Source organism: Callorhinus ursinus, unplaced genomic scaffold (genome assembly GCF_003265705.2).
Source record: "Callorhinus ursinus isolate GAN/ISIS: 27379988/994484 unplaced genomic scaffold, GSC_fseal_2.0 scaffold2, whole genome shotgun sequence".
Lineage (NCBI taxonomy): Eukaryota > Metazoa > Chordata > Mammalia > Carnivora > Otariidae > Callorhinus > Callorhinus ursinus.
In genome coordinates, this window is record NW_027397064.1 from 107,914,572 (window position 1) to 107,986,660 (window position 72,089).

The window sequence follows — 72,089 nt, forward strand, 5'->3', positions numbered from 1 at the left end:
AATATAAAATAAATACTCTGCGAGCCTATATTGACATAAATAAATGATTAGATAAATTAAAAATGGGGGATACAAATCTATGCAGAAAAATTCCAAATAATTTCTGTAGACACTTTACCCTCAGGAAGTGGAGCATAATTCCCCACTCCTTAAGTGTGGGCTGGAGATAATGATTTCCTGCCCAAAAGTACACTATAGAAAAGGAAGAAAGGCAGAGCTCTATAGTGGAAAACATGACATACACTATGTCAGCCAGGTGATCAAGATGATAATATGTTGCCTTGATATGATGTGATGAAAATGGCGCTTTACCTCCCTGGCCTTCCTCCCCAAAACCAGTAACAGCAGCCTAACCAAGAGGAAAACACCAGACAAATTCCAGTACTGAACAGTCTACAAACACCTGACCAGCACTCCTCAAAACTGTCAAGGTCATCAAAAACAAAGGAAGTTTGAGAAACTATCATAGTCAAGAGGAGCCTAAGAAGACATGATGACTATCCAGGATGGGATTCTGAAGCAGAAAAGGAGATTAGATAAAAAACTAAGGAAATCTGGATAAAGTATGGACTTCAGTTAACAATAATGCATCAAAATTTGTTCATTAAATGTAACAAATGTACCACACTAATGTAAGATGTCAATAAACTGGGTGTGGAGTAGGCAAGAACTGTCTGTACTATCTTCTCAGTTTTTCTGTAAATCTAAAATGGTTTTTGAAAATAAAGTCTGTTTGTAAAAAATGAAACAGAGGACAGCAAAGAGAACTTAGAAATAAAAAAATAATTACCATGAGTAAAGAGTTGGAAAATAAAGTTGAGGAAATCTCAATGTCCATAAGAAGAAAAAAATGCATAAACACAGATGTCCAGCATCTGACTAACAGGCATACCAGAAAGAGAGAACATAAAAAAAAAAAAAAAAATGAAAGACTGGAAGTCACTTTAGAAATAATAGAAGAAAATGTCCCAGAACTGAGGAGATGTCTTCAAATTGAAAGAGCCCCTCAAGCGCCAAGCAAATGAATAGAAAAGAACCTAGGGCACCTGGGTGGCTCAGTTGGTTAAGCATCTGCCTTTGGCTCAGGTCATGATCCCAGAGTCTGGGATTGAGCTCCCTGCTGAGCAGGAAGCCTGCTTCTCCCTCTTTCAAAAAAAAAAAAAAAAAAGACCCACACCTATACACACTCTTGGGAAATTTGATTAGAGACAAATAATCCAGAAAATTTCTAGAGAGATTTTTTTAAAAGGTCACCTTTAAAGGAATAAGCAAATTTTTTTAGCAACATTGGATACTAGAAAAGATTGACAAGATCTTCAAAAATTGGGGGGAAAATTATCTTCTATCTTGAACTCTAAAACCTGCCAAATAATGAATCAAATTTGAAGGCAAACTAAAGTCATTTTCAGATGTGCAGGTCTCAGTTTTCTTCCCAAGACCTTTTCTCAAAGAAGTTACTATACTCTGGCAAAATAACCCTTTAAGGACAAGAAATAATCCTATAAGAACAAGAAAAATGTGGGATCCAAGATACACTGGAACTTTCAAGGGAGGAGACAAGGGTATTATATAAAGCTTTCATATAAAGGAAGCAAATAGAATAACACAAACTTTTATTAGTATCAAAAGAATTACAATAAAAAAACAAAAATATCTGTCAAATCAATAAATGTAAGTGAATTTAATTCATCAATTAAGAGAAAAAAATTCAGATTAGACCACAAAGTAAAACCCAATATTGTGCTGCACATAAAGTAAAATGACACCAAAAGCACAAGAAACAAAAGAAAAAATAAGCTGAATTCCATTAAAATTAAAAACTTTTATGCTTCAAAGTGAAATGAAAACACATAGAATGGGAGAACATTTTGGCAAATCATATATCTGATAAGCAACTGATATCTAGAGCATATAAAGAACGTTTATAATTCCACAGAAAGACAAATAACCCAATTAAAAATGTGCAAATTATCTGAATAGACATTTCTCCAAAGAAGATATACAAATGGTCAATAAGTCTCAAATATTATTAGCTATCAGGAAAATGCAAATCAAAAGCATTAAAAAGATAGTAACAACTGTTGGCAAGGAAAAAATGAAGCCCTCATACATTGTTGGTGGGAATGTGAAATTGCATAGCCACTGTAGAAAACAGTATGGCAGTTCCTCAGTAGTTAAATTATATGAGCCAGAAATTCTACTCTTCTTATATATCTACCAAAGAGACATAAAAATACATGTCCACATAAGAACTTGTACACAAATGTTCATAATAACACTATTCAAAATAGCTCAAAAGTGGAAACAACCCAAATATCCATATAGTCTTGAATAAATAAAATGTGATACAGCCATTTAATAGAGTATTTATTTGGCAATTAAAAAGGTGAAGTGCTGATACTTGCAAGTATAAAAGATTTTATTTCTTATTTTGAAGTTTCTTTAAAAAATAATGAGTTGTTTAAAGCAGTATAATAATTATATATTGTGTGCTGTTATGGGTTGAGAATTATGTTCTTCAAAATTCATATGTTGGGGCGCCTGGGTGGCTCAGTCGTTAAGCGTCTGACTTCAGCTCAGGTCATGATCCCAGGGTCCTGGGATCGAGCCCTGCATTGGGCTCCCCGCTCAGTGGGAAGCCTGCTTCTCCCTCTCCCACTCCCCCTGCTTGTGTTCCCTCTTTGGCTGTGTCTCTCTGTCAAATAAATAAATAAAATCTTTAAAAAAAATTTATATGTTGAAGTACTAATCCCCAGTACCTCCAGATGTAACCTTATCTGGAAACAGGATCATTGCTGATGTAATTAGTTAAGTTAGGATGAGGTCTTAACTGGATGGAGTAGGATGGGTCTCTAATCCAATATAACTGGCATCCTTATAAAAAGGGGAAACTTATTTATTCTTTTTAAAGATTTTATTTGAGAGAGTGAGCAAGAGAGAGAGCACGAGCAGGGGGGAGCAGAGACAGAGGGAGAAGCAGGCTCCCAGTTGAGCAGGGAGCCCAACCTGGGGCTCAATCCCTGGACTCGGGGATCATGACCTGAGCCAAAGGCAGACACTTAACCAACTGAGCCACCCAAAAAAGGGGAAATTTAGACAAAGAAATGCACACAGGAAGAATGACATGTGAAGACTGAGTTATGCTGCCACAGCAAAGGAACTACCATAAACTGGGAAAGACTCTTGGACCAGATCCTTCCCTAGCACCTTCAGAGGGTATATGGCCCTGTCCACACTTCGATCTTGGACTTCCAGCTTCCAGAACTGTGAGATGATAAATTTCTATGGTTTAAGTAACTCAGCTTGAAGTACTTTGTTATGGCAGTCTTACCAAACTAATACATGGAATTAAGAACATGTAAAAATAAAATGTATAACAATAGCACAAAGGCTGGGGGAAGAGAAAAAGACGTATACTGTTAGAGTGCCATGTGTCAGCAGACTGACATAAATTAGGACTCTATACTCTAAATCCTAAAGAAGTACCTTAAAAAGGTTATAGCTAATAAATCAACAAAGAAGATAATGTGGAATTATAAAACTATATTCAATTAAACTAAAACAAGTGTCCCCCCCAAAAAAGAGGAAAAAGAATAGATGAGATAAATAGCTAGAAAATAAATAGCACTATGGTAGATTTAAATCTCATCACATCAACTATCACATTAAATGTGAAGGTCTAAATATTCAAATGAAAAGGGCAGAGATTGTCAGATTGGATGAAAAGTCAGGCTCAAATTGCCTACAAGAGGCCTACTTTAAACACAAAAAAACTGGGGCATCTGGGTGGCTCAGTTGGTTAAGCATCTGCCTTCAGCTCAGGTCATGATCCCAGGATCCTGGGATCAAGCCCCTCATTGGGCTCTCCACTCAGCGACAAGTCTGCTTCTCCCTCTCCTTCTGTGATCTCTCTCTCAAATAAATAAATTTAAAAAATAAACACAAAGAAACAAATAGGGTAAAAGTAAAAGAATGGAAAAATACACACAATATTATCAAAAGAAAATTGGGTGACTATATTAATAACAGACAAAGTAGATTTCAAAGCAAAGAATATAACCAGGGATAAGAAGGACCACTTCATAATGACAAAGAGAAAAGCCAATTTGTTAAGATGACATAATAATCCTAAACATTAATGCACCTAATAACAGAACTTCAAAATACATGAAGCAAAAATTTATGGAATAGAAAGAAATAAACACATCCACAATTATAGTCAGAGATTTCAATACCCCTCTCAATATTTGACAGAACAAGTAGAATAAAAATCAGTAGATATACAAAACTAGAACAACACTACCAACCTACTTGACCTAGTTGACATTTGTGGAACACTCCTCCAACCACAGCAAAATACACATTGTATTCAAGTACACAAAAAATGCTTACCATAGTAGATCCTATTCTATGCCCATAAAACAACTCAAAACTGTAAAGTTATTCATACCATACTAAGTATGTTCTCTGACTACAATGCCGTTAAATAAGTCAATGACAAAAATGTGGAAAATTCCCAAATATTGGAAACCAAATAACACACTTCTAAATAACATGTGAGTCAAATAAATTCAAAAGGAAATGAGAAAGTATTTTGACTTGAATGAAAATGAAAACACAGTATACCAAAATTTGTGGGATGCAGCTGAAACAGTGTTTAGAGGGAAATTTTTATAAAACTAAACACCTCTATTGGAAAAGAAGAAAGATCTCAAATCTATGATTGCTGTTCTACCTTAGGAAACTAAAGAAGGATAAATGAAATACAAATTAAGAAGAATAAGGAAATAATAAAGATTACAACAGAAGCCAATTAAATAGAAAACAGGAAAACAACAGAGAAAAATAATAAAACCCCAAACTGGTATTTGAAAAGATCCATAAAACTGATAACTGTTTAGACCGCAAGCTGGAGGAATTTGGGGGTTGAGCACAGAAAAAGACATGACCACCAGATGGCAGTAGCACATAGTGAACTTTATTTGGCTAAAACCTGGACAGGTTGGATGAGGGAAGTCCTTCACAGGATGAAACTGTCCATCCAGAAGGAGAAGAGGAAGAGCAGAGAGCATGCTTGTGTGTTTAGATGATGTCACTCAGTAGCAACACTGAGAGTCTCTAGAACATGGTGCTCTGAAGGGCAGTCTTTTATAGCTACTGGGTTTATTTTATCTATGGCTAGCAGATGTTAGGTGTAGTTTCCTGGGGTATACAAAGCAGATAGCCTGCAAATGGCTAAAAATCTGCTTATTTGAGCTATGTTCAACACTCTTGCAAGAGTAAAATCTGAGTTTGGCATCCGCAGGCTTTTGAGCTAACGGGTCACAGGCTGCTATTAATAAGATAGACAATACAGGGCCTATCTACAAGAGGTTATCTTTGGCTCATAATGTAATAATCCATCCCTCGGGCCCATGTTGATTTAAAATTTTAGTTATATGTAAATGCATTATGCTTCAGTTTTTGCCCATGATAAAGCATTTTAAAGCCCCAGAATCCTATGAGAGTAAAAACAAGGATTTCAAAGCCCATTTGCAGCCAATCTGATGGAAGGCCAATCTGTCAAGAGAGTAAGTTAGAAAATTCTGATTTGTTCAATTTCTTTAATCTGTAAACTGGCATTAAAGGGACATGCCCCTTTAATGCATGTCCCTGGCTATCTTTAAAACACGCAGCAAGTTGTGTTAAGTGTATAGATCCCACTGCCTTCAGCAGCCAATAAGTAATCTAGGACTATGTGTTGATACACCAGTGGCCGTGGAGTCAACACCGGCAAGGACAGGAACTTAGGTAAGGAAAGGACATAGCAACAGAGTAGGGGTTGAAGTCAGGAGTCATCTGCACCCAGCAGTAGAGGAGTCTGTCTTCTGGGTATTGTCCAAATCGTGTTCCCCAGTCTGGGATGATGAGTTCAATCCCACAGGTGTCCGTTGCAGATCGAGACTTGTTCCTCGGTACCTTTAGTGGAGCAAAGTACTTGGGTGGCGGACGGTTGTGCCTTTCTCCCCAGATGGTGGTAGGTGGTCTGCTTAGCTAAATGCTGGATGATGAGCGGACACGGGCCAAGGACAGTCACAGGGTTGGTTCATGTCAGGTCCTCATCCCACATTTTGCTGAAGTTCTGATTAAATAATTAGCCCATTAACCCCCAACCAGGAGTGGTAAAAATATAAATCTTAGGAAAATGTTTGTCAAGGGCATATGCTATTTCTAGAAGTATTATACTCAGCTCAGTCCATTGGACGCTTTGGTCTCTGCCCCATACAGAAATTGGAGTATCTGAATATGGGCCATAGGCTGAGGCTGCCCACTGTTTGGCTCCTTTAAGCCCTGTGCTCACATCATTGGTAAAGAGACCTTTGATTTTCTCATTTTGTGAGTGCTGGCCACCCTACCTCTAATCCCCACTGAGCAAGGGATGAGACGCTGCTAGGGACTTTGGCAAGTTAAACTAGTGGCAGGGTATGTGGCCATTCCCTCATGGAGTTGTGACACTCCACAGGGCTAGGTTAGGCTTGCTCCTGTGGATAGCATTTCCATCTTCATAACGCTGCAGCTTCAGTTTTGCAGAAAGCTTTTCTCCATTTTCCAGAGCATAAGAATCTCGCTCCATCAGTAACCGGCTCTGCTCCAGTGTGGGCTTCCGTTCTGGTAAGCCCCCAGAATGCCACCCATGTTGCCTCTCCAGGGCAAGCACTTTACGCTGAGTCTGGGAGCTGACGGCACGAAAAGCCCCTGGGTAAGCGCTTACCGGTCCGTTTGGTTCAGAGATTCCAGGAAGTAAATTCTGGGGAATTTCAGAGTAAGGAGCAGGGGCAGTTACATGCCGTGGTGCTATTTTAGTATCTGGGGAGCCCCAAAGGCCTTCCCTGGGCATTTCTTCAACAGCTGGTGCCTCTGTATAGAGGGCAGTCCTTGAAAGTCACGCCCTCAGGAGAGCTTCGTGAGTGGGAAGGAAAAGGCACAGAGCAGTGTGCCTGCTGGGCCCCCATTTGCTGTTCTGAAAGGGACCATATACAGCCACATACACTCACTGAAGACAGTGGAAACTGTAGATTGCCTCTGTGTGGTAGGGAGATTTTTCACTCCTACCCTTCGAAATGTTTCTTTTTTAACCATGGGCAGGTTTCGCTTTCCGATTAAAAAAATAGTAATAATGCGAAAACCACACAGGAGCAAGTGGGTAAGGAACCAAGTCGTGCCTCTGGAGGCTGTGTGAGCTGCTCTCCACACTGCTGGAAGGCCTCTCCTGGATGCACTGGCACAGGTTACAAGAAACACAATGTTTTTGACTGTAAGGATAATTATCTTAATCCATCAGCCATGTCAACCAGCAGATTTGCCTTTGAATATTTCATCAATCTTCCCCCAAACCTGCTCTTTCTTTAAAGTTTCTTATCAGTATAGGCATTCAAAGGACTCTGAAGATAATGTCAAGATTTGCTAAATATTTTGAACAGTGGCAAGTGCTCAATTTTGGAATAAGTATATGCCTTCTCAGAGTGGCTATATTCACAAGATGGATACCAATACTTGAGTGTCTACTGTGTACCAAGCAGTTCCCATGCATGATCTTATTACCTTCTAACAACTGCTCTCTAAGGGGAGCAGGGGTGCCATCCCCACAGGGACTAATCAGTAAAGTTACTTACGCAAAGTCAAAAAGTGTGCTGGAGGAGCCAGGATTTGAGGCTAGGCCTGGGCAAACTCTGCCGCCTGAGTATATAATCCTTATACTGTTCCTAGCTGAGGTAAAGGAAATATAAAGCCACATATCACCAAATCCAATGCTAAATTAAGCAGTGAGATTGAAAACACATAGGAAACCAAAAAATAATCACAATGAGGTAGCCTCACCTACTAAGCTACCTACTATGTGCTGGGCATCCTTCTGAGCACTTCTGTCCCCACGACCTCTCTGTGCAGTGGGCATCAATGCCTTCAAGGAGGAGGAAACCAAGGTTTAGTGAGTTGAAGTGACTTTTGCCCTGGACCACATAGCCCATGGGTGGCAGAAGGGGAACAGGACTTGGGATCACGTGACCCCAAAGCACCCTCTTTTGCCACTTCCATTCTCATTCCCATTCTGCCACTGTAAGTGATCTCAATATGTCCCTGAGTGAGCAGATGAAAAGAATACCACCATGAAAAGTCCTGCCCTCTTCCCCACGTAACACTGTGGCCCCGTGCTACCTGAGCTGGGATGTGGTCTGAGGTAAAAGTCATTCTTCCCCTCTGCCTTCCCAACCAGAACCTGGGACAGTGCTGACCAAGGAGGGGAGAATAAAGGTAGTGAGTAGCTGGAGCTCTCCATCTTACCTCAGCCCTGTTCCCTGGGTCCTCCCATATGTAGATTTGCCCTTTGTGCACTTGGGCACTTGGCAAAGGTCTGCAACCAAGACCCTCACCACCAGTGTGCTCTGTCCTAGCTACCATTCTGGAGTGAAGGGCTCCTGCAGGGGTAACGGTCAGGAGGCCTGGCTGTGTTTCACCTGGACACTTTAGTGAGTACTGTGAGCTAGGGGAAAGGCTGGGCTGAAATGGGTCTCCATCAAGCTTCTGATCCCATTTCATGGATGAGGGCGATCACTGTGGCTGTGACTCCAGATGGGGTTGTGGAAGCCACTGGGAAAAAACAGCTGGGTTGAGTGAACGTGCTTCTAACCGGCCATTTTGCTCAGACATCTACAGAAGAAAATGGTGCAAAGAGACCTCATGTTCTCGAATACTTTTTTTTAAGCTAAGAAAATGTCAAAAACTTCCCTGTATGGTTTAGACATGTGTGTCTGATGATGTCACAACAAATGATCTGAAAACAGCATAATACCCATCCAAAGATGTCAGTACCGAGAAGATTCCTAGCATTCACATTTGGCATTCCCAAAGGTTCCACCCCAAGTCTAGTGCTTATCTTTCTTAGCAGCAATTTAAAGAAATACTTAGTAGCTGATGTCTGTCAGCTCTGTGACTCCATTCAGAACTCCAGCCTTATGCATCCAGACCAGCACGGGGCATCTCCCTTGCTCAGGGAGCCACAGGTACTTCAGATCACCTTCACTCTTCATCTTCACCACGCCCATGGGGCTTTCCCCTAGATGCTCTGTCCTCATTAATGGTACCCTATCCTCCCATTCACCCAGGCTTAGCCTCTTCCTTCTCTGACTCTGGCAGCAAATGAGGAACAAGCTCTAGCAGTTCTCTCCGAAGATCTTCCTATCTGTTGTCTCCCCTTCATTCTCAAAGTTACTGTCCTACTCAAGAACTCCATCTCCCATCAGGGATACTACAACCACATAGTAGACCCCCCCACACCCCGCTTCAATCATGAAATTTTTCCTTCAGATCAAAGCATATTCAGAAGCCCAATATAGTAGCAAAAGCAAGCTACTCTGGAAGGAGGAAAGAGAAAGGAATCAGTATGGACACCTGTGTCCTCTAAGGCCACCTTCTAAGTGTCATATACTCTTACCTCATCTCTTTTCACACTTCCTGGAACCTGAGTACACATGGTAGAGTTTCAATCCTTGGGATATAGTGTTTCTTCTGTTCACAATGTCTTCCCCACTTGTCTGCCCAGCACATAGTTAAAGCTTGAGATCTGGAACCAGAAAAAGCCAAGTTTGAACCTCAGGTCCAAGTACTAGCTCTGTGACCTTGGTCCTTTCTGAGCCTCTTTCTGCATCCCTAAGATAAAGGTAATATCAGCATTTATGTCATAAAACTGTTAACAGCCTTAAATGATACTATATTCATTGCTTAGGGGAGAGATGGCACACAGTAAGCACTCAATAAATGTTCACCATCATCCTCGCCCTCAGCAGTCAACTCAACATGCCTCCTTCATGAAGTTTTTCTTGATCCTCTCCAGTTGCACCCCTAATAAACCCACTACAATGCATTTCTAGTTAAGTTTGCTTTTCTGTGTCCCTCCTCACATTGTGACCTAATTAAGGACAGAAGCTAGCTTGTTCATCTTTGGTCCTCTGTTATCCAGCATATCCAGCTCCTATAGGGCTCCGTGTTTGTTGAATAAATTGATTAATGAATGAAGAAAGGAGGTAGTAGGGGCCATTCACAAACCAAGTTTACAGAGTATGTACTATGTGACATTGTTCTGGTTGCTGGGGATACATCAATAAATAAAACAGATGGAGTTCCTGCCCTCATGGAGCTCCCACTCTAATGAGGAAGGTATGCTCAATAACAGTAAATATATAGTAAGTTAGATGGTGCAAAGTGCTTCAGGGAAAAATAAAGTGAGGGGCAGGTGTTGCTTTCTCACATAAGAAAGAGGCAATGTGTCACCAAAGGTGACATTTGAACAGAGACCAAACGAAGTGAGAGCAAGGTTGGTGGATATTTGAGGAGACAGAGCAGGAAAATGTGATTCAGACTGAGAACAGCTGGGTGCACACGGCCAGTGGGAGCCTGAGTGGAGTGAGCGAAGGGAAGAGTGGCATGACATGAGACCAGAGTGGCTATGGGAGTTGTGGAGTACAGACCATGGGCCGCGTGGGGTTCAACCAGTCCTTAATGATGATACAAGCTATAGTAGTTGGTTACTTTCTTGGGTGTCTCAAAAATCCTGCAGCAGAAAGGAAAACTTTCCAAGCCTTAATCAGCCATGAGTGCAAATGAAGTTGTTTCATATTAATATCTGAATCTCAATGGCTTTGAGTGCTCATCTGTGCAAATGTAGGGAGTCCTACCTCAAGGAAAATCCTTCCTCCTCAAATGTTCTAGGAATCCTAAGGGTGCACCTGATCCTAAATGGGTTGCTATGGCCGCTCAGGTCAAGCTTTTGCAGCTTCGGGCTTGATTATTCCACAGATACACCCCAAGAGGGGGGGACCACTCTTGTCACCATGCCCTAAATTGGTTGGCCAGAGGAGCTGCCATTCCAGGACTCCACAGGGCTATGAGGTTAGAGTGTTCCTTCTGCATACGGATGACCAGGGCTGTTCCACAGCAGAACGTTTTGAACTCGTGTTATAGCATCTATCAACACAGCTTTCAGTTCACACCTACAGGCTCAGGACATACTGGGACTGTCAATTTGACTCCAACATTCTATCCTCTTGAGAAGAAGGGCTTGCCCTGTCAGACTGGTCCTTCTCTTACAGGGAATTTTCTCTTGGGGTTCCCACAATCTCTGCAGGTGGGTCTCTGCCTGGGCCATGTCAGCCTATGCATCCTATCAATAATCAAACCCAATAGTGGAGAGAATTCAAGACTTTTCCCCAGGATCCTCAGCCCTAACAAACATCAATGACTGTAACATCTGAAGAAGGTTATCATCAAACTATTTAGCAGTATGGCTGAATCCCAGCCCTTCCCCAGCCATGACCCTCTGAGGCCCTTCATTAGGATATTAGCCTTATCAGTGTCCTGAGGTCTTCCATGTATTATTCAAGGTATGGTATCTTGAGTGATAACAGCAAAACCTGGAAAAGAATGGACACAGGTGTTAACTTCAGATGGTACAAGTTTAAACAAGGTCCAAGAACAACTATGGATCAATAAAAAAAACTCTAAAGCATCTATTTAAATCCTGGTATTTCACCCAGAAAACACCGCAGCATAACTGAAAGCTTTGGAGGCAGAAAGAATGGACTCCGGATCCATGGGTGGTTTGCTACTTACCGTGTGACTTTGGGCAGTCATTTCACTTTGAACACATTTTTCTCACTTATGGAAAGATAAATGGTGGCTTCTTGTGAAACCTAAATAGGGTGATTAACTGGACACCATGAAAGTATGAGGCCCAGCTGTGGTTCCTCTCCCTTTCAGCAGAGACATGCACAGGATGGTCCTTATAATACCATCTAGGCTATGGGATCAACTTACAAGGTTTTGCTGTTTTGCTTTAAAATTTTTTAAAAAGAAAGTTGGTTGATAAGAGATCAATTTCATTCTGAATTCTGCTCTAAGGATAACATGATTATGCTGAAAGTCTACCAAATTTGATTCCTTTTTAAGTATCATACTGAACAACACTATTTCTTAGGAAACCCCTGAATGGTTTTTTCCACCTCATTTTTTCTCTGACTTCCTCAATAAAAACAGAATAGCAACACTTAGGAATGGCCAGAAAATATAAGCCAAGAACTAAAAGTCTGAACAATAAGAACTATCACATACTTCATGTGGAAAAAATCCAGCTGAAAAGGTGGCCAGGGATCAGAAATCAGGAGACCTGATTCTGGCTCTGCCACTCACCAGCTGGGTGGCATCTTGATCTCTGTGCATCATTACCTTCATCTGTAAGACAGAGACAATAACATCTCATAGAATTAAGTATAATCAATGTCAAAATGTGAAGTGCCATATATATGTTAGGTCAGCTCAACAAACTGAATGGTGACTATCCTGGGAGCCCACAGCCTCTTTGATTTGGTCCTACTTCCTCCCGACATGGGTTTCAGAAGAGACCAGCTTGGAACAGCTGTCCATAACTACACTGGTCAACCTACCAGATAAGTTCCTCAAAAGACCAGTGTTTACTGACCTCTGTCGGTCTCACATATAACTGGTCTGGGGAACTCTATTTCTGTACTATCTCTAGCCAAAAGAGTAACTTCTTTCTCAAAACACATAAAAAAAAAAAAAAAAAAAAAAGAATTACAAAGAAATCACTCATTCGCCAAACTCAAAAGGCAGGAAAGCATAAACTCTCTCCTCTTCTCTCCCGACTCTCAAACCATGAGCACTGATTTCCCTCACCCACAGAGATCCTCACATGTTGGGAGACCAAACTCTGTCTCTTTACTTTCAATCCACTGTGTTTTTAACATGTCATCATCATAAAACATTTACAAAGTATTTTATTTAAAGCCTCACCCATTGCTCTCTAGTCAAATAAACCCAAGGAATAACTAGTTGTCTTAGGGCCTGATGCCTTTGAACCTCCCTTGGTGCATCCATAACTGCAGCTCCACCATGGAAAGAACCTACAGGTCCAGGGCCCCAGGTTTTGTAAGAACTGAGCTAGTCCTGGGAAGCACAGACCCAAACCCTCATCTCAGAGTGAGTGGTGTTTTCACTGGGTGCTCCTTCAAATCCTGCTTTAAAGCAGCAAGAATGTTTTTATTTAAGATTTTAGAGAAAGAGAAAAGTGGCAGAGGGAGAGTGAGTCTCAGGCACACTCTGCACTGAGCACAGAGCCTGACATGGGCTTGATCTCACAACCCTGAGATCATGACCTGAGCCAAAACCAAGGGCCGACTTAACCAACTGTGCCACCCAGGTGCCCCAAAGCAGCAAGAATGTTTTTTTTTTAATCTTGTAAGTAGGGGCGCCTGGGTGGCTCAGTCGTTAAGCATCTGCCTTCGGCTCGGGTCATGATCCCTAGGTCCTGGGATCGAGCCCCGCATTGGGCTCCCTGCTCCACGGGAAGCCTGCTTCTCCCTCTCCCACCCCTTCTGCTTGTGTTTCCTCTCTCGCTGTGTCTCTGTCAAATAAAATCTTTAAAAAAAAAAAAAAAGTAAATGCAGGGGCACCTGGGTGGCTCAGGTCATGATCCCGGAGTCCCAGGATCATGTAGCTCGCCACCCCCACCCCCACCCCAGCCCCGGCTCAGCAGTGAGTCTGCTTCTCCCTCTCCCCTCTGCTCCCCCCACCTCATGCTCTCTCTCAAATAATAAATAAAATCTTTTTTAAAAAGAAAGTAAATGTTCAAAGGCTTTTATGGCAAGTATGATTTTCACGTTTTTTTGAAAATCAAGGTTGTCAAAAACCCTATTCCAATTTGTATTGGAGTAGAATTTCTATAATTAAAATGAATTACTGGTTCTTGGATTTAGTCATTTTGACTAACTGGAGATTTTTCATAATTAAATCTGCAGAGACTATTAAGGTAAGTTTAAAGTATCACAAAAATAGAACAGTATAGCCATAAATATAATTATCTCTAACCCAACTGCCCAACTGCTATCAGTAACTGGTACAGTGATTTTCAGTTACATCCACATTTCCTCTAAGGCAGTATTTCACAACCTTTTTTTTTTTCCATTATAGCACACTTCCCATGAGAAAACATCAATGTAATTTAATTAAAATCAAGTAATTAAACTTTCCCTAACAAGAGAAATAGTTAAGAATTAAGATTTTGTCATTATTTCATTTCAACCCCAACTAGAATACTGCAATTCAATTCTGACACTAACCACCTGGAGTTAGCACTGGACTCAACAGGTTTAAGGGCTCAGTCCTCCAAAAGACTGTTCCCATTTTGGATGCCAGCTGCAAGTGGGTCCATGACCACTTCTGACTGACTGGTTACAAAATCTGGGGGCTCCCATGATCCCCTTAGGTTCAAGAATTTGCTAAAATGACTGACAGAACTCAGGAAAGCACTATGTTTATGATTAGTTTTATTACAAAGGACTCAAAGTAGGAGGACCAGGAAGAGACACGGGGTGAGTTCTGGGAGGAAAGAGAGCTTCCATACCCTCTCTTTGTGGAATGAAGGCACATCATCATCTCAGCTTATCACTGTGCTCACCAATCTGGAAGCCCCAGTGAGCTTGAGTGTCCAGAGTTTTTAACTGGGGTTTCACTATTCAGGTACGACCAATTACATCATTGGGCACATGACTGAACTCAATCCCCTCACTCCAACTCGTCAGGCCTGCCCAAAATCCCAACCCTTGAATTACCTGGTAGATCTTTCTGGTGACAGCCCCCATTCCAAAGTTGTCTAGGGGCCTACCAAGAGTCACCTCATTAGCATCACAAAAACCTTATCACCCAGGAAATGCCAAGGGTTTTAGAAGCTCCTTGTCAGGAACCCAAAACAGAGACCAAATCCCTTATTATACCAGTCAGGAAGGCTGAACATGGAAGATGGAAGGGTCACAAACCACTGTAATATCTAAGATTTTTTTCCCCTTCACCAAGAACCAATTTTCACCCCCACTGAGAAGACATCCTCTAAGACAATGAAGAGACAGCCCCCCAAAACCAGAATGAAACTTTATTGTGTAAAGTTTATAGAAGTATGACTAGTATTCTTCTGTACAAAGTACACAACAAACAGTTTTAAATACAAGTGAGAGAAATGCGAATCCTATGACAACATCTGATATAAGCAGAACCATTTACAGATACACTAAAAAATTTTTTAAAATATCATCTTCTTTCTCCAAAGAGTCCATTGCGCATTTCTTAGAGATGGGGACACATCCCAGGCAAGGTCACAATGGCATTTTATTGCCCTCGATGCTGATTTTCACTGCGTGTGCAGATCTGCTTTTTTTCCTGATATCTGTGAACTTTCTCATTTGTTTATCCAGTCGACTGATACCCTTCTTGGAGGTCCCCTGAAACTAAGAGTGGGGTAAAAATTAAAGAGCAAATTACTGAAATACACAAATCTAGTTTTGTCTTTCATGTTCTTTTACCTGAAAGTTAACAGTCAGAAGAGCTTCAATCTCTGTAATAATCACAATATGCTTTGGTGACCTCAGGAACAACAGATCAAGTGTACACAACCAGTGTTAGCCATGTACACATATTAAACTCTCTCAATGAAGATTAACAGTTGTCTGTGTCTTATTTTAAAATTCTGCCTCAGTCCATAGAAACCTCCTAGATGAAAGGGGGAAAATTTAAACTATGATCACCCCAATTCCATTAAATTACATTTTGACTATATGCTTTTCCCTTTCAAAGGTCAAACATGGACCAGACCACTTAAGATATTCATCTCCCAACAGTGCTGGCATGAAGAATAGTGATCTTCGAAAGTCATCTGAGAAAAAGCCTTAAGCATAATGAATGAGGTGAGAGGTGAGTAAAGCGAACCCATTAAGTGCTGAAGCTCTAGTTTCAGACTTGGGGTGAATCCCCACTTTGACTTAGCAAGTTCTAGAACCTTGGGCAATCAGGCCCCTGGTCTGTACTTCTTTCAAGACTGCTGGGAGAAGTAAATGAGATAATAGTGTCAAATACCAGCACACAGTCAGTGCTCAAATTAAATATCAGCTATTACTATTATTACTACTTTGGAACCAATTAGATTTATGTTAAGTAACTACACTCGATACAAAAAGAAAAGTAAATGAAATCTTTTGATCCAAGGGGCTTACTACTTCTTGCATCTCTCCTTGCTTGCCTTATATGTTTAAAGGTTTGTTGTTAGGTTATTTCTTTTATAATTTGAAATGACTATGGTCTTGAAAAGATGCAGTCTCCAAGAAACTGACCTTTAGAAATGATGAAAAGGCCTGCCACTTACGTCAAAGACCAGGGGGAACTCTTCTTATTGAATATAGTGTTACTGACAATTCCTATCTTTAAGAATGTTGAGTGGTTTAAAAAGAGACTGAGTTTTTCTACTTCTCCCCAGATGTTTACTACTGAACCACCTGTGAAGTTCAATTCCAAGACTGCTCAAAGAAGGTAGGGCTCAGGAGGAGACACTGGGGTTGGTTACCAGTGTGGTGACGGTCCTTTTGAGTTGAGAACCCTCCCAAGTCTTATCCCACCTCTAGACTCAGCATGCACCTCAGACAAGGGCAAAGAACCCTAAGTCAGTCTTGAACAAGAGTGATATCTACCCTAGATTTTCTTAAACAATCCCAAGTCCAAATATTCATGTCAATTTAACACTTGGCACTAGTACTCTGAGTTAGCATAAACATTCATTATCAGATGAGAAGCAGCTATGCTACTATCACCCTATCAAATCCCCAGATTTCCTGGACAGTCCTAAACATGTGACCTCCTTTCAGACAATGTGCCCTGATTCTCAGTACTTATAGTCAGTCCACATCAGAAGCCTTACCCGCTCAGATCTCCAATTACCCAACTCCCAGCAGCTTTACACACCAGCAGGAAAGTCTCCCAGCCCCCTCTCTAACCATGTGAGCCCTCAAGCCTCTGCAAAAGGGACACACCCAGGTCACGATGATCCATTCTTATTTACATAACTTTTAAGACTTGTAGCTGGCAGACGCCTAGTTTCCGCAAATCGGAGAACACATAGGATATAGTACCTAACATGCCAAATTCAATAACCTCTTTCCTCATTCAACTCTGTACCAACTCCTTAGGACATTAAAAGTGTATGCTGCACTGTTTTATCAGTGAAAAAACAAAGCAGCTTAAAAGATTAGCAAGATGGGTGTGCTTAAAAAAATTATGGTACAATATTTTGACAGAATATTAAGTCACTAAAGAATGTTTACTTAAATGAGTTTTTATCATGTTAAGTAAAACACAAATCCAACAAAGTATAAAACAGCAATTTTGCATAAAAGTTGAAAACAAAAACACCAAACCACAAAACTAGTAATATTTATGTACAATATAAAAAGGACAAAAAGGAAATAACCCAAAATGTTAATATTAAGGTGTGGTGGAATTACAAGCGATATTAATTTTATTTGTGCTTTCTGCATTTAAACGTTTGTATAAAAACATACATTGCATTTGTCATTTTACTGTTATCTTAAAAGCACTCCATGGAATAAATTAACATATAAACATACAATGTAGGGTAGGTTACTGCATTATTTAGGAGTGAAAAATCAGAAACCATCCATAGAGGAATAAATAAACAAATTATATATTCACATGATAGACTATTATGCAGCTATTATAAATGATAAATGATAAGGTGGTTTAATGAGGGAAAGTGACCAAAATTATATACAGTATAATTTTATGAAAGTATCAATAGAAAAAAAGGGCAAAAACTGTAACAAACTGCTTTTGAATGGTGGGTGATTTCTCTTTCTAATCTCAAAATTTTCTGTAATTATAACCAGAAAAAAACAAGTTTGAAGCATTACTGGAAATACATTTAACACATCAAATTGTTAACAGTGGGAACTTCGAGGAAGGGCTTTGGGAATGGGGTTATTCTACAGTGTTTTATATTTACTTATGTACTTTCAAAAATAAAAATGACATTTAAAACAAAGAGAGTTTCATTTGAAAGCCATCTACTCACTCCAATCTTCTTCTGGAAAATACATTTTCTAATAATACTCATTAGTGTCTGCAATGTGGAAGCCCTGAGTGAATTCGTAAGGACTCTTCCTGAACAGGGAAACAGCGTCAGGTGGTTTAAGGACAACACCCTAAACTGTAACATGAAACCACCAGCCCCCAAAACATGCCTAGACTCGGGCCTAGATAAATACTGGCACATTATGATCTTGGGAGTGCTAAGATGAAGGAAAGGAAAGCAGCTTGAATTTCCCTCTTGTCCTGCTTAGTCATCTCTCTGCTCTAGCTGGGCCACTTCTTCCCACCTGCCCATCACCTACTGGGAGAATGGGATCAGAACTAGCAACACTGGCAGATGGACACATGCCCTTCAGGACACAGTTAGGCTTCCAAAGAAGACTGGCCACTGAGAGTTTTTATTACAAGCTCTCTGCCTTACTGTAGTTCTCAATTCTCAAACATAAGTGTGCTGGGGAAGAAAAAATACTACTAAGAGAGGAATAGCAAGAGGCGAAAAGACAGTGAAAAAAGTAAAGATAAAAAGAAAAGAGGGGTGGTTGAGGAAGAGCAGGGGTATCAAGGGATGTGGATATGGGTAAAAAGTACAAAAAAGGGGAAGGAAGTATGAAAAAGTTCTTGACACTGAAGTAGTGCTCTTCTATCTCTCATTTATTCTCAATAAGTAAGAAAGTGTGCTTTGTTCTGATTGCAGCTTAACAGCAAAAATGAACTGGCACAAAGGTGAGTGTAGTCCGTGAAAATAGCTGCCCAAGCAGGGGTCATGGAGAAGTGACAAAGGGAAGGAAACACACTCAGACTCTCATCAAGAGCACACTGCTACAAAGGTAGCGCTATTCATCTCAGAGCACAGCAGGGAGTGTGGCTTTAAGGAATGGTCCCAACGTTTTCATTTCCGACCCTGTATTAAATATGTAATAATCAAATTTATCTCTTAACTATTCAGTGTAAGGCTTTATGCAATGGGCCCTCTCAAATGCACACTGATGAGCCACTAACAATGGAGGGAAAAGTCACCTCCCTTCCACCAAGAAGCTACTCATTACTTGTGTACCTGCCTGTAATGCAGACCACTATGATTCTGGACCCTAAAAAAGGTTTATTTTTAATAAAAATGGGTAACAGCAAGATCAAAATGCTTATCAGGGAATTAATTATGAGTTTCCGGGGTACTAATAAAGGAAGGGACTTCCATTTCCATTTCTAAATATTCAATAGGACTCGAAAGTCACGAAATGTTTGTTAAGGTCATTATTTCAGTAACTGTAAGTGGGCCAGGCCTTTTCTGGTTAAGAAAGCACACGCACACTTGTTTCCACTCTAGCTGCTGACAATTCAAGCTCATGCACAGAGCATGCTTCCTTGGGGATACCTCCTGGATACACTCTGGTAGGGCCAGGACTACAGGGGCATCCTGTTGCCTTCAATGCTGAACTTGACAGCACGGTGCACTTTGCTGAGTCGTTTCTGTTCTGCAAATCGCCTCTTATGCTTTTCCAATCGGCTTAGGCCCTTTTTAAGAATACCAGGCTAGAAAGAGTAGTTTGAATGGAGAATAAAAAAAGATTACTGAAGAGCAATGAAGATCACGGAGTATTTACAATGATGACTGAGGAAGTGTTTACCCTAAATATTTCACAACAGAATTACTTAAAACAGTTGAAGAGAAAGGGAGGGGTAGATCGAAGAAGCAGGGAGTTCTGTTTCTCATGGTTCTAAAAAATGACTGCATGAGAACACTCTAGGCTTCAAGATTCAGTTGAAATAAAGGGATTGATAATGTTGCTTTAAGTCTGAAGTAAAGCTCACAAGCAATGAATGATCTGGCTAGCTAAGAGACCAGAAAACAGCTCTCTTTAAATCAGATAAACCTCAAGAGCTGTTAAGAGTTATTACACATGAAGTAAAAGACAAAATAGTAACTTGCACTTGAGATCCACCTCGCTATTTCCCTGCTTGCTTACCCTGGATGACTCCATTTCCACATTCCACTTAGGTCTGACAACGTAGTCCTTGTTTGAGGGCATGGGGACCCTCGCACGGGCACAGAATCCAGGATCTCCAGGTCTGAGAGCCCTGAGAATGGGAAGAAGAGCATGCTATTATGAAGCCAACCACAGCTGGGTCAGCTGATTCAGCTGCCCAGGTATTTCAAACTTCCTCTGCTTCCCCAGGTTACCCAATCCACCCTCTTGCTGTAGCTGACATCGCCATCACTCACATTACTCTAAAAATTCTTCAACCTCCCTCCCAAAGCCAACTTCCTCTGCATTTTCAGGAGTCCTTTTAGCCTCTCCTCAGCTTCAGATATACTCAAGCCTCTCTCCTTTCCAAGGCTGGTTCCTACAAGAGAACCCCAAATTCCAATTTCTCTGGCCTAGTGGAGTCCCTCACGGGCTCACTTGTGAGGTGAAAGATCTGGTAGCCAAAATGATCCCCCAAAACTGAGTATGCCCATAAAGTAGTTTTTGTGGTGTTGCATATGCAACTAATACAATAATTTTTGCTTCTTTTTAAAAGCTGAGATAATCACAAATTCACACGTAGTTTTAAGAAATAATACAGAGAGATCCAGTGTCTCTCCCAATGGTCAAAGATGCAAAACTATCCTACAAGAACTAGAATATTGACATTGATATAAGTCCATCGGTTTTTATTTATATTTCCCCAGTTTTACCTGCATTCATTTGTGTTTCTGTGTTTATTAGTTCTATGCAATTTTATCACATGCGCAGGTTTGTGTATTCACCACAAGGGTCCTTCCTATTGCCCTTTTATAAAAACACATCCACCCTCCTACCCCATCTGCCAGCCCCTAACACCTGGTGACTATGAATTCTGTTCTTCGTTTCTGTAATTTTAGCATTTCAAAATGTTATATAAATGGAATACACTACATAATCTTTAGAAACTGGCTTTATCCACTAAACATAATGCCAATGAAGATCCATCCAAATCGTTCCATCTATCAATACTTTGTTCCTTTTAATTGCTGAGCAGTACTCTATGGTACCAATCATAGTTTGACTATTCACCTGCTGAAGGACATCTAGGTTGTTTCCAGTTCTGGACTATTATGAATAAAGCTGTACACTCATATATAGGTTTTTTGCACAAACATAAGTGTTCATTTCTCTGGGAAAAATGCCCAGGAGTGCAAGTGCTGGGTCATATGGTGGTTGCATGTTTAACTTTGCAACTGCCAAACTGTTTTCCAGAGTAGCTGTATCATTTTACTTACAGCAAGGTATGAATGAGCTGGTTTCTCAACATCCTTGCCAGCATTTGATGGTGTGACATACAATTACTTTTATGTACAAATTTGAGACTAAATTAAGACTAGCATCCTTTAAAAGTAAAGCCTATTTGTAAATGTCTGGGTATTCCAATCAATCAACCTTTAGGTAACTATTCACCCTACCAGTAAATGAAGAGTGAGTATATGTGTGTCTGTGTGGGGGAAGGTTGGAGTGGGAGAGAAGGATAAAAAATTCTAAATAATTTCTATTCCCTTGTACAAAGTCCAATCTTTTTTTAAGAGAGAGAGAGCGTGACAGAGAGCGAGGGGGTGGGGAGAGGGGGAGGGGGGAATCTTAAGCAGGCTCCACCCCCAGTGCAGAGCCCGATCTCACAACCCTGAGATCATGACCTGAGCCAAAATCTAGTCAGATGCTTAACTGGTTGAGCCACCCAGGTACCTGAGTTTAATCTATTCTTAATATCAAGTTTCTATAAGCTTCAAATACATGAACAAATTAACTGGCTAGCCAAAGAAAATTCTCATAACGTATTCTCCCCTAAAGCTGCCACCTGTTCCATCATCAAACCTATCCGTAAACGAACAACACTGGCGCCCTCTAGCTCCTCTCCCTCTCTCTCTTGCAATCTGGGTGCTGCCTGACTTGCCAACACTCACTGCACAAACTCCTCTGTAGCCTCTGCAATGGCCCATGCCCTTTGCCACTGCCCCTCTCCAGCATGGCCTCATTCTCTACGGTCCCCTCCAACACGCAGGACAATAGCCACTCACTTACCTTCACTGGTTACACCCAGTGGTGTGCTTTATTTCTTACTCTATACTTTCTCAATTCCACAATCGTTTCTGTGGAAATAACTATCAAATCTATTATGTCTCTAGCCCCAAATTCAAGTTTTAGACCCATGATATTTATAGGACTATTTCATTAGGCATCTCACATTTACTAATGCCCAAAGCAGAATGCACCTATGTCCTAAAAATCTACTCTTCCTCTCCACCTGAGCAAATGGTAATACCACTGTCTTGGTTACTTGGGGTAAAATTCTGATTGGTGTCTTCAACGTTAGCCAAACTCCTCGCCCACGGAGTCACCAACTCTTGGCAATTTTGCTCCTGTTAAGTCTCCTAACCTTCCACTTCCCCATTACCACCTCGGTTTCACTACCTTCAGCTCCTCTGCACTCTAACCCACCCTACACCACGATGCCACCAGCACCAGCATTCCAAATCCAATCTGGAACTTCACATTTCTGCGGAATCACAAAGAGAAGTGACAATTCCTCATCTTAATTTAAGACCATTCAAAATCTAGCCCACATCTATACTCTCAAACTCATCTTCCACTATCTCAATCTTTACTGAAGGAACTATTTCTAAATCTTATATCCTCCAGAGCACCACCATATTTGTGGATATTCAATAAATGTTAAACTGAAAACCATCCCCCACCAACGTAAACATAACATTGTTTCATTTGCCATTTTTCTTAAAGCAGCAAGCAGAAGATTTTCTATTTGAAGTCTAAGAACAACAATTAATAAAAAATCTTACTTCTCTTCTCCTGTCAGCACCTTTTCCAGGTCTCTTCGGGGTGTCTGACCGCCGGTGCTGTGAAAAGAGTAATCAATTTTTAACTAAGAAAAAAAAAAAACAGCAAAGCAAAATATCAAACTTGGACCACAATTAGGTCCTTTACACTGGATCTGGGAAAATTACTTCAAATCTTGTAAAAGTATGACTTCTTTTTTTTTTAATTTTTTATTGCTATGTTAATCACCATACATTACATCATTAGTTCTTGATGTAGTGTTCCATGATTCATTGTTTGTGCAAAACACCCAGTGCTCCACGCAGAACGTGCCCTCTTTAATACTCATCACCAGGCTAACCCATCCCCCCACCTCCTCCCCTCTAGAACCCTCAGTTTGTTTTTCAGAGTCCATCATCTCTCATGGTTCGTCTCCCCCTCCAACTTACTCCCCTTCACTCTTCCCCTCCTGCTATCTTCTTCTTTTTCTTTTTTCTTAACATATGTTGCATTATTTGTTTCAGAAGTACAGATCTGTGATTCAACAGTCTTGCACAATTCACAGCGCTCACCATAGCACATACCCTCCCCAATGTCTATCACCCAGCCACCCCATCCCTCCCACCCCCCACCACTCCAGCAACACTCAGTTTGTTTCCTAAGATTAAGAATTCCTCATATCAGTGAGAAAGTATGACTTCTTTTAATGACTGTTTGCATACCAGGTTTCATCATGGGTGAGCAGTAACTGCCATTTTTCTAACTTTTAACTCTGCCATCCTGGATGCAACTGTATCCAGTTGCTGATACAAACTACCAGCAACATAAGAATCTGAAAATGGGCCTGAGAAGTTTTTCTTGCAACTGGCTGGAACAACACAAGCAACCTCTGAAACTGTGGCAGAGGCCACAATCCACCAGATCGAACCAAAAAAGAAGGGAGTGTGGGCCTTCACTGTACAGTACTGCATTTAAACTAAAAGGGTATGAATACACAGACATATCAAGCTGTGAGAAAAGACAAAACCCTATCACTTTGCAGGAATTTTTTTTTTTTTAAGATTTTATTTATGTATTTGACAGAGAGACACAGCGAGAGAGGGAACACAAGTATGGGGAGTGGGAGAGGGAGAAGCAGGCCTCCCGCCTAGCAGGGAGCCCAATGTGGGGCTTGATCCCAGGACCCTGGGACCATGACCTGAGCCGAAGGCAGACGCTTAACGACTGAGCCACCCAGGCGCCCCACTTTGCAGGACTCTTAATGACCTTATTTACAAAACAACTGATTATGAGAACAGTATTTACTCCTCATACCTGTTCATTCTCCGTCGTTGAGGCATTTGTTCTAGATCTCTCTGCTCTCTTTCTTCTCTTGTCATACCTTTGTAGTTTGAGGTAAGACCAAATATAGGCCGAGACCATTCATCTGTAACAAGGAAAAATCAATTGTTTAGACTAGAAAGTAGCATTTCTGCTACCATTTACTGAAATCATCACACCCTAGTGTGATGCAATATTCCAGGCATTTAGAATATACTTTCCCTAAAGATACCATTATTTCAGGACCATTTTAGGGTAAACACAGCATGTAATACCAGTATCATAACCATCTTCAGCTGATCCAGAAAATTCAGTGTCATAAAGTCATTTAAGCCTCCACTACAGAGGTTTAAAGAAAGTACTATCTGACTCACTTTGACAGTCATCAGCTAGCTGTGTTGATATTTCATAGACAGCCTAATTTGTAAATTTACTCTACTGAAAACAGAACATCTTCAACTTCTTCTAGCTTCCTATTCTAACCAAAAACAAGCTCACTTATTTCTTGTCAAATGGTCTAAATCTTCAAGAATTGCATTTTAACAGTGCAGCACAGAGTCCAGATTTCATTAAGTCTAAGAAAGCTGCTACAGTGATGTGACCGTGAACCAAAGTACAACATGCCCACTGTTTAGTCAGTAAAAGTCCATGGGTGACAACTGATGTTTTTGTTCTCAAACATAATGTAGCGTACTGCAGCATTTAATACACCATCAAAACAAGCAAGAACTTTCACAGACAGAATATTAGGTGTTATCAAATAAGGAAGCAGGGAGTCTCAGGGAGTCTACGTATCTTTACATATATAGCCTACCGACCCCACTATTAGATTCAGAATTACTGTTTACAGTAAGTCATGGGTATTAGTGGGAATATTCTGCCTCTCTCAGATTAGGGCAAAATGAGAGTTGAGAACCACTGCATAAAAGCATTAGAAGTTCATCATATAATAGCGCACTGCAGATTAACAAGATCAAAAACGTAATACTTCTCTGGCTCATAAAAAAAATAAATTTCTCTAAAAAATTTTGATAATCTCAAAAATCAGTAGAAAAATAATTACTGTATTCACATATAGGAGTATTTTTTGATATACCCTTGAGGTTTAAAAAATTCCTTTGCAACATGGAGCACAGGAAGAATTAAGAAGAATGACGAAAACACACAGTTTTCATTCTTAAAACTAAAGGATTTCATAAATGATACAGTAATTGATTAAATTAATTCCAGTTAGACTCCTGGATTTCTCGGTTATCATTAAATAAGAACATGCAAAACACTTTGGAGACCACTATAAAAGTCACAACAATAGCACTAATGGCTAACATTTCTTGAGGTCTTACTATGTGCTAGGTCCTGTGCTTTACATATATCCTCTCATTTAATCTTTATAATTCAAAGTGAACATATCATTATTTTACAGAGGAGGAAACCAAGGCTTAGAGCTTAAATCACTTGCCTAAAGATACTCAGTAAGGTAGGTGGTGAATTCAGGATTCGAACCCAGGTATGACTGACTCTATGGCCTGTACACTAACCCCCTCTCTATACATGCTCTTGATCCAGGATTAGAAAACTTTTCACTTGCTATCCTTAATACTGATAGCATACTTAAATATGCTGAGGAACATTTTAAGTCTAAGGCTAAAAAAGCTGGTACCCACAAGAAATTGCCAAAAAAAAATTCTATTCTACTTCATGAACTCATTTTAAATGAATACTGGTAAAAATAATAGTTTGTTTTTATACATACATGTCCTTCTGATATACACAAACACAACAAACAAAAAGCAAAATGTACATACTGATTAATTTCCCTGCCATATCCTTGTTGGACCTTGATTCCTTGGGGTGTTTATAGAGATACATCACTGCTCGTCCAATCCCACTATGCTTCAGGGTCTCCTGGCTCACACTAGGTAGCTGGGGAACACAAACACATACATACACATTAATCACTCAAAAGCTGGGAGTCCTGCCAATCTATTCTAGAGGACCTCCAACACCTGGTTCTTTCACAATAATGAAAATTCCATTTTCAGGATCTGCAGACATTGAACACAAAGATACTCTGTGTTCACACCAAGAGTTGAGAGTTCAGTATTACACCGAGTCAAAGTAAAACTTAACAATGTGGAAAGTGTAAACTAACCATATTCAGAGGTTAGCAGTTTAATGCAAGCCTCAGTACAGGCCTCTGAATCAAACAGACCTAAGTCTGAACCCAAGCATAACCATCTGCTAGGTATGTGACCTTGGACAAGTCATTTAACTCCTCTCAGTCTTCATTTCCTCATCTGTAGAATGAAAACAATACACCTACCTTGCAGGTTTGTTGTGAGGAATAAATGAAGCAATACATGTATGAATACCTAGCACATAGGAAGTTCCTTGGGAATTCCTTCAGAAGTTAAGTAGCCTGCCCAAGGTGTCACAGCCACATAAAGGTGGCCCAGCTCAAGATTCACAATCAAGGGTGCCTGGGTGGCTCAGATGGTTAAGCGTCTGCCTTCAGCTCAGGTCATGATCCCAGGGTCCTAGGATTCAGTCCCACATTGGGCTCCCTGCTCAGCAGGAAGCCTGCTTCTCCCTCTGCTTCTGTCTCTCTCTCTCATGAATAAAAAAAAAAAAGATTCACAATCAAGTTTATCTGAATCTGAAGTTGGTGCCTTTTCTACTTGAAGTGCCTCCCTAAAACATGTCCACTGCTGTATGCTTCATCTCAAATAATAGCAACTCCAAGATCTTTTTCCTTCAATACTATAGTTACATGAAATTTTATAAGGCCTTCCTTTTTATGCTCATTTTATTTGGTATGTTTCTAATAGACATACCGAATGAAACCCCTCTTCTGGCAGACTATGGCAGAGAGAATGTGTACGTACATGGTGACACAGAGGCTGTGACAATACAAACCACATCAGATAATTAATGAAGAACATATACTCATGTTATTTGCCTCTAACCTCTTGCAGAATCTTCAACAGCTCCTCTCGAATCTTTAATGCTGGCAAACTCCTATCCGGTAGAGGGGAGAGCCATTCTTTGATGGCAGACATCACACCACTGTCGATAAATGTTTCTTTAAGGTCCTGCCTATAGTTAATTAAAAAAAAAAAAGTCAAGTCTATGAACCTTGGTTCTACCATAGCTTCCTCTGGATTTTCTTATCTATTTAGTGGTGTTTCCAAAAACTGCTTCTCAAGTTACTCATATACATTATTTACTGAGTACCTATTCATGTTTCAAAAGCAATATAAAATTTAGTTCCTACTTAAAAAAAAAAAAACAGATTTGACAGGCAAAGATCATTTGTTAAAAACTTGAATTATACAAGATAGGTTAATGCTGATATGAATGGTATAGACAGTAAGAATAAAGAGCTCCAATTATTACAACTAAAAAAAGTTATCTTTAATCTCTCAGAATAGAGATTCTCAAACTGGCTTAGGTGATAGAGAACCCAGAATTGTGCTATTCTTTGCAGGACACCTAACTTGGTTAGGTTCAAGAGAAATCAGCTGCTCAGGAATATGAGTAAACCAATGAAAGAGGCTAGTATCAAGATCTATCAAAAAAGGGTCCTTAACACAGAAGACCAGTGACATACTTCATGATAAAACTGGTCATATAAGCCTCCTACAATACATGCTTCAAGTAGTCCCCCCGAAATTTGCTCTGGTGCTCAATCACACTAGGAAAAGAGGTGCAATTTTACCAAACTTAAAATAAGAGAGTCGATAAAGAACAAAAGTAGTGGTTTACATGCTTTTCTTTCCTTAGTGTCAGTTTGCTATTTGTTCTGCTCTGTTTGTAACAGGTATCAAAGTTTAAGAAAAATTTGTGAGGGGGCACCTGGGTGGCTCAGTTGGTTAAGCACCAACTCTTGATTTCAGCTCAGGTCATAATCTCAGGGTTGTGAGACCAAGCCCTGCATCAGGCTCCAAGCTGGGCATGGAGCCTGCTTAAGATTCTCTCTCCCTCTGCCCCCACCCACCTCTTAAAAAAAAAAATTAATTTAATTTAATAAAAAGAAAAATTTGTGAGGAAGTAACATAATTTAGGAAATTCTATTATTTTTCTGTGAATTGACAGACAGCAGTCATTACATGACATCTTTAGAACACCAGTACATAGTTTGAATATTATTCCATTAAAAGGAAAAAACTTTTTCAAGGAAACAGAATACTTACTTCTTAAGGTGCATGACCACAGTAGGTAATAATGTTAATTTTTTCAGTGCTGGCTTTTTTTGATTGTTCAACTGTCTGTCTTCCTATCCAGGAAGAAAAAGATTTTTTAAAAAAAAGCAATACTTATTGTTAATAATGAATTGTACCACTATAATTGTAAACTTTAAAATAAAGCAGCAGTGTCTCTGAGTAACAATTTTTTCTACAAGAAAGGATAACTAAAAAATGAACTTTTTGTAGAACCCCAAATTCTATGTCTGTTAATCAAACCCACAAAACTGTTAGATTAGCTTAAAAAAATTACTAATTTAGAGTAACAACTATTAATTTAGTTATTACTAAAGAAGAGTTTCAATATTTACTTGCGTGCTTTTTCCTATTTTAATTATAGAAAATGTCAAATTCTACCAAGACAGAAAACAAACTAATATACTATCACATACATTTCCACAATTAAACACCCATGACCAGTCTTATTTCAGCTATGTCTCCAGATACTTTTCCTTTCCCCTCCTTTGAAAGGCCACACAACCAAGTAAGTAAGGAAAGAAAAGAGGAAGCAACCAGTGACCCGTCTCACCTCAGCAGCCTCATTCATCTTGACAATCATGGCACTCACTACGTCGTCAGCGTCACTAATAAAAGTACCACCATCACGGTTACGCCTGCGCTTGCCACTCATGCTCTTTTTCCGCTGCAGCATCATCTCAAAATCCGACAGAAAGTCCATACTAAGCAGCAACACAAAATCAAGTGAAATACAAATTCCCTTTTAAATACATATTTCCTTTTGTCACAGTAAAGAACCACCCGCTTTCTTAATTCTACCTCCACGAAATGCTACTTTCTTCCAAAGTGCAAATACTTACAACTTGGCACCTTTGCAGATATCAGACTTCTCTGAACACAGATTCCAACCATCTCAACAAAAGTATGTGAAATTCAGTCAAGTAATATCTTGTAGTTAGAACTCTGCCTCATTGTCCCTGGGACCCCAAAGTCAGCTTTTCTCTCAAAAAATGTATTTTTATGTTATTTTTCAGTAACTCAAGAAGAGCTTACTCAGTGAGGGTAACACCATAGAACCCCACAAATTAAGAAGCTGAGCACAGGGCAAATGAAAGAAAAAGAGTAAGAGTGAATATATTTTCAGACAGAAAATACTATACTGTACTATCGAGAAGTAGAAGGGAGAAAAGTGGAACAGTCTTTGCTACACTTAGTAAGGAACCAAAATAAGAAAAAACAAAGTTTGATAGTTTCTACCTTTATTTTAAAGTACTCTTTAACAAACTTTTTTTATGATCTTTAAAATTTTTTAATTTAAATTCAATTAATTAACATATATTAGTTTCAGAAGTAGAGTTGTGATTCATCAGTCTTATATAACACCAGTGCTCATTACATCACATGCCCTCCTTAATGCCCATCACCCAGTTACCCTATCCCTCCACCCCCTCCCCTCCAACAACCCTGTTTTTAACAAATTCCTTTTTAAAAAATAAAGCAAACTCACTGTTTTCCTCTCTTTATGTTATCATCAGAATCTGAATCTTCTGCTTCTTTTACCTGTGTTTCACTTTTTTCTTCTTCTAAATCTTCTTGGTTAAAACCCTACAGGCCAGGTAAATTTGCCAGGGTTATCACAACTTCCTTACAGATTTTCTTCGGTATAACTGCTCTTAATTTTTTTTTTTTTTGCATTTTTAAAGTAATACATTCACAAAGAACAAAAATTAAATAGGTATCAAAAGGTATACAGCAAAAAAGCTCCCTCCCACCAGGCCGCTAGTGTTACTAGTTTTCTTATGTCTCCTTCCAGAAATAGCCTACATTTACACACATAATTGTACACATATGTATTTCTTTTCCCCTTTTATTATACAAATGGCAGCATACTCTATACACTGGGTACAGTATATACTGGTCTGCACTTTCCACATTTAACAACAGAATATGGAGATCAATTTATATTGGCATAAAGAATCCTCATTCACTTTAAGGCTTTAGACTATTTCACACTAGGACTGCAACCATAATTTGTATATTTCGCCACTGACATTTAGGTATACGTATTTGAAATTTTGTGAAATATTTACTAAACTTTTCAGACGTTATACTAATTAACTCTCTCTCCAGCAAAGCATAAGTACACCTGTTTCTCCAACTTCTCACTACTACAGGTTATCAAACATTGATATTTGCCAATCTCTGGACTGAAAACTAAAAGGCATTTTTCTTTATATTCTCTTAAGAGTAAGGGTGGGTATTTTGTTCATGTTTAAAGGTCATTTTTAATTCTTTCTCTATGGAACTCCCAATACCCTATGTCCATTTTCCTGTTGGATCTTTGTCTTATTGGTATGGAAAGTCTCTTTAAAACTCTGGAAAATTAGCCCTTTGTAAGTGACAGGGACTGCACAGTCCTCACATATGTACAGTTTCATTTTGTTTAATGTTTTCTGCATAATTTTTTATTTTTATGTAATTAAAATGGTCACTCTTGGGGTACCTGGGTGGCTCAGTCGTTAAGCATCTGCCTTCGGCTCGGGTCATGATCCCAGAGTCCTGGGATCGAGTCCCACATCAGGCTCTCTGCTCCACGGGAAGCCTGCTTCCCCCTCTCCCACTCCCCCTGCTTGTGTTCCCTCTCTCGCTGTGTCTGTCAAATAAATAAATAAAATCTTTTAAAAAAAAATGGTCTTTTCTTTATAGCTTCTCCATATTGTACTTAGATCATTCCAACAGTTCACCTAGTATGTTGTTTTTCTCACTGAACTAAACCTATAATCAAGCTGATGTTAACACTCTAGAAAAATACATTTTATTCTTGTAAAAATGCTGCTGAACTGAGTATGAACTCCATGAGGGCAATGTCCAAACAATCTCTGGCATACAGGCTCCCAAATATTTGCTGAATGAGTTATTCCTATTACTCCTATTTTCCTTAGGTTCACTTTATTTTTCTACCATCTTGAATCAGAATCTAAATTCATCTAGTTTCACTCTCCTTAGTAATTAAAGTACTATTTCTTTTTCAATGCAAGAACTGTCTGACAAGGAAGTCTTAAATTTCTGGGTGGCGAGGATATTTTGATTTTGTAATGAATTTCTAATTTCACTGCTCTGCATTCAGAAAATGTTTATACTTTGTAATTTTTGCAAAAGCTTGGTTTAAAATTTATACGGGAATGCGAAAAAAGAAAGCCAAGGCAATCTTGAGGAATAACAAGTTTAGAGGACATAAACCACCAAATATCCACAGTTCTGTATTAATACTGCAAGGATAAAGAGACTAAAAGAACAGACAAGAAACTGCCAAAACAGACTGGAAATTACATAGACACTTCAAAGATGGCACTAGAGAGGAGCAGTAAAGGATGACCTGGGTGAACTGGATATTCCAAATGGGGGAAATATTTTTTTTAAACATTTTAATTTTAAATAACTCTATATACCCAATGTGGGGCTCCAACTTACAGTCCCAAGATGAAGAGCTGCATGCTCCACCAACTGAGCCAACGAGGAACCCCTTGAACTTCTATCTCATACATACCCATTACAGGGGGATTGTACAACTAAATATGAAATAAGCTTCTAGAGGATCATTCAAGAGAGTATCTTTATGACCTTAGGAATAAGCAAAAATTTGTGGGAATTCAGAAAGTTTCACCATAAAGGAAAAGGTGGATAAAGTTGATATATAGTAAAATTAAAAACTTTTGTTCATCACAAGTTAAGAAAGTGAAAAGGAAAGCCAAAGAACAGAAAATAATTTTAACTTTTATAATCCCCAATCTTTTCTTTTGTATTCTTATTTGCATTTTGTTTCCAGATTACATAAAAAGAGACTTCTGTGGCTTTTTGGTCTGCTTGTTCTATTGGTTACCTTCCACTCAGATAATAGATTTGTCTATTTCTCTTTGCAGTTCTGTCAATTTTTGTTTGTATATATGTATTTCTGCCATATTAGTATATACATACAATTCTAAAACCTTTTTATCAATATAAAGTGACTCTCTTTTTTAAAAATATTTATTTATTTGCGCGAGAGAGAATCTCAAGCAGACTCTGCGCTGAGCACAGAGCCGGGGGGGGGGGGGGGCAATCTCATGATTGTGAGATCATAACCTGAGCCGAAACCAAGAGTCGGACGCTTAACCAACTGTGCCACCCAAGCACCCCTTAAGTGACCCTCTTTATCTCAAATGTTTTTCTGCCTCAAAGTCTCATATTCATATAGCTGTGCCAGTTTTTTGATTAGTGTTCACACACAGTATCTTTTTCCATCCTTTTATTTCCACCTTTTCTTTATCTTCTTTCAGAAGAATCATGAAATGAGTAAACAGTTACATTTTAAAATCCAATCTGACCATCTTTGTCCTTTAATTAGAGCACTTGATACATTTCAATTTAATGTAATGTGAGATATTATCAAAGCTTAAATCTGCTATCTTACCATATACTACTTTCTAATTATTCCCTGTTCTATACCTCTTTCTTTTTCTCTTGCCTTCTTTTGGACTGATAGCTTTTATTTATTTTTTAAAGATTGTATTTATTTGACAGAGAGAGACAGCGGGAGAGGGAACACAAAGGGGGGGAGAGTGAGAGGGAGAAGCAGGCTTCCCACTGAACAGGGAGCCCAACACAGGGCTTGATCCCAGGACCTTCGAATCATGACCTGAGCTGAAGGCAGACGCTTAACGACTGAGCCACTCAGGCACCAACCCCCCCCCTTTTTTTTGGATTAATAGTTTTTTTTTAAATTTTTTATTGTTATGCTAATCACCATATATTACATCATTAGTTTTTGGTGCAGTGTTCCATGATTCATTGTTTGTTCATAACACCCAGTGCTCCATGCAGAACGTGCCCTCCTCAATACCCATCACCAGGCTAACCCATCCCCCTACCCCCTCCCCTCTAGAACCCTCAGTTTGTTTTTCAGAGTCCATCCTCTCTCATGGTTCGTCTCCCCCTCTGACATACTCCCCTTTTCTTCCTCTCCTGTTATCTTCTTCTTTTTCTTTTTTCTTAAAATATGTTGCGTTATTTGTTTCAGAAGTACAGATCTGTGATTCAACAGTCTTGCACAATTCACAGCGCTCACCGTAGCACATACCCTCCCCAATGTCTATCACCCAGCCACCCCATCCCTCCCACCCCCCACCACTCAGCAACACTCAGTTTGTTTCCTGAGATTAAGAATTCCTCATATCAGTGAGGTCATGTGATACATGTCTTTCTCTGATTGACTTATTTCACTCAGCATAACACCCTCCAGTTCCATCCACGTCGTTGCAAATGGCAAGTTCTCATTCCTTTTGATGGCTGCATAATATTCCATTGTGTATATATACCACATCTTCTTTATCCATTCATCTGTCGATGGGCATCCTGGCTCTTTCCACAGTTTGGCTATTGTGGACATTGCTGCTATAAACATTGGGGTACATGTACCCCTTCGGGTCCCTACATTTGTATCTTTGGGGTAAATACCCAGTAGTGCAATTGCTGGATCGAACGGTAGCTCTAATTTCAACTGTTTGAGGAACCTCCATACTGTTTTCCAGAGTGGTTGCACCAGCTTGCATTCCCACCAACAGTGTAGGAGGGTTCCCCTTTCTCCACATCCCCGCGGATTAATAGCTTTTATTATTTTGTTTTTCCCCCTCTACTAGTTGCAGGCTACATATTCCCATTGTCTTTTCAGTGGCCACTTTAGAGATTACAATGCAAAGCCTACTAATGTCCTTTCACACACATTTGCAAAGACCATGTATACTCCCAATTTGTTACTGCTGTCATGTTTTAATTCTAAACGTATTTCAATCCACACCAGACATGACTTTTTTTTTGTAGCATCAATACTCATTTAGACTTACCCACATTACTTTTGTTGCTTTTTTCTTCCTAAATCCCTGATTTTCTACCTGAGATTTTCTTTCTGCCTTTAAGACTATCTCTATCAACTGGTATATTGGTAACATGAATTAGGAGGAAATCTTCATTCCTGACAAGTATTTTTGCTGAATGTAACAGAACACTAAGTTCGCAGTTACTGGATTCTATGGTTTCTATTAAGAAGTCAGCTGTTAATCTGATTTTGCCTCTCTGAATGTAGTATTTCCCCCCCGTGGCTACTTTTAAGATTTCCCTGTCTTCTCTGGCTTCTTGCAAATTTACTATGATGTATTTAGGTATAGATTTTCACTGTATCATTGCATTTATCCTGCTTATAATTTGTACAACTTCTAGAAACTCTCGCTTTACATATCATTTCTTTAAATGCTTCTGCTGCATGTATTTTTCCCTCTCCTGAGATTCCAATTCACTGTGTTAAACCTTCTCATGTATAATTTACATTTTATTTTTACATACTTCAATTCTTCATTCTAAATAGCTCCTTCTAACCTATCTTCCAGTTCACTCATTTTCTTTTTGAATAAATCTAATCTGTTGTTAAACTCACCCACCAAATTTTTAATTTGTTACTATAATTTTACAGTTCCAGAATTTCTAATTGGTTCTCTTCCAAATCTACCTTTTTAAAAAATTGTCTGCTCTGGGGCGCCTGCCTGGCTCAGTTGGTAGACCATGCAACTCCTGATCTCAGGGTTGTGAGTTCAAGCCCCATGCTGGGTATAGAGATTACTTAAAAATAAAATCTTAAAATTTTTAAATTAAAAAAAAAAATTGTTTGCTCTGACAAAATTTCTCATCTTTCATCTCCCTGAACAGTTTTTTTGTTTTTTAAGGAAATATCTAAAATTACTGAATCTAGAACCTTTAGGTCTGTTTCTATTATCTGTTGTCACTATTGTTTCTTTTTAATGTTACCTATGATTGTGTACCACACTGTGTATCTGATACAGATACAATACAATCCCCCAAAATCATGCAATTAGGCAGGTATTACCTCTCATTACAATCTGAGGCCTGTGATAACCTCTGTCCTAAAGGGATTTGTTTGCATACACCAGGTGCCTGAGAGCACTAGCCAATGAGTAAAGAGACACTGTGATCAAATCTCTGGGACTGAGGTTCTCTGGGTTGTTAGAAGACTCAAAACTGGCCTAAAATCTGAGCAAAGACTATTATCACTTCCACATCCTTAATCCAAGGAGTCCTAATTCAGAGCATGAGGTTTTCAGGGTCTCCTAAAGCTCTGACCTTCAAATTTTATCTCTTGAGCCCTGAGGCTGTCAAAAATATGACCAGCCTCCCAGCCTAAACAGGCAAACATTCCAGAAAAAGCAGTTCTAAATGCTGAGCTTACCTCTTTAGATATCTGTCTGTTGCTGGGGTTTGGCTTAGTCATTCTTTGCTACCTTGTTCCTCTGCTGATGAGATTTTTAAACCTTTTGTCTGGCTTTTCTAGTTGTCGTTAGCAGAAGGGTTGGTCCAAATTACCTAGCCTGCCATTGCTAGAATTCCAAGTTTCATAAGTATTGTGAATCTTTCCCTTTAGCATTATAATGTACCTTTCATCATTTCTTAATATGTCCCCCCAATTAATTCAATTTTGCCTTTTATGCCTTTGTATACACTTTTATTTCATTTTCTGAATCCTCTGTTCTAGATTTTTCTACTGAATACATTATAATTGTTTATTTCTACTTATTGGAATTACCTATTTGGGAACCACTGCCACAGAAACAAAAAAGCACAGTCAAAGAGGAAATATCTCCCTTATACTTACTGTAAATTCTTCTTCCTCTTCATCGCCAGATTCTCCAAATATGTCTGCAATAAGATTTCTAGAAGAGAAGGAAATCATTTGCTTTCTTCTCATTTGCACAGGAACTATAAAATCTTTTTCTAACAAGGTACAATTTATGTATAGTAAAATGTGCAGATCTTAAGCATCCATTTCAGTGGGTTTTGAGAAAAGTACACATTCATGTAACCATTACCCTAATCAAAATATAGGACAATTTGATCTCCCCAGAGAGTTCAGTTGTGGCCCTTTCTAGGCAGTCCCCTACAGGAACATCCTAGAGCCAACCCACCATTCTGATTTCCATCACTGCAGATTAATTCTGCCTACTCCTGAACTTCACATCAGTAGAATCAGACACGTCCTCTTCACTTCTTTCACTTAATACTGCTGAGATTCATCTATGTTATAGTGTGCAGCAATAGTTCAGGATTCCTGAATCCCCCAAAATCATGCAATTAGGCAGGTATTACCTCTCATTACGAAATTTTAATACAAGTTTAAAAAACTTAAAAGACAAACCCCTCTCTACCACCTCATATGAACCCTTGAAAACTCATGTTATACTGTCACTTACTCTTCTTCATTCCCCGACTCACTATCACTCCCAAACAGATCCTTCTCTTCATTTTTCTTATCAGACAACTCTTCTTTCCCTACTTCTTCTTCACTGTCAGATGCTAGAGTCTTCTCTCTTTTGCCTGATTTGTCTGATATAACATCACTGTCAGAGTCATCTGCATCAGAGACAACACGACTCTTCTTTGCTGTCAAAAAAGGTGGAAAATATCATTAATCTTATTCATCATGGTCATGGTATTACTAAGAGGAACAGGTGCTTTAAAATGGCAATACTCGGCAAAAATCAAAGGGCTCCTAACACACAGCTTAGAATAATTAAAAAATAAACAAATAACCAGGGGCACCTGGCTGTCTCAATCAGAGCATGTGACTCTTGATCTCCAGGTCGTGAGTTTGAGCCCACACTGGGTATAGAGATTACTTAAATAAAAACTTATTAAAAAAATAATAATAACTAAAAGGTTCAGAGTCATCTTATAATTGTTATTGTTTAGGAAAAAGTGACGGGAAATTAATGAACAAAATCATATTAAAAATGGACACCAATAGCTACCTCTCCTTTGGTGGAATGGCAAAAATAAGACTACACTGATGTACAGAATTAGAGTCCCTTCTATTCTGCCGAGTATTAGCAGAACTGAAAAGGCTTAGATACACTTTTGTGGAATCCCCATATTCCCCCATCATTGCTGGTCAGTTTGGAATTTCTTATCTCCCTTAGTAAACCGGATGGCACATGTGTGATGGTCTTTTTCCTTCTTCTGTAACAATTGTCAGGTTATAAGGGAATAGGTCTCCCCACCGTACCAAGGAAGTTCCATTAAAAACTAATCAAGTAAAAATTATTATCCATGAAAACAGGGTCCCAGGTAACAAAGACTAGAACATGCTACAGAGACAGAAAGTCTCTAAATACAGTCCCCCTCACAAATTTCCTCGTATTTGGGTATTCAACCATGTTTCACAAAAGACAGGTACCCAAAAAGACTTGGGAACGTAGTCACTATCTAGATGGAAACTAGTGCACTGACTGTCACACCTGCAGCTAACTCTGGATACAGCTGGGTTTTCATGTAAACATATTTCTTTGAAATATTACCCTTCCCCCACAAAAAAACTAAACCTTTCATATTCCCATTGAAACTCCCATTAGTTTACTATTTTGAACTAGTCAGATCTTAATACTCCTAGAACAACTCAAAGCAAATTTAATACTAAGATCAGCCACTGAAAACCAAGCAGAACTAGTGTCCTGGTAATATTTTAGAAGATCAAGTTGAATGAGAGAATATAGATCTAACATTTCAGAAACACTGCTTCAGTTACAAGCTGAGACAATAATTAAAACTATGCATAAACAGTCCAAAACAATTCCTTACATGCTTTCTCTTCATCTTCACTGTCAGAAAGTACAGCAGCTTTTCGCTTCGCTACTTTCTCCTCCTCCCCCACCTTTTCTTCATCTTCATCACTGTCAATTTTTGGCCTTTTGGGTTCTTCTTCCTCGCTGTCAGAACTCTGGATCCTTTTTCTGTCTACATGGCTATCTGGATGAAAGGAGTCGTTTTGCATTTCTGTATCCTCTCCCTTATTCTCCCCATCGCTGTCATCATCTGACTCTGGCTTCTGTTTGTGTCTGGAGGCATCCTCAGTTTCAGAATCACTGGCAGGTCCCTTCTGAGGCTCCTCACTCTCAGAGTCACTGACTCGGGGCTTGGGAAGCTCCTCATTTTCTGAATCACTGGCCTGGTTCCTTGGGGGGTCCTCACTTTCTGAATCGCTAATCCGGGGTTTGGGAAGCTCCTCATTTTCTGAGTCACTGGCTTGATGCCTTGGGGGACCCTCACTTTCTGAGTCACTGATACGGGGTTTGGGAAGCTCCTCATTTTCTGAGTCACTGGCTTGGTGCCTTGGCGGGTCCTCACTTTCTGAGTCACTGATACGGGGTTTGGGAAGCTCTTCATTTTCAGAGTCACTGGCCTGAGTCCTCTGAGGCTCCTCACTTTCCGAGTCACTGACCCGAGGCTTAGGAAGCTCCTCACTTTCAGAATCACTAATTCGAGGTTTGGGAAGCTCCTCGTTTTCAGAATCACTGGGTTGGTGCCGTGGAGGTTCCTCACTTTCAGAGTCACTGATCTGAGGTTTTAGAGCATCCTCTGTTTCAGAGTCACTGGCAGGACTTTTGGGGAGCTCTTCCATTTCTGAATCACTGGCAGGATGCTTTCTAACGTCTTCATTTTCTGAGTCACTTGCATGCCCATTAAGAAGTTCCTCATTTTCAGAGTCACTGGCAGGTAACTTCCTGGTCTCCTCACTCTCAGAGTCACTCCCATGCTGATTAGTGTCCTCATTTTCAGAATCACTTGGAGGAGGCTCTGCGTGCTCTTCAGATTCAGAGTCACTGTCCTTCTGCCTTTGAAGCTCCTCACTTTCAGAGTCACTGGCATTAAGATTTGAGGGGTCATCATTCTCAGAATCTGTCACATGGTGCCTTTTGTTGAGGCCATCCTCTCGATCACTAGGTTCATTCTGAAAAATCAAGGGTGAAAAAATTAGGAAAGTGCAAAAATTTTTGGTAGTGAAATGTTAAAATTTCTCAACAATTTTTTAAAATGTAGGAATATGCACACTTCAATATAAAATTGTTGTTTTATACTTATATGGAAACATGCCACTTTAAAAAAGATCATCTACCTGTAAAACGGCTAACATGGTTTGGATTCCAAAATGGGAAAAGATAACCAATCTTCACCAAAACAAATCTGTAAAGTATATCCCTAGATTATTATATAGGAGACTTATATCTTGAAGAGCTGCACTTAAAAACAAAAACAAAACTCTAATGTTCTCATATAATTCTAGCTCCTAAATATATTTTTCAAAGAAATACAAGCAAAGAGGTACCCAAGTTCTTTTTTTAAAAGAAACATTCTTGGGTTTTATAAAGTTAAAATTATTTTAAGGAAAAGAACTATGAAACTGTAAGGCCAAATGATATACGGGACACATTCTCCCAGGCAAATCTAAACAAACAAGGAGAGGGATAGCTCACATGTACTAAGTACCTATTAAGAGCCCAATGCCGTTAGGCTCTCTCCTGTTAGTTCATTTACTCCTCATAACAGTACTTTTCATGATAACAAAACTGAGGCTTAGAGCAGTCTCAGTCATACATCTAATAACCCTGGGACAAAAGTTTAAGTTTGAGGGAAATTAGTTGACCCTTCAACAACATGGGAGGGGAGAATCTTTTGGGGCACTGACCCCCCCCCCCCCACAGTTGAAAATCATGTATAACTACTGACTTCCCAAAAACTGACTACAGTCAGCCTCCTGCTGACTGGAAGCCTTACCAATAACATAACGTGTCAACTAACACATATTTTGTATGTTATATGTATTATATACTATATTCTTACAATAAAGTAAGCTAGAGAAGAATGCTATTAAGAAATGTATTTTCTGTATACAGAAAATACATTTACAGTACTGTACTGTATTTATTGGAAAAAAAATCCACATATAAGTAGGCCTGCGCAGTTCAAACCCACATTGTTCAAGGGCCGACTATACTTTAAAGTGAAGAATAATTAACTCAACAAGCTATGTGCAAGTGCTGGGAGTTAAGGCTGAACATGTCTCAATGCCTGATCCTAAGAAGCTACTTTCTAATGAGCCAGACAAATGTATCATTAACAACATAAACTAATATGCACTATCATGAAAGTATGCATGTTATTTTGAAAGCCTAAAGGAAGTGATCTATATGAGACTGAGCTATAAAAGGTGTGTAGACAACAGGTATTTGCAACTAGTTTGGAATAAAAGAGTTAAAAAAAAATTAACAAAATTATTGAGGAGGGAAGGTGGGACATACAGGCACCAGAAGAGGAACTAAAGCAGGAGGCAATAGGGAAAATTGTAACTGGTTTTTGGAATGCTGTCCATGACACACCCATAACATAATTCTAACAGCATGTTCGTGTGTGGCTCAATTTACTTTTACTGCAAACAACAGAAACCATCTCTGGCTATCTTCAGAAAAAAGAACAATATTCCCAGAATCAAAGTGGAATGAATGACTAAAGACTCAGAAAGGGTAGGAACCAAGGCAGCTCAGAGTTTAGAAAAGGGAACTCAAGGACCTTTCTACTAGAGCAATATCAATACCATGACTCACTCTAACCATGCTAAATTTCTGTGTCTAGGATCTAAATTTTAAACTCCCAAGACAGGTGATCTAACTGGCCAGAGCAGTATCAGATGTCGTGACTCAGTATTCACTGGGTTATAAAACCAGAACATGGACAGAGCACTGGGAGCCACTGCCAGAGAGGGAGAGATATCATGAACTAGACAGTCATCCCAAAACTTATCTGCTATATTCTACCCTGGATTTCCAGACACATGGTGTATACACTCTAAAACAAGCAACCATGGTGCGCCTGGGTGGCTGAGGAGGTTAAGCGTCTGCCTTAGGCTCAGGTCATGATCCCAGGGTCCTGGGGATCCAGCCCCTTGTCGAGCTCCCACTCAGCGGGGGCTCTCCTTCTTCTCCCTCCCCCCTCTTGCTCTCTCTCTCAAATAAATAAATAAATCTTTAAAAATAAATAAGTAAATAAAACAAGCAACCATGACAAAGACATTACATATGGTCAGGATTGTGAAACTTAGGAAATTCTCATCAATTTTTAAGGAATTTCATAAAAACTGGGTATCTATTCATTATGTGTGATATGGTTAAGACAAAAAGGTAAGAAATCACTGCTAAGCACACTAAGAAAGTGCTAGTCAACAGACTCAAGTTGAAGAATGCACTTAGGCCGTGACATCACAGGATTCAGGAAAAGAGTATATCAGAAGTCATACAGTTACACTTAAAAGTTATCAGAATATTCAAAATTTTTAGGCTGGTTTCAACAATTAGTTTAAACTGCAAACTTAAAAAACCCAAAATACAGTTTTTAAAAACTCAGATATGAGTATAACAAATCAATTGTAGGAACTGCCATTTAAATGCCATGTTCTTAATTTAAAAAATTCCCTAATTGTTAACTGTCAAAGAAACTGACCACTCTGAGGTTTTTTAGAATCTTTAAAAATGTCTATAATGCCTCACACCTCCCTCTTATAATCGTTCACATTGTAGATACAAATAAATACTGGTTACCCATTAAGGAATGATCTGGTTGTTTGGCTCAGCATACAAACAGAAACCACACTCCATATGGACCAGGGCCACAATACACGTACTCAGAGATGATTAACATTTAAGAGTTACAAAGTAAATAATAAAACTGACATAAAGCAAATATTAATTTGTAAATTTCAAAGTGTATAAATGTCAAATAGAAATCCTTGTAAAGAACCAAACTCAGGATACTTGTTTCTTCCTTATCCATTAGAAGAGTCAAACAAAACTGTTGAACTTGCATACTAACCTACCATTATAAATTGGTAACACATTCAATACCAAGTCAGTTAAATGCCATGAAGACATTTCTACAGGAGATTTTCAAAAACATGTTTCACTGGACCTTAGTTCCAGAAGATGTATTTGAAAACCTCATCTTGGAAGTTATCAATACGTATCATTTTTACTAGCATATGAAAGAATCTAAGAAATCCAGCAACAAAATTACATAATGCTATTATACATAATGCGGTTTATCCGGTGTAGCTCCTGGAGTGGACTTTGAGAAACTCCCAATTTTACAGCAAGCATACACATAATAAAATGAAGCTATTATACAAGCATCCTTTGTCAAAAGCTGGTTGACCTTAAATCAGATAGTCAAAAATAAAAGCACTCCTGATGAGTAGTAGAAAATGCAAATTGCACACAAAGCTTAAGAGTTCATAATGATGAAGCAAACTCCTACTCCTGCCTACTACCTCTCCAGACTCATTTCTGCCCTCTCTCCAGTATCAACCCTGTGCACTGCACCAGCAGTTCCCAAACTTCCCAAATGATTCTATCTGCATTAGAATCATTTGGGGAGCTACTGATGAAAAAGCTCCAGATATAAATCCAGTAAGTCTGAAGAAGAGGTCACAGAATCTACATTTTGACATCTAATCCAAGTGATTCTAACCACACATTAAAATTCTACTGCAGACACATGGAACTACTACTTCATTACCTCCATACCTTTACAAATGCTGTTCCTTTTGCCTCGAATATCTTTCCCCCATCTTGTCGTTTTCATACCTCAAAACTGGGCAAAAATGGCCTCTTCCTGAGGCCTCTTCCATTTTCCTCTCTAAACAGAATGGATTGTGTACAACATAACGTTAACAGTTAACAACACAGACTCTACAATTGGAAAGATCTGGGGTCCAAACCCTAGCTCAGCCACCTTCTATTGTCATCTAGGAAAATTTTCTTATTTCTCTAAGCCTCAGTGGTCTCAATCTCATGGAGTTAGGGATAGTATCAATACCTTAGAGGGATGTTTTGAGGATCAAATGTATGAAAAGTAGTTAGCACAGTGCCTGTGAACACTCAATAAATGCTATTAGCCATTCGTAACAAAATATCTTATTATTAATTAATTGCAAAACATTAACCCTTTAAGACTCAGCTCAAACACATCATCTGAAAAGGCTGAGCTGGTTCACCACTCCTTCATACCCCCATAGCATCCTGTACCTCTACCTCACTGAAAGGTGATGTTTTTTTTTTTTAATTTTATTTATTTATTTGACAGAGAGATAGAGAGAGAGCACAAGCAGGGGGAGCAGCCGGCAGAGGGAAAGGAAGAAGCAGGCTCTCCGCTGAGCAGGGAGCCCAATGCAGGGCTCGATCCCAGGACCCTGGGATCATGACCTGAGCCACCTAGGCGCCCCAAAAGGTGATATTTACACAATTATCTTTATAATACACTGACCTTAAGATCAGAGACCATTTTTAAAAAAATGTATCTTTTACCTTTAGTATACAGAAGACACTTAAATTCACCAAAATGAAACAAAACCCCGTAAGACGATGCTTAACGGCAAAGAACCAACACAAAATAACATTTTCTCCTCAATTTGGTAGACTCAATGGCAAAGCCTGAGACCTAACACAAAGAAAAGAAAGTGTAGATGGAACCAAAAGAACTGGCAAGAAATACGGTAAACAAGGACAGCAGTGCCAAAGAATACTCTAGTTGCTCTAATGTAGTCTCCATAGGAATGCTTCCCTTATATTAGGACAAACTCTTTGTGGAAAGATCCAAACAAGAGCAGACTGCAATTCAAAAGGAGGCTGGGCTAATGGGACTGTCCCCAACTTCAACAGTAGATGGATGTGGGCCCACTCTGCTTTGCCTACCATTAGAAAACAATGAGAAGCCAGGCTCCATTTCCAAACAACCTCTATGTCAATGGTCCCACATACTATTTTCTTGTGTGAGACCCTCTTCTACCTTCTACACAGATGAAATCTACAGGCTTCTGGATTTTAAAATACATATTTCCTTCAATATATTTTCCATGAAACAAAAACCATAAACCACAAAGCTAATTTCATGCTGTCCAAGAAAATATTCAAGTGAAACAAAAATTAGAACTGGCAACTAGTTATAACCAGATCACATTTGTATTCAAACTGCTTTATTAAAATGTATGGTTTTGGTGATAACTATTGAAAAATATTTTTTTAAAAGCTTTCCCCTTTTCACTATCTGCCTGACCACAAAAGATATGTGAAGATTCTGAGTTTTCAACATGCTCTATAAAGAACAAATACATCTGATGAAAATCCCACTGATGTTTATATCCCTTTTAGGAATCTAGTCAAAAAGATGTTAATAAGTCACAGTTGAATTCTATCAAATATTTAAAGAAGAATTAATGCCAATCCTTCTAAAAAGTAGAAGAGGAAGCTGAGGGAACACTTCCAAACTCATTTTATGAATCCATCATTACCCTAATAACAAAACCAGACAAAGATACTACAAGAAAAGAAAATTACTGGCCAGTATCTCTGATGAACACAAGTGAAAAAATCCTCAACAAAACATTAGTAAACCGGGGTGCCTGGGTGGCTGTCGTTAGGCATCTGCCTTCGGCTCAGGTCATGATCCCAGGGTCCTGGGATCAAGCCCCACATCGGGCTCCCGGCTCCGGGGGAAGCCTGCTTCTCCCTCTCCCACTCCCCCTGCTTGTGTTCCCTCTCTCACTGTGTCTCTCTCTGTCAAATAAATAAATATTTTTTAAAATATTAGTAAACCAAATGTAACAGTACACCATGACTAAATGGTATTTATTCCAGTGATGCAAGGATAGCTCAACAAATCAATCAACGCATTAGATCACATTAACAAAATGAAGGCTAAAAATCACCATCTCAATAGATGCAGAAAAAGCATTTGACACAATCCAACATCCACTTATGATAAAACACCTCTCAACAAACTGGTAAAGAGGGAACGTATCTCAACATAATAAAAGCCATATATGACAAGTCCACAGATGACATCACAGTCAATGGGGAGAGCTAAAGGTTTTTTCCTTTAAGATCAGGAAAAAGACAACATTCTCAACACTTTTATTCAACACAGTGGTGGCAGTCCTAGCTGCAGCAATTAAGCAAGAAAAAGAAATAGAGGCATCCAAATCACAGGGGAAGAAGCAAAACTGTCATTATTTGCAGATGTCATGTTATATACAGAAGACCACCAAAAACTGTTAGAATGGATTCAATAGTTTCAGGACACAAAATCAATATACAAAAATCTGTTGCATTTTTATACACTAACAACAAAACCTCAAAAAAAAGAAAATAAGAGGGGCGCCTGGGTGGCTCAGTCATTAAGTGGCTTCAGCTCAGGTCATGATCCCAGGGTCCTGGGATCCAGCCCTGCATAGGGCTCCCTGTTCCATGGGAAGCCTGCTTCTCCCTCTCCCACTCCCACTGCTTGTGTTCCCTCTCTCACAGTGTCTGTCAAATAAATAAAATCTTTAAAAAAAAAAGAAAATAAGAAAATAATCTCATTAGGGCACCTGGGTGGCTCAGTTGGTTAAGCAACTGCCTTCGGCTCAGGTCATGATCCTGGAGTCCCGGGATCGAGTCCCGCATCGGGCTCCCTGCTCAGCAGGGAGTCTGCTTCTCCCTCGGACCCTCCCCCCTCTCATGCTCTCTCTATCTCATTCTCTCAAATAAATAAATAAAATCTTAAAAAAAAAAGAAAATAATCTCATTAATAATACATCAAAAAGAATAAAATACCTAGGAATAAACTTAACCAAAGAGGTGAAAGAGAACTAGTCCAAGATGGTGGAAGAGTAGGAGAACTCAGTTTCATGTGGTCCCAGGAATTCAGCTAGATAGCTATCAAATCATTCTAAACACCTGTGAACTCAACCAGAGATCTAATAGCTGCAACTCTACAAATAGAAAATCTACCACTTTCTGCAAGGTAGGAGGTGCAGAAAAGTGAATCCTAGGGGACATATGGGAAGATAAACTGTGGGGGCGGGGGGGGGGGCTCTGTAAGCTGGCCACTGGAAAGTGATGTAGCAGGGGAGCATAAAATCAGAACTTTTATAAGTCTACACTGGTGAGGGACTTCCCTGCCTGAAAGGCGCTCAGGTGGTGAACAGGGTTGGAATCCTAGGTGGGACAGTGTGGTCTCAGGATCACCAGGGGTGCCTGAGTGCAGCAGAGTTCCCAGGCATCGAAGTGGAAACCGGTTGTAAACAGTGAGCCCAGGAGTGGGCTCTCAGCTCAGGGTTGCCATAAATCACAAAGCTAGGCACAGTCAGGCAACTGCTCTCCGAGCAGGGGCCCAGCAAGTGGCAGAACCCCCAAGAACCCCCCCTTCCTCCCTTGGGAGGAGCGGCATGCATGTGTGCCACAGGAGTCTGCAGGGTTTGGAGATTCCAAACAGGGTCACATGCCTGAGATAGAAACAGTCATAGGCTAGGTGAGCACAAGTGCGGAAAAAACCAAGGAGACAGGAGTGATTGACTGCTTTTCCCTGGGGGGCTCTGAGAAGTGGGGTCCCGAGCTTTTTGGCTATGGGGCTGGAGACTGGGAGGCTGCCATTTTCATTCTCATCCTCTAAAGCAGCACAGAAAGCCTTCGGGGAACAAAAGCCACATAGAGCAATCCAGAGCTGCTTACTTAGCCTGGCTCCCTGGCAAGGACAGTGCAATTCTGCCCGGGGAAAGACACTTGAGAATCAAGGCAACAGACTGCCCCCCCACACACACACAAGATCAGCAAGAACACCTGGCTAAGACTAAGTTTACCCATCACAGAGAACTGCAAAACTCCAGCACTAGCAGAAAACTGTATACAGAATTCATGGTTTTTTCCCCATGATTCTTTAGTCTTTCAAATTTTTTTCTCTTTCCTTTCTCAGCCAATTTCTTATTTTATCAACTCTTTTTAAAAATATTTTGTAATTTTCATTTTTACAGCTACATCATTGTAATTAATTTTGTTTTTGTATATATATTTTTCTTTCTTTACAATTTTGGGATGCAGTTCTTCTAACAGACCAAAACAACCCAGAATCTAGTGTATGGCTCTGTTCTCTTCACCTATCTGATCATACTCTCCCTTTTTTTCTTCTTCTTCTTTTTGTTTTGTTAAAGTCTTTAAATCTTCATCTTTACAATTACATTCTATTCTTTCAATGTATTTAATTTTAATTTTGTATATATAAAAGTTTTTCTTTCCTTACAATTTTGAGATGTAGTTTCTTCTAACAAACCGACCAAAATACACTCAGGATATAGTGTATTGTTCTATTCTGTTCACCTGTTTATATTCCTTCTGTTTTTCTCTTTTTATCTTTTAATTTTCATTTTTACAGTTACATTCTATCCTTTCATTGTATTTAATTTTATTTTTGTACATATATAAGTTTTTCTTTCTTTACAATTTTGGGATCTCGTTTCCTAACAAACAGACCAAAACGCATACAGGGTCCAGTGTATTGCTCTATTCTGTTCACTTGTCTAATTATATTCTCTAATTATTTATTCCCCCCCTCCCCCAGTTTCAGGTCCCTTTTGATTTGTTTAGGGTATACTTCTCTGAGGTCATTGTTGCCATTTTAGTATTTTGCTAATCTTTTTTTTTTTTAAGATTTTATTTATTTGACAGAGAGAGACCCAGCGAGAGAGGGAACACAAGCCGGGGGGAGTGGGAGAGGGAGAAGCAGGCTTCCTGTGGAGCCGGGAGCCCGTTATGCGGCTCGCAGGACCTGAGCCAAAGGCAGATGCTTAACGACGCCATTTTAGTATTTTGTTCTCTCGTTCATTTAGCCTTCTCCGGACAGAATGACAAGACAGAAAAACTCACCTCAAAAAAGAACAAGAGGCAGAACTGACTGCCAGGGACCCAATCAGTCTGGATATAAGTAAGATGTTGGAACTAGAGTTCAGAAGAGCAATTACAAAGATACTAGCTGGGCTTAGGAAAAAAGCATAGAAGATACTAGAGTACCCCTTTCTGGAGAAATAAAAGAACTAAAATCTAATCAAGTCAAAATAAAAAAGACTATTAATGAGCTGTAATAAAAAAAATGGAGGCTCTCACTGCTGAGATAAATGAGAAAGAAGAGAGAATTAGTGATACAGAAGACCAAATGATGGAGAATAAAGAAGCTGAGAAAAAGAGAGATAAACAACTACTGGATCACGAGGGGAGAATTTGAGAGGTAAGTGATGCCATAAAGCGAAACAATATTAGAATAATTGGGATCCTGGAAGAGAAAAGAGAGAGAGGGGCAGAAGATACACTGGAACAAATTATAGCAGAGAACCTCCCAAATCTGGGAATGGAAACAGGCATTCAAGTCCAGGAGGCACAGAGAACCCCCCTCAAAATCAATAAAAATTGGTTAATACCTCGACATATAATTGTGAAACTTGCAAATCTCAGAGACAAAGAGAAAATCCTGAAAGCGGCTCGGGACAAGAGGTCCGTAACCTACAATGGTAGAAACGTTACACTGGCAGCAGACCTATACCAGAGACCTGGCAGGCCAGAAAGGACTGGCATGATATATTTAGGGTGCTAAATGAGATAAATATGCAGCCAAGAATACTTTATCCAGCAAGGAGGTCATTCAAAATAGGAGAGATAAAAAGCTTCCAGGTCAAATAGAAACCAAAAGAATTTGTGATCACTAAACCAGCCCTGCAAGTTAATATTAAAAGGGATCCTTTAGGGGAAGAGATAGCCCAAAAGTAACATAGACCAGAAAGGAACAGAGACAATAAACAGCAACAGTGACTTGTAAAATGGCACTAAATTCATATCTTTCAATAGTTACTCTGCATGTAAATGAGCTAAATGACCCAATCAAAAGACACAGGGTATCAGATTCGATAAAAAAGGAAGACCATCTATATGCTGTCTGCAAGAGACTCATTTTAGACCCAAAGACACCTCCAGATTTAAAGTGAGGAGGTGGAAAACCATTTATCATGCTAATGGACATCAAATGAAAACTGGGGTGGCAATCCTTATATCAGACAAATTAGATTTTAAACCAAAGACTGTAATAAGAAATAAAGACTATAGAAAACACACATTAAAGTGGCAGACTGCAACTCTATCAAAAACATCAGATTGTGAATGGATTAAACAAATCAGTCAAGAGACAGAAACCAGAGAGGCACCTGGGTGGCTCAGTCAGTTAAGTGTTGGACTCCTAATTTCAAATCAAGTCATGATCTCAGGGTTGTGAGATCGAGCCCTCCATCAGGCTCTGCACTGGGCGTCAAGCCTGCTTAAGATTCTCTCTCTCCCTCTCCCTCTGCCCCTCCCCACCCAAAAAGAGACAGACACCAGATTAAAAAAAATACATATCCAACTATATGTTGAGTACAGGAGACACACTGTGGATGCAAAGACAGATTATACATTCTTCTCAAGTGCACATGAAACATTCTCCAGGACAGACCATACACTAGGCCATAAAACAAACCTCAATAAATTTAAAAGGATCGATATTACACAAAGCATGTTCTCAGACCATAATACAATTAATTAGAATAGGAAAAATGGTAACAATCTGAATATGAAATTAATAAAACAATTCCACTCACTAAACATCAAAGAGAAAAACACAGGAATAAATTTTTTTAAAAATGCAGCATTTGTACACTGAAAATTATAATGAATCGTTGAAAGAAACTGAAGACCTAAATAAACGAATAAATACCATATATTCAGGGATCAGTAGCTTCACATTGTCAAGATAATGACACTACCCAAACTCATTTATAGATTCACTGCAATCCCTACCAGGACCCCAGCTAACTTCCTTGCAGAAATGGACAAGCTGGCGGGCGCCTGGCTGGCTCAGTTGGTTAAGCGACTGTCTATGGCTCAGGTCATGATCCCGGAGTCCTGGGATCGAGTCCCATATCAGGCTCCCAGCTCAGCAGGGAGCCTGCTTCTCCCTCTGACTCTCTCTCCTCTCATGCTGTTTCTCTCTCCCTTGCTCTCTAATAAATAAATAAATAAATCTTAAAAAAAAAAAGGACAAGCTGATTCTAAAATACATATGTAATTGGAAGGGACCCAGAAAAGGTAAAACAATGTTGGAAAAGAACAAGTAGCACTCACACTCCTTGGTATCAGAACTTACTCAAGATACTATGGCACCGCTGTAAGTACAGACACAGATATGAATCAATGAGAACCAAAGATACAGAAATAAACCATTACATCTATGGCCAACTGATTTTATTACAAGGGGCCAAGACCATTTAATGAGGAAAGAACAATCTCTTCAACAAATGGTGCTAACACAACTAGATATCCACAAACAAAACAATGAACTGGACCCTTACCTCACAGTATATACAAAAAATAACCCAATATGAACCAAAGATCTAAATGTTAAGAACTCAAATTATAAAACTCAAAATAAAACACAGGGGTAAATCTTCATGACCCTGGATTTGGCAAAGAATTCTTAGACATGCCACTAAAAGTACAAGCCAACAAAAGAAAAAAAAAAGTAAATTGAACTTCATTAAAATTAGAAACATTTTTGTGTCAAAAAGTCACTAAAGTGAAAAGATAACTCATGTAACAGGAGAAAATATTTGCAAATCAGTCATCTAACTTGTATCCATACTATTTAAAGAACTCCCAGAACTCAATAAGAAAGACAAATTGGCGCCTGGGTGGCTCAGTTGGTTAAGCGACTGCCTTCGGCTCAGGTAATGATCCTGGAGTCCCTGGATCGAGTCCCGCATCGGGCTCCCTACTCGGCGGGGAGTCTGCTTCTCCCTCTGACCCTCCCCCCTCTCATGTGCTTTCTCTCTCTCATTCTCTCTCTCTCTCTCAAATAAATAAAATCTTTAAAAAAAAAAAAGACAAATTGCCCAATTAAAAAATGAACAAGGGCTCTGTATGGACATCTCTCCCAAGATGTTACACAAATGGCCAATACCCACATAAGTATAATGAACATCATTACTCATCAGGGAAATGCAAATCAAAACCATAATGAGATACTACTGCATATCCACTAAGATGTCTATAATCAAAGAGTCAGGTAATAACAAGAGTTGGCAAGGATACAGAGAAATCAGAACCTTCATACACTACTACTAGGAATGTAAAATGGTGCAGCCACAGTGGAAAACAGCCTGAGAGTTCCTCAAACAATTAAGAATAAAGTTACCATATGACCCAGTAATTCCACTCCTAGGCACATACCTAAGAGAAATAACATGTCCACACAAAAACTTCTATGTGGGTGCCTGGGTGGCTCAATTGGTTAAGCGACTGCCTTCGGCTCGGGTCATGATCCTGGAGTTCCAGGATCGAGTCCCGCGTCGGGCTCCCTGCTCAGCGGGGAGTCTGCTTCTCCCTCTGACCCTCCCTCCTCTCATGTGTTCTCTCTCTCATTCTCGCTCTCAAATAAATAAATAAAATCTTAAAAAAAAAAAAACTTCTATGTAAATGTTTATAGAAGCATTTCTTATAACAGCCAAAAGGTAAAAACTTAAATGTCCATCAACTGACAAATGGATAAACAAATGTGGTTTATCCATACAATGGAATATTACCCCAAAAAGAAATAAGTACTGATACATGCTACAACATATATGGGTATGGTGTACACATACCTCCAACATAAATGGTTTACAATGACTAAACCTTGAAAACATTAAGTGAACAAACCAGTCACAAAAGACCATATATTATGTAATTCCATTCATATGGAGTGTCCAGAAGGATGGGAAGGGGGGAAGGGTGTGAGTGATAAGCAGGTCATAGCTAAAGAGTTTCTTTCTTTTTTCTTTTTTAAAGATTTTATTTATTTATTCATGAGAGACAGAGGGAGGGAGAGAGAGAGAGAGAGAGAGAGAGAGAGAAGCAGAGGGAGAAGCAGGCTCCCAAGGAGCAGGGAGCCCAATGCAGGACTCGATCCCAGGACCCTGGGATCATGACCTGAGCCGAAGGCAGACGCTTAACCATCTGAGCCACCCAGGCGCCCTAAAGAGTTTCTTTTTGAAGTGACAAAGAGATTCTAAAATTGACTATGGTGACAGTTGCACTACTGTGCATATACTAAAGATGACTGAATTACACATTTTAAATGGGTGAACTGTAGGGTATGTAAGTTTATCTCAATAAAGCAGTTTTTAAAAAAAGACAAGTGATAATTTTCAAGATCAGATGATGTAGAAAAATCCATAATGAACAAAATATCAAGATTTTAAAAATACAGTATTACTGATTTTTCCTTTTGTAGGCTCCAATATGGACCAGCAAAGCACTGTTACTTATCTTGACTTTCTGTATTTTATATTTTTAATCTTAATTTTAAAAATATTATCTTGAATCAAAAACTAATGATGTAATGTATGGTGATTAACACAATAAAAATTTTTTAAAAAATATTATCTTGAGTTTTTTAAAAACTTTCCTTAGAGATCTAAACAAATACACACAGAGTGAATACTATAAGTGAAATGAGTTTTTTCAGAAACCAGCCTAAAATCTAAAATGCTAATGGGAAAAACCTTTTTTACATTATTGGAGAACCATGTTTTGAGTACCATCCTGTGGTAGGCAAAATAATGCCTCTCCAAAAGATGTCCACATCCTAATCCCCAGAACTTGTGCATGTTAACTTTACATGCAAAAGGGGCTGTGTAGATGTAATTAAGGAACCTGAGATAAGATTATCCTGGATTATCTGAGTAGGCCCAATATAACTACAAGGGTCCTTATAAGAGGGAAGCGGACTCTGGAAAACAGTATGGAAGATCCTCAGAAAGTTGAAAACAGAGCTATCCTACAACCCAGCAATTGCACTACTGGGTATTTACCCCAAAGATACAAATGTAGTGATCCGAAGGGGTATGTGCACCCCAAGGTTTATAGCAGCAATGTCCACAATAGCCAAACTATGGAAAGAGCCAAGATGTCCATCAACAGATGAATGGATAAAGATGTGATACACACACACACACACACACACACACACACACACACACACAGGAATATTATGCAGCCATAAAAAAAAACCAAAACAAAACAAAATCTTGCCATTTGCAACAACATGGATGGAACCAGAGGGTATTATACTAAGCGAAATATGTCAATCAGAGAAAGACAATTATCGTATGATTTCACTGATATGAGGAATTTGAGAAACAAGATAGAGGATCATAGGGGAAGGAAGGGAAAAATGAAACAAGATGAAATCAGAGAGGGAGACAAACCGTAAGAGACTTCTTAATCTCTGGAAACAAACTGAGAGTTGCTGGAGTGGAGAGGGGTGGGAGCGATGGGGTGGCTGGGTGATAGACACTGGGGAGGGTATGTACTATGGTGAGCACTGTGAATTGTGTAAGACTGATGAATCACAGACCTGTACCCCTGAAACAAATAATACATTATATGTTAATAAAAAATAAAAAAATAAAAAAGAGAGAGGGCAAGAGGGTCAGAGTAAGAGATAGAGATGTGACCGCAGAGGTCAGAGAGATTTGAAGATGCTATGGTGCTGGCTTTGATGATGAAGGAACCACAAGCCAACAAATGCAACTGATCTACAGAGCTGGAGAAGGCAAGGAAATGGATTCTCCTTTACAGAAGGAACATGGCCCTGGTAATAACTTGATTTTAACCCATTAACCCCTTGAGACCCATTTTAGACTTCCAATTTCCAGAATTATAAGATAATAAATCTCTTTTGTTTTATGCCACCTGATTTGTGTCAAACTTATGGCAGCAAAAGGAAACTAATACACATTTTTAAGGTTTTGGGCCTGTCATCAGAATTGTTCAATTTAATACAAACAGTACTCTTTTAACATCCCACTACCTTCTAGAAAATATTTTTCATAGGAAAACAATCCAAAATTTCTCTTGAGAAGCCATTTTAAACAGCTAAAAGAGCATTAATGCAGCACTCAACACTTAATAAGGGTAAAATTGGCACTCTCAAACTACACCCTAGTAGTTTAAAAAATTAGGATAATCCTCCTGGAAGGGATTATCTATGGAAAGAACAAAAATATGTTCACGGCAGACTTCATTTTTAATATCGAAACACTCTATAGGTCAACAATCAGGAAAGTGTTGAACAATTAATGGTGTATCCATTTTATGAAATATTATATAAGCCATAAAATTATGCTTAGTGAAACTCCTTAATGACATAAAGAAATTCTTAGGTACAATTTTAAGTGAACAGATAAAAAACATTATATAGATACAAAATATACAGTAAAATCTCAAGTAACTTAAAATGTACACATACATTATATATATGAGAAAATAAAAATGCAGGACAAATAATATAAAAAGTTAACAGTCATTTCTGTGGTAACAGTATACTGATTTTAATTTTCTTCTTTAAGCTTTTAATACAGTTTACAAATTTTCAGCATGCACATTTAGAATCCACCTCATTACAAAAAAGTAGTTGAAGATGCTTAAAGGTAAGCCTACATTACATTTACAACTGAATCATGAAGCCCCAAGTCAATCATCTCATGCTATTTTCCTAAGTGGAAACATTAATAAAGCCCTACACACTAATTAACTGTAACAATGTTTACATTATCAAGTAATTTCTACCTATCAATTAATACATTATTAGAATTTAGTCTAAATACTTAAGAGCATACAAAAAACTGAGTGGCATCAAAATAACTAAAAGATATGCCTTTCTCCCGGTCCATTTAGCCTCCAATCTCATGTGTCCCCTCCCTACTCCCCTCTTGCCGCACTGGCTCCTTGGCGTTCCTTGAACACATCAAGCACACTCACACCTTAGGGTCTTTGCCCAGAATAGTGTGTGTGTGTGTGTGTGTGTGCGTGTGTGTGTGTGTGTGTGTGTGTGTTCTTCTGCACAGCCACATGGCTATTCCTTTACCTCCCTTCACGCCTTGATTGAAAGTCACTTTCTTAATAAGGCCTATGTGTACCTCCCTATTTAACAACAGAACCTGCCCTCTATTCTGGCACCCTTCATCCTTTTCTAACTTTCTTCTTTCTCCACAGCACTTATCATCTCCTAACAAACTACTCAATTTTTAAAAAATACTGTCTTTCTCCCCCTTATGAAAAATAAATCCCAGAAGAGAAGTACTTTGGTGATGGTGAGACCTCATCTAGTCCTGGATAGTTCAAAAGAACCCAACACACAGCAGATGCTCAATAAATATTTGTTGGATGTCTAAACACACTCATGACATGTCAAAGGACAGAATCAATAATACAATCTCTAATAATTGTATCTCCTACTTAAAATTGGACAATTTTCTGTTCCTGTGTAATCAAATAAAATATATGACACATGAACTTCTTAAAAGAAAAATCTCATCATCTTTATCATTCCTATGGGTTTCAGTTTGTTTACCAAAAACGTATAGCTGAATTACTGGAAAAATGTCCCAATTTTATTTTTTTTTAACACTGTGTAGTATAGACTGTGTAACCAGGGAAGCAAATTAAATATTTTTAAAATGTTTATTAGGCCAAATATGTTGAAATGCTGTACACAAGATCCAACGCTACTCTGTATTATTAATCAAAAACAGCTTTTTAAATTCTATTTGATATCATTACATACATTATACACACTGGAACAGTTCAGACTGAGAAAGCCAAATCCTGATAAGAATTCTGATAGGTGATAATCCCCATAACTTTCTATCCCAATTGATATTTCTTCAGCTTGCAAATGCTCATTGCCCCTATCAGACATCATTTTGGGAATGGGGAGACCTACTCAAGTATCAAAGGGCCTGGTCCATTTTCTGAATCAATATGCACATTTGAAAACTGCCTACTATCTGAAGAGGGACCCAATCAGAAATTCTTTCCCTGAGATTTCCTAAGAAACCAGACTATCCCTATTTATTTTTAAAGCAGTTCTCTATTAATTTAAAATCCTTTACTCCCAGGGTTTGAAGCCTACACCATGTGACAGGATCTCTACAACTCCTAAACAAAAACACGTCTCACAGAATGCAAGGGAAAAGCCTCCCCAAAGATGTTGTTTAGCCAATACCTCTGAATGACGTTCTACACTTCCAGTGTCTGATCCAGAGTGCTGCTCATTTACATCATCCTCAACGTCTGACCCTGAATCCCGTTCATCCTGTACTGGGGTAGCGCCACCATCATCTGCTTAAAAATAAAACAAAAACCCACTTAAGGTGTAAGATGGATGACATCTACAACTGAAATGAACACAATGAATCAAGAATAATGTAAGAGCAAAGGTTACCACTGATGAAGCATGACTAATGATGCTAATGTAAATAAGACAACGGTACAACGCTTATATATAAATACCAACAATCAGAACACATATTGTGACATATGTGGCAGCAAAAATACGTCATGAAAGAAATGTGAACCTTAAGAAACATCACTAAGGACCAAGTGAACAACCTCTAAATAATAGTGTGCTCTTTAACTATTTCAACTTTACGTTAACACCTCAGTCTATTCTCTCCACAGCACTTACTTACCACCTTCTAATGTACTACATGACTTACCAAGTTATTTTGTTTAATGTGGGTCTTTTCTCACTTGAATGAAAGAGCCAAAAGAGCAAGGATTTTGGTTCACTGCTGATTCCCTGGAGCCCAGAACACTGCCTGCCACAGTACAGTAAATATCTGTTTATGAATGAAGAGCACAAGGAACTCCAGTACAGAAATAGTATAAACTTAAAGTAAAGCATATGCTGTACTGCTACAAAATGGTAAAAATGAATTGCTACCTACCTTTAAAAATATAAAGTAAAATTGTATTTTGAGAGGGATTTAGGGCTGTTGGAGCATATGGGAAGATTTGATTATAAGTTTAATAAAAATAAATGAAGCCGTCGACTACAGAAAACCAAAAAGTTGTATAAGCATGAAATCACTATCATACTAACAAGCTACTCTACTTAGCTAAGAAGTAAAGAATATTTATACAAATTACAAATAATTCTGATGTAATGAATAATTATGCTGCAATAGTGAGAGTATGGGGGAGAAGAGGCTAAAATCCTGTCCTAGCACAAAAAGGAATCATTATGGAATGCCTAAAAATGATGCAACAAGAAAGAGCATAAATTAAGAATATGAAGGTAAAAATAAAAAAAAAACGGCTATAAGAATGAAAAGTAAGGGAACTGTTATTTTTTTCAAGTCTTCCAGCACTTAACCCATAGACATGTATTACATATTACTTATTTGAAAAATAATTTAATAATTTAGAAAGAACTATTTTGAAAACTATTCTGAAAATATCAGGCAAACATTCTAAGCAAAACAGCAGTGCATGCCTGGAAACGCGTTTTGTAGTCATCACTATTCGCTATCATACAGCGAATCGAAGTGAACCCCAAAACAGAAAAAAGATTAACATTCAGACATTTAGGCACTCCGGACAGAGAATACTTCATGGAACTAGGACACAAAGTGAAAGGAAATGTAAAGTTCTTCCCCACTAGGTCATGCCTTATTCGTCCTTGTATCTCCGGTGCCTAGTAGTGTTAGCAAACACGGTGCCCAGTGTTTACTGAATAAACAGGAAACAAAGATTAAGAGGAAAGGTCTCAAGGTGAAGGAAAGGCACAAAATCACCAGTAAGTGCCAGAGTACACGCCTTACTCTAAAATATTTATACAACTCAAACAAAGGTCCTACGTTTTCTTTACTTCGAAACCACTGTCAACGGCGAGATTAAACCAGCTCTAACTCCGTGTGAAAAGTCTAGGAAAGATCCCGCACCCCCTACTGAACCGCTCCCTTGAATTCTCGCAAAACACTCGCAACTCCAGGAAAAAAAAAAAAAAAATCCGTAACTGGAGAGACCTTCCCTAGGACTTTACACATAGAAGCACTTAAAATATGGAAGTGGCTTCCCAGTTTCAGCAAAAAACTTCACCGATTCAGAAGAGGGCTCTCCGTCTAGAATCCCCTCTCCAAGGTTCTAACTTCGGGGCCGCAGCGGGTCAGCGGGCTCTTCGCGCTCCGCTTCACGGTCCAAGGCGGGCCCAGTTGGGGGAAGGAACGTCTCAGGGGCCTCCCTCCCCTACCCCGCGAGGATGAGAGGCCAAGCCCCGCTGAATAACTGCTCCGCCCCCCAAGCCCTGTCCCCCAAGTCCCTGCCCCACCTGACTGGTCGCCGCTGTAATATTCCGAATCCATGGCAGGCGGGCTCTCGGCGGGGAGTGTCCGCGCCCCGCGCCGCCCCCGTCACCTCCTTCCAGGCGATGTGACCCCCCGATGGCGCGGCCCGATGCTCAGAAGCTCCCGCTCGACTAGAGGGTTTCGAGAGTGCGGAGAATAAAACAGCAGCAGCGGCAGGCGCAAACACTTGGACCTAAAAGCCCCGGCACAAGAGGCCGTACCTGGCAAGCGGGCAGGCGTGTGGATCCGCGCTCTACTTCCCAGAAGCACCTCTGGGGCGAAAATGGCGTCTGCCCACGACCCTCAGAGGAATGCAGCGCGCAGGCGCCGTCCCCTATCATCTGGCCAATAAGAAGACGCAACGGTAATGACGCACAGCCTGGCCGGAAAAGAGACTACTGGGTAAATTGAGCGGGAGCTCCAGCTTCAGTAAAATACCTTCCTTTCAGGAGCCGGTTATGTTCCCCCACGGAGTTGATAACCTTACTTTATTGGTTCTCTGCCCGTGCGCCTTGTTTGAAGATCTTCTTGAATTATGCTTCTGGAAAATGAAGACCCGCTACATTTTCATTATACGGCAAATTAAGTATGCTTCCCGTCATGCAGTGAGGCGCTCGATTCCCGCCCTTAGTACGGGAGGGAAGTGGCGCACTGCTCTCTGGGACTTGTAGTTCGAAGCTTTGGCCACTGTGGTACGTTACTAACTGGCGTGATTGAAAGGGCTTCCTTTCAGGGCATTTTTCTTCCTTTTTTTCTCTTTTGAAAATAACAACTTGAGGCGCCTGGGTGGATCAGTCGGTTAAGCGTCGGACTGTTTCGGCTCAGGTCTTGCAGGGTTGTGAGTTCAAGCCCCCCATGGAGCTACTTAAAAATAATAATGACTTTATTCCCATCTTAAGAAGCCATTTGGTCAGTAATACGGAGAAGTTTTTACTTCCAAAAGGGTCCCCTGATGAAAGACATTGTTGAGCTTTACTTGGGCCCTGTGCCCCTGGTGAAGAGCAATGGTTAAGAAACCTCGTGACCTATCAGTTATCTTTGAAGAGCTTTCTGTAAAGAACCACCCTTCTCTCTATGACTTAGATAAAACTCACTCTCCACTCTTTCATGACCCTTTTGTTAGCTTGTAACATAGGCCCCCGCAGAGACCTGTCCCCTTGTGTCTGAGCCTGCTCCCGAGGGCCACTCAGACCCTGCAACTTCCTGTTCATTGTTTCATGAATAATTGGCTGAGATTAGAAGTCTGCCCTCCGCACTGAAACTAGCTAGACACAGAGATAAACATTTTCTGTTCACCTGACTGACTGAAACTTCTTCCGATTGTAAATCATCCCACTTTCCTCCCTATGAAAGTTTAAGGCAAAAACAACCTCGGCAGGCACTCTGATCTTCATATCTGGAGAGCTCTCCCTATTACAATCTAAATAAAATCCATTTCCTTACTTGTTTGCTTTTGTCTCAGACAAAGCAGAGAATGTTCTTGCCTTTTTATTAAAGGAGGGCCAGTAGAGGTAAGCAAAGATTCCCCGGGATGTGTAGACCTGCATACATTGGGCCTTTTGTTAGCAAAGCAGACTGGATTTCTAGGTATGCCTAGCCTGTTGTAAGGCCTCATTTGGTGCCCTGGAAAGTCCACCTCCTACCTTGGGCTTGAGAGATGTGGATTCTCTGATGCGTTCTCTGCTATGAATTCTCAAAGTGCCCTTAGTCAAGACACATCCCTGCTTTGATATTCCTTGAGCCCTTTGTTAGCCAGTCAGAATATGCTGGCAGAACCCAGTTCTAGGTTCCAGAAATGGGCATGGGAAGGGAAGGAAGAGAGAGGGGTGGTTTCTCTCTAGAAATTCTTATTTTCTTGGGGCGCCTGGGTGGCTCAGTTGGTTAAGCGACTGCCTTCGGCTCAGGTCATGATCCTGGAGTCCCGGGATCGAGTCTCGCATCAGGCTCTCTGCTCAGCAGGGAGTCTGCTTCTCCCTCTGACCCTCCCCCCCTCGTGTGCTCTCTCTTTTTTTTTAAATTTTTTATTGTTATGTTAATCACCATACATTACATCATTAGTTCTTGATGTAGTGTTCCATGATTCATTGTTTGTGCATAACACCCAGTGCTCCATGCAGAACATGCCCTCCTTAATACCCATCACCAGACTAACCCATCCCCCCACTCCCCTCCCGTCTAGAACCCTCAGTTTGTTTTTCAGAGTCCATCGTCTCTCATGGTTCGTGTCCCCCTCCGACTTACTCCCCTTCATTCTTCCCCTCCTGCTATCTTCTTTTTCTTTTTTTCCTAACATATCTTGCATTATTTGTTTCAGAAGTACAGATCTGTGATTCAACAGTCTTGCACAATTCACAGCCTCACCATAGCACATACCCTCCCCAATGTCTATCACCCAGCCACCCCATCCCTCCCACCCCCCACCACTCAGCAACACTCAGTTTGTTTCCTGAGATTAAGAATTCCTCATATCAGTGAGGTCATATGATACATGTCTTTCTCTGATTGACTTATTTCACTCAGCATAACACCCTCCAGTTCCATCCACGTTGTTGCAAATGGCAAGATCTCATTCCTTTTGATGGCTGCATAATATTCCATTGTGTATATATACCACATCTTCTTTATCCATTCATCTGTCGTTGGACATCTTGGCTCTTTTCACAGTTTGGCTATTGTGGACATTGCTGCTATAAACATTGGGGTGCACGTACCCCTTCGGATCCCTACATTTGTATCTTTGGGGTAAATACCCAGTAGTGCAATTGCTGGATCGTATGGTAGCTCTATTTTCAACTGTTTGAGGAACCTCCATACTGTTTTCCAGAGCGGCTGCACCAGCTTGCATTCCCACCAACAGCGTAGGAGGGTTCCCCTTTCTCCGCATCCCCGCCAGCATCTGTCGTTTCCTGACTTAATTTTAGCCATTCTGACTGGTGTGAGGTGGTATCTCATGGAGGTTTTGATTTGGATTTCCCTGATGCCGAGCGATGTTGTCATGTGCTCTCTCTTTCTCTCTCTCTCTCTCTCATTCTCTCTCTTTCAAATAAATAAATAAATCTTAAAAAAAAAGAAATCCTTATTTTCTTGTAAAAGAGTTCCCTCCTTTCCCTGTGTAATAGAAACAGCTTTTGAAATCTAAGCCTGCCCCCTACTGTGGGAATGACATCTCAGGCTGTTACAAGAATCATAAGAACAAGGAATTAACAGTGCCTGAAACCAAAGGTATAAAATTAAAATATTAATTTCCCTTCATTTGATAGAGGAAAGCCTAGGATCTATGCTCTCTTCTAAAGAGAGTGGGTGAGAGTATACCTGTGTAAATAAGGCAAGATAAATAGGGGAGAAGTCCAGGAAGAGAGGTTCAGTGGAGGGAACCCTCTGCAAATCCTGCCATAAAGAGCTTGTAATTTCACTGGAGGTACAAGACCAACAATCATAAAAGCGATTGGGCTAAACAATGCAATTGCAAGAGGATAATTACTGAATTTTAACATAAAGATTCTAACTTCCAGGGGTTGGAAGAATGGAGAGACAGAAGCCAACTGAACATGCAGCAATGTGCTGAGACCCAGAAGTGTGCAAAGAAGCATCAGATCTAGTTTTTGTACTCAGGAAGCCAACAATGTAGTTAGTGAGACAGGACATACCTTTTGAATTAAATAAACAGAGTCTTAGTTAAAGCAGTATGCTTGTCAATGCAAATACAGGTCCTGGAGAGTTCCCCACAGCTTTTTCACCAACTGGCTGTCCCTTAGAGCCCCCAGTAGAGAAATGCTAGAGCAGCACAGATATGCCTTTCTGAGTCTCAACTGCCTTGCATTTTAAGGACTGGCGTCTCTCCAATCTCTATGCCCTACTCCAGCCCCGGCACAGTTGGTCCATGCTGGTGGAGTTGGAGAGGCACCCAAAAGGGAGGCTGTTTTTCCCACAAAAGATACTAAGGACAGAGAAGACATGAAGGGAGGGAGGGCTTGCAGCAGTTCACTTTTTCCCTAAACTCATAACCCAAAGACAGTTCCTTAAGTGAATGCAAAATTTATTCAGCCAGCCTTTTGAGAGATTGTACCTTGCCAAAAACGTGTCCAGGAATGAGAGGTCACACCATATAAGGAACAGCCTGACACTGGCAGAGCTGCAACCTGGGGCTCAGAGGTCTGGGTTCTGGGCCAATCTCTGGGGTTATTGTGCTTGCTGAGCTGGGATGAGCTACTGTCCTCCTACATGAGTCTCAGTTTCCCTGTATGTCAAATGAGAGTTGAATCAGAAGATTTGAAGGCCCCTTAGTTTCATTATGCTGTATCAGAGAAGCCCAGGCTCCCGTCTGATCCTCCTTCTTACACTTAAGCCACTAGGGGGCCCTGCTAGTGAAAAAACAAATGGAACAAGTACGTCCTAAGCCTGCACCCCTGTGCTCTTTCTCACACATCCCAGCCTCACAACTCACTGGGACACATGCAAAATTTGTCCCACCTAGTTGTTTGTAATACTGAAAACCGAGACTCACTTGAAAGCCATTAATAGTGGATAATCAATCACTAAACAACAGTATCATGGCATAGCACACTAATATAATTGAAGTGGATCTTTAGTTCTCACAGGGATATCCAGATTAAGTGAAAAAAAATACAGAATACTACAAATGGTATAATTTTATTTATGTGAACAATTAAAATAGCATACAAAAACCCAGCTTAATAATTCCTTAGTAAGGGCACCTGGGTGGCTCAGTCGTTAAGCGTCTTCCTTCAGCTCAGATCGTGATCCCAGAGTCCTGGGATTGAGCCCCACATCGGGCTCCCTGCTCCGCGGGAAGCCTGCTTCTCCCTCTCCCACTCCCCCTGCTTGTGTTCCTGCTCTCGCTGTGTCTCTCTCTCTGTCAAGTAAATAAGTAAAATCTTAAAAAAAATAATTCCTTAGTAAATATGGAGAGAAAAGGACTTTCCAACAAAAAAGCCAAAGCCAGGGCGCCTGGGTGGCTCAGATGGTTAAGCGTCTGCCTTCGGCTCAGGTCATGATCCCAGGGTCCTGGGATCGAGTCCCGCATCGGGCTCCCTGCTCCTTGGGAGCCTGCTTCTCCCTCTGCTTCTCCCTCTCTCTCTCTCTCCTCCTCTGTCTCTCATGAATAAATAAATAAAATCTTTAAAAATAAAAAAAAATAAAAAAAAGCCAAAGCCATAAAGCCATAAAAGCCAAAAGTCATAAAAACCTGAAACATTTGACATTAAAATAAAAACTTTAAAAAAGTAATGAAATGAAAACTTAAATGTGTGCATGGCAAAAACAACACATTATTAGCCCAACCAAAATATAAATGATTAGGAGAAGAAATTTTTTTTCAACTCATTAAAGACCAAGGGCTAATCTCCCTAGAGAAGACTATAGAAGAAATCAATGAGGAGACCAATAACTCAGGCACCTGGGTGGCTCAGTCGGTTAAGCATCTGGCTTCGGCTCAGGTCATGATCCCAGGGTCCTGGGATGGAGCCCCGCATAAGCCTCCTTGCTCAACGGGGAGCTTGCTTCTCCCTCTCCCTCTGCCTCTCCCCCAACTCCTGCTCAGGCTCGTGCACACACTCTCTTTCACTCTCTGTCAAATAAATAAATAAAATATTTTTTAAAAAATGCAATTCTGATAGAATTGCATTGAGTCTGAAGAGCATCTTGGGTAGTATTACCCATCTTAACAACCTTAAGTCTTCTGATCCATGAACATGAGATATTTTTTCATTTATTTATATCTTCTTTAATTGCTTTTGGCAATGTTTTATAGTTTTCAGTGCACAAGTCTTGCACTTCTTTGGTTAAGTTTATTCCTAGGTACTTAATTCTTTTTGATGCTATTGTAAATGGGACTGTCATCTTAATTTTCTTTTCAGATTGTTCACTACTAGTGTACATAAATAAAATTAATGTTTGTGTGTTGATTTTGTCTCCTGCAACTTTGCTATCCATATTCACAGTGGCCCAAATGTGGAAACTATTCAAGTGTCCATCAACAGAAAAATGGATTTTGTAAAATGTGGTATAGACATACAATGGAATATTATTTAGCTGTAAAAAAGAATGAAGTCCTGACACATGCTACAACACTGATGAACCTTGAAAATATGCTAAGTGAAATAAAAAAAGTTACAAAAAGAAAAATATTATATGATCCCACTTACATGGGATATCTAGAATAACCAAATTCACTGAGAAGAAAGGTTAGAAGCTACCAGGGCCTGTGGGGGAAGGGAAAATGGGGAATTACTGCTTAATGGATACAGAGTTTCTGTTTGGGGTGATGAAAAATTTGGAAATAGATAGGAGTGATGGTTGCATAACATTCTGAATGTAATTAATACCACTGAATTGTGCACTTAAAAATGACTAAAAAGGCAAGTTTTATGTTATATGTATTTTGCCACAATTTTTAAGAATAGTTTAAAAGAAAAGTGTGAATGTCACTTGGTGCAACCATGGTTCCAAAGCTGAATTCTTTTCTGACACACTGGCAGTCTCTGTTTACACACGTTCAGTGATGTGGAGCTCACCACATTTTTATTTTGCAGAAATGGAAAAAACCATCCAAAAATTCATACTAAATTTCAAGGAATTCCTGAAGAGTCAAAAATAATCTTGAATAAGAACAAAGTTAGAGGACTCACACTTCTTAATTTCAAAATTAACTACAATTTTGTGCCAAGACCATTCAATGGGAAAAGAACAGTCTCTTTAATAAATGGTGCTGGGAAAACTGGATATCCACATACAAAAAAAAAAAAAAAAAGGAAGCGGTCTTATCTTACACCACCAAAAATTAACTTAAAAAGAATTAGAGACCTAAATGTAAGACCTAAAGCCATAAACTTTCAGAAGAAAACATAGAAGCAACTCTACATGACCTTGTATTTAGCAATGGTTTCTTGAATATGACACCAAAAGCATAGGTAACAAAAGAGAAAATAGATAAAGTGGACTTCCTTCAAACTAAAACCTTTTGTGCCTCAAAGGATCACTATCAAGAGTGAAAAGAAGGGCTTCTGGGTGGCTCAGTTGGTTAAGCGTCCAACTCTTGATTTCGGCTCAGGCCATGATCTCATGATCCTGAGATGGAGCCCCCATGTTGAGCCATGCATCAGCTCCATGCTCAGAGGGGAGTCTGCTTCTCTTCTCCTCTGCTCGACACCCTGCTCGCACACACACTCTCTCTCTCAAATAAATAAATCTTTTTTTAAAAAGTGAAAAGACAACCCACAGAATGGAAGAACATCACATATCTGATAAGGGCTTCTTAAATACATGAAGAATTTCTACAACTCAGTAACAAGAGGGCAGACAAACCAATTTTAAATATGGGCAAAGGACTCAAATAACATTTTTCTGAAGCAGATCTACAACTGGCTACTAAGCATACAAAAAGATGCTCAGTATCATTAGTCATTTTTAAAAAATGCAAATCAAAACCACAATGGGATACAACTTCACACCAACTAGAATGCCCATAATAAAAATAGTGGAAACTAACAAGTGTTGAGGACCTGGAGAAATTGAAATCATACAGTTGCTGGTTGGAATGTAAAATTGTGCAGCCACTGTGAAAAAGTTTGGCAGTTCCTCAAAAAGTTAAACATAGGATTATGATATGACCCAACAATTCCACTCTTTGATATACATCCCAAAGAACTGAAAATGGGGGCCCAAATGGAGTCTTTGTTTTTTATTTTTTTAAAGATTTTATTTATTTATTTGAGAAAGAGAGTGAGAGAGAGAGAGAGAGAGAGAGAGAGCACATGAGAGGGAAGAGGGTCAGAGGGAGAAGCAGACTCCCCGCTGAGCAGGGAGCCCGATGCGGGACTCGATCCCGGGACTCCAGGATCATGACCTGAGCTGAAGGCAGTCACTTAACCAACTAAGCCACCCAGGCGCCCGTCTTTGTTTTTTAATACACTTTTAATTTTGGAATAATTTTAGAATTACAGAAAATTTGCAAAGATAGTTTCATATATCCAGTGTCCCTGTGTCCCAGTGTCCCTGATGTTAACATCTTTTATTGCCAGTTGTCATCACATTTGTCAACATCAAGAAACCAACATTGACATATACTATTAACAAAACTGTAGATTTTATTTAGATTTTGACTGTCTTTCTACAAATGCCCTTTTTCTGTCCCAGGACCCCAACCGGAATGCCACACTGCATTTAACTTTCATTTCTCCTTAGTTTCCTCCGGTCTGTGACAGTTTCTCAAACTTCCCTTGTCTTTCATGATCTTGACAGTTCTGAGGCATCCTTGACAGATATTTGGAGGAATGTCCCTCAGTTTGGTTTGCCTGATGTTTTTCTCATGATTAGACTGGGATTGTGGCTTTGGGCAAGAATACTCCAGAGTAAAGCACCCTCCTTACCACAGCCTAGGGACATGTCTTATTGCAGGCGATGTTAAACTTGGTCACTTCGTAGATAGGAACAATCAGTCCGCTAGGGCTGCTGTAATGAATACCACAGACTGGCCAGCTTAACCAACAGGGATTTGTTTCCTCACAGTTCTGGAACCTGGAAGTCCATTATCAATATGGCCTCCAGGGTAGTTTATCCCAAGGAGTCTCTCCCTGGCTTGTAGATGGCCACCTTCTCCCTCCCTCTTCACATGGTCTTTCCTTTGTGCATATCTGCAACCTCTTCTTTTCTTATAAGGACACTGGTCAGATTGAATTAGGACCCACACGAATGATCTCATTTCACCTTAATTACCTCTTTAAAGGTCATATCTCCAAATGCAGCACATTGTGAGGTACTGGGAGGATAGAAATTCAAAATATGAAATTTGACACACCTTTCAGCCCATAATACTTGGGGTTAGTTAGGGTAATATCTTCTAGGTTTCTCTAACGTTGTTACTATTTCTCTTTTTCCATTCTTTTCTTTGGAAGCAAGTCACTAAGTCCAGCCCACAGGGGAGATATGTGGAATTCTTTTATTAAAAACAAATAAGTAAACAGAAGATATCCTGGCAAGTTCCTTCCATCTCTCCTTGTGTCTATGGCATGGGACACAGACACAGAGTCCCCCATACCCTAAAACCCAGAATGATTTGCTGCAGAGCAGGGCCTCAGTAAACACCCACCAAACAAGTGACTAAGTGACTGTGTCAGGGAGAGAGTTGCACAACAGACCACCTTGAGATCCTGGTCTTCCTTTTGGCTCTAAACTCTGTTTGAAGATAATTGATATTCTTGGGTCTAGGTTTAACACGAAATGTGAAGATGGAAAAATAATTTTTTAAAGATTTTATTTGTTTGAGACAGAGACAGCACAAGTGGGGAGAGGGACAAAGGGAGAGGGAGAAGCAGACTCCCCACTGAGCATGGAGCCCGATGCTGGGCTTGACCCCAGGACCCCAAGATCATGATCTGAGCCGAAGTCAGACACTTAACCAACTGAGCCACCCAGACATCCCTGGAAAGATAATTATATCAAGAGCAGATTCAGGAGAAATTTTGTTACTAGGGGTTGTAATCTCTACTTTTAGGGACTAGGCAAAAAAAAAGGTTAACTGACATTTTTTTCCAGGGCTCTGGGTAGTGAACACAAACCAGCAACAAGAGCAAATCTTGCCCTGCCCTACCTGCACAATTTGTTTCCAGCTGGCCTGCAGTTCCCTCAGTCAGCAGGTGTGGGTGACAGCTCCCCTGCATCTAACCAGCTTCAGATACTAGAACACATGGGACTGACACCACTGCTCCCTGCCCAAAAGAGGCAGCAGTTTCAATTGGACATACAAGCTAACATTCCTGGGACAACTATGGTTAAGATGGTATAACTACTGGAAGCTCATTCATTACTCAGGTTTATGGGTGGTTGTTTTTTTCTTTAAAGATTTTATTTATTTATTTGAGAGAGAGATGAGAGAGAGAGAGAGAGAGAGAGAGAGAAAGTGGGAGAGAGCACACAAGTAGGGGGGAGGGGAAGAGGGAGAGGGAGAAGCAGGCTCCCCACTAAGCGGGGAGCCAGATGCAGGGCTCGATCCCAGGACCCTGGGATCATGACCTGAGCTGAAGGCAGCCACTTAACTGACTGAGCCCCCCAGGTGCCCCAAGTTTATGGGTTTGAATCCTGGCTCTGTCATGTTCTAGCTGTATGAACTTGGACAAATTACTTAACCTCTCTGCGCTTCAATGTCCTCATCTATGAGTTGGGGATAATAGTATTTATCTCATAGAGTTGTTATGAGGATTAAATGTGTTTATATATAAATAATGGTTCCAGGGAAATAATATATATGATAGTTATTATTTTTATTAGGCACTGTGAAGATACAAATAAATCTAACATGTGATTCTTGTCTTGAGAAGTTTATAGGCTTCCATCAGGAAGTCCTACTTCAAAAAAAATACATGCTAAGAGGTAAATTATGTGATTTGAGTAACAAGTGCCATAGGTAATAAAGGCTAGAGTGAACTATAGCAGTCAGGGCCATCTTCCTGGAAGAAGAGTATTTGAGCTGGTATTTAAAATACAAAAGAAGATTTGGATGGGAGAAGGATCATGTTTTAATCATGGTAGGTTAACTATTATAATAACAACAAATTTCAGCAGCTTGACACAAAAATTTATTTCTTGCTCTTGTAAATGGGGTCACTGAGGTCAGTGGTAGGGTAGAAATGGTACTCTGCTCCCAGGGGTCATTCAGGAACCCAGGCTCTTTCTATATTTTGGCTTCATCTTAGGGCCTTGGAATCCACTGTTGCTTGCTCTGCATGTCACCAGCAGAGGGAAGAAGAGAGCACAGGACATCACAGGGCCTGGAAGTGGAGCGTAGTATTTACCTTCATTTCGTGGCCACTCCTCTGAGTGAGGTTGGAAAGAGTATCTTAGCTATGGGACCAGAAGGAAAAGAAACTGGGCTTGATGCACACAGAACATTCCAGTCAAGGGTAAGAACTCTATCCTGATGCTTCTCTTCTCAGAAAGGAAGCCCTTCACAAGGCACCCCTCACCCTCAACCTCTTCCAAGAGTGGGACAAGATATCATTACCATCATCATAGTCAGCATCATCAACATCATTTCTTTGGTTCCCTGGTTTATTGAACTGCCACATAAGCAAGTTTTGCCTTCTCCTCCCATTACCTCAACCTCCCCAGGGCAATCAAATTAGTCACCAGGATGCCGTTTGACCCTGGTCATGGCAGAGGTCCCTCTGTTTATGACCAGTGGTCCAGGTTTAAATACCAGGACCCAAGACTGAGATTTACCCCTTGGATTTCCCACAGCACTCCAGAGGGGAAGAAAGGACTCTTTCATTTTGTGTCCCTGCTCTGCCCCTCCTGCTGCCTTGGATAAACCCCTGGGTGGATCCCTCGAATGGGTTATGGTGATAAAGCACAATCAGAAATGAGTCATTTCTTCCACGACTCAGGACTTTGGATCCGCGCTCTGCCCGGTCTAACAATGTCTATCTCATAGTTGCTGATCCAAGGAGGATGAAGTACTTGGGCTGGCCTGAATACAGTCTTTTCCTTGGCATGTCCCCTGGGGTCACCAGTCTGATAGTCCCTTCTCTGCACCCTCCGTATCTTCTGAGCACATCATCCTGCCATTCAAGGAGGCCAAGTGCAGCATCACCTCTTCCAGGAGGACGTCCCCTTCTGGCCTTTGATGTTCTCCTCTTTCAGCCTCAGCTGCACCTGGACCTACGGGGAATGGTTTTGTCCCCCAGGAGACATTTGGCAATATTTGGACACATCTTGACTGCACTGGGGGAGTGCATCATAATGGGTAGAGGGCTAGGCAGCTGCTAAACATCCTACAGTGCATAGGACAGCTCTTCCCAAACCCCCAACAAAGAATAATCCAGCCCAAAATGTCAGTAGTGCCAAGATTGAGAAACCCTGAACCACACAGATAAAATGTGTCCTGTGATATACATTCCAGTCCTGTGCATAACTGTTTTGGCAGGAAGGCATTTAAGCCCCGCCCCTTCCCAGATACTCCTCTGCCCTCGGAACCTCAGAGACCTCTGCCCTTAGAAGTGAAAGTCTCTTTTGAACCCTGGCCAGGGCGAGCAAGTTGGGGAAGCGCCTTCCCTGAAAATTACTAAAAACACGATGTCTCCTCCATCCCTGGGGGCTGGGGGAGGAGGGAGTCCAGGTTTGTGTGAGGGTTGGTGTGGTGTAAAGTAGGATGAGCCCAGGCCTTGGAGTCAGGTCGACCTCCATTCAAATCTTGTCCCTGCCACTTCTAGCCGTGTGACGTAAGCAAGTTTCTTAGCCTCTTTGGTTTTCACTTCCTCACTATGAAATGAGGCTAAGCACCCCTAATTTGTGGGTTTTGATGAGGATATGAGATGGCACCTGCAAAGAGCCCAGCACCTACAAACACTCATTAAATGCTAGTTCTCTGAGTCGGAATTCTCACACTCTCTGGAGAGTGGCTCAGTCACAGAGACCTACGTGGCCGGCTGTGCCGTTTCACAGTGTTAATGGATAACTGGGCTGCTGTAGGCCAGAGGGGAAGGTTAGGGCCACCAGGAAACAAGTTGCTCTAGGATGCGTTGGTAGAGGTGAAACGAAGAGCAACTCTTTTCGTTGCTATGGTGATACAGTGGGCTGGATGGTTGGGCAGAAATGGAATGAAACATAAGTTGTCCTATGGAAGCATTTTGGCTCAGCTCAGAAACATTTATTTTTTAAGGTTTTATTTATTTATTTAAGAGAGAGAGAGAAAGCGCACACAAGCAGAGGGGAGGGGCAGAGGGAAAGGGAGAAGCATGCTCCCCTCCAAGCCCAACAGCAGAGCTAGATCCCAGGAACCCCAAGATCACCACCTGAGTCAAAGTCAGACACTTAACCGACTGAGCCACCCAGGCACCTCTCAGAAACACACTTTTAAAGGTTAACAGAATATTTACATCTTGAGGAGAATTGTGGCAGTCACATTAGGCTGCAGGAAAGCCAAGTTTGGTCACAAGTGTGACAGGGAAGAGCCTGCCCTGACTGCCTTCAGCCCCTCTCCCTGATTTCCAGGGCTTGGGGTACCTCAGCAATGGAACACCTGGGGCTGCAGGAACAGTGTCCCTCAGGGTGTCCTCCTGTGAGCCCTGCCAACTCACACAGCAGCCAGGCCAGGTCCTTGCAGTAACAACCTGCACACCCTTTGCTGGCAGGGAGGACTTGACATATCACTCAAGAGAGGTTAGCAACAAAACACTCATGCCCCTTGCTTTAATAAGTTCCCTTTTGGAACTTTCCTGGAGCGTCATAATGCAAACAGAGCTGTGAGCACAGATTTGTTCATTGCAGTATTGTGGATAATAGCAAAGGATTGGGTGCCTCCTGATGTCCATCCAGGGAGGGTTATTGCACAAATGATGGGGCATTTGTAGGAGGGACTAGAACACTGTTGTTAAAGACTGGTGGTTAGAGTTTGGTACGGTGTAAGAAAATGCTTATGATATAAATGTCAAATGTAAAAAACAAAGTGGGAAACAAGTTTGTTTGTAGGTATCCAAAATGTGTTCCTGTCAAATTTTGTTTAAGACGGGCTCTGACTAGAGATATCTTACAAATTTCTTTAATCTGCACACATATTCTATTCTGTTATTTATTTTGCACGAGGGCAGAGGAAGAGGGCTGTTGAGGACCCACCCTGGGGCAAGGGGTCCCAGAGCAAGGGGCTCACCATTTGTGGGAGCTGCCAGGAACAGCTGTGCCAATCCTCTGAGAGTGAGATGGTATCTTTCCAAACCAGAGAAGCCATGTGCCACATGAGGCCCCCCTAAAACAAGTGTTGGCCCAGAAGCTGGCTGAGATTTTAGGGAGCGAGAGGCCAGCTGGTGCCAAGGTAGGACTTGGGCAAGCACTCACGGGGAGCGGGTGGGGGGCTGGCTGAAAGTCTCAGAGTACATG

General features: G+C 40.2%; 1 protein-coding gene across 5 annotated transcripts; it reads right to left on the minus strand.

Moving 5' to 3' along the window:
• Positions 1 to 14,355: 14,355 nt before the first annotated feature.
• IWS1 (interacts with SUPT6H, CTD assembly factor 1) lies at positions 14,356 to 58,558 on the minus strand. 5 transcript variants are annotated; one of them, XM_025857799.2, is made up of 14 exons: positions 58,187 to 58,514; positions 56,081 to 56,196; positions 37,958 to 39,107; positions 36,574 to 36,763; positions 35,979 to 36,036; positions 29,790 to 29,887; positions 28,854 to 29,004; positions 28,274 to 28,356; positions 27,047 to 27,176; positions 25,886 to 26,003; positions 24,075 to 24,186; positions 22,784 to 22,840; positions 19,938 to 20,049; positions 14,356 to 15,326 (listed from the first exon to the last, which is right to left on the minus strand). In XM_025857799.2, the coding sequence occupies exons 1-14, from the start codon at positions 58,218 to 58,220 to the stop codon at positions 15,195 to 15,197; spliced, it is 2,541 nt and encodes an 846-aa protein (XP_025713584.1). In that variant the 5' UTR covers positions 58,221 to 58,514; the 3' UTR covers positions 14,356 to 15,194. The 5 variants fall into 5 exon arrangements, with proteins under 5 accessions (XP_025713584.1, XP_025713576.1, XP_073741552.1 ...); XM_025857791.2 differs by having other exon boundaries at positions 56,081 to 56,199; XM_073885449.1 differs by lacking the exon at positions 14,356 to 15,326 and adding an exon at positions 17,241 to 19,503 and having other exon boundaries at positions 56,081 to 56,199; positions 58,187 to 58,516.
• Positions 58,559 to 72,089: the final 13,531 nt, after the last annotated feature.

Bases quoted from the DNA above. Each gene is read 5' to 3' on its own strand.
- IWS1 (XM_025857791.2), bottom strand. From the start codon at position 58,220: ATGGATTCGGAATATTACAGCGGCGACCAGTCAG. The intron at 36,037-36,573 runs GTAAGTGACAGT...CTTCTCTTCTAG, and splicing joins GAGTCGGGGAATGAAGAAGA to AAATCTTATTGCAGACATAT. The intron at 27,177-28,273 runs GTAAGTATTCTG...AATTAACTATAG, and splicing joins GTGGTCATGCACCTTAAGAA to GCAGGACCTTAAAGAAACAT.